The following is a 72,089-nucleotide window of genomic DNA, read 5'->3' as shown; positions in this document are numbered from 1 at the left end:
ACTGACAGTTGTCCCTAAGACTTTGGACAGATACGTTTCAGTCATTTGCAGGGCAACAAGTAATTGATTAGTGTCGGGCCTGGAATCTGTAGTCAATGGTTTCCAGACGTAGGGTGTTCTTCGCTGTTCCTACCCTGGGGAATACCGCCATCATGATTTTGGAGGAGACTGACCAGTGTTTGTATTAGTGGGGGACATCCGAGCCCCAAACTGAATCATGGGGGAAGAAATCAAAGCTCCGTCGTTGACGCCTGGTGGGTAGATGTGGGTTGGCGTCGACAGTTGGAATCGAGTCTGCTGTTAGAACGTACGTGTGGTCGGATGCAGATGTAGGGACACAGAGCCCAGTTGTATTGGTGGGGATGATCATATACACTTGCCATTCGCAGAGCCACCATATTTGGTCCAGTACTGTCCATGATTGGGAAGGAATGTGTCTGATCTCGGCGCACCTGGTGACGTGAACTTGGTCCAAAGGGGTCTTCGGATCCGGTCCGCTGAAGTTGAAACAGGATGGATAACAGTCTGTTCGGTTGTTGCACTGGACATACGTTGCGGTATTGACTGTAGCTGCTAATGGTACTGCGACCATGGTATGTAGGCGGTCGAGCTTTGCTGGAAGGATTCTCTCAGATTACCCAGGATACAGTTGTAGGTGAGGTTGGCGAGTTCTTCGTTCTGTCGGTTGGACCATAGCTGTGGTTGGGCTACGGCAGTAGGCAAGAGGGAACAGACATAACAACTCATTGGTTGTGGCGCGGGCTGTGAGTGCGGTGTATCTGTACCAACTGTTCCTCATCATCGGGTTGTAGTCGTTTTCTTCCTGTGTTTGGACATGGGCGAGAATAAGGTGTATCTCCTCAGGCTTAGGTGTTCCTGCCGGACGGATTTTGAGTAGGCGTGTGGCGGATGGTTGTACGAAGGGGTTCACACCAATCACTTTGGGGACCATGGCTGGACTAGTAGTGCGGATGGTGATAGTAAAGAGGGGGCCTTTTCCTGGTCGGTCCGGTCGGAGGCATAGGTTAATGCAGCCTTTTTGTTGGATATTGGTCGTAAGGTCTAGCATATGTTTACCATCTTTGATGGTGGTGGCTAACTTGGTGAAGTTAGCGGTCATGGTGGTAGCTTCTTTGGAAAGGGGCCATGTGATGGTTTTGTAGCCTGTATGGAGGAGGACCTGGTCCAAGGTGTCTGGCCAGACCATTCAGACTCTGGGAGCTTGTAGGTACCAATAAAAATAACTGGAGTCAGTCCTGTGTAATCCCAAGTGAGTAAGCTGTAGGCTGAGCAAAGGTACTTGAACGACGATTGGTGTCTTGGTTAATGGGATGCAGATCTGGGGGCCCCTGATTGTTTCCTGAACCAGCTAGTGGGGCATTCTCCTCCAGTGGGAGTGTACCAAGGTTCTGGTACGTTCCCCCCATGTGGTTGAACACAGAGCGGTGATGATGATGGCCAAAATCACACAGTGAGGTCCGTCCCAACGTGGAGAAGACCAGCACTTTCTTTTTATCACCTTGACGAGTACCAGGTCTCCTGGGGACAGGAGCTCCTCTGTGGGAGACAGAGAAGATGTCGGCAGATTATTTTGCATTCATCACAGTTCTTTCTTGGAACATTTTGCATAACCACTTATTGAGGGATTCTGTTTCTCCTTTCTCTTTTACCACCAGATCTTTTTCCCACATTGTTAGTGGAAGATTCTGTCTTTCACTGCCTCAAATGGTGTGCATCCCTGTGCTGTTGGAATGATTCTCATGTACGTTTCTACCAGGCTCAGGCATTCTTGCCATGGTTTTCCTGTATCTTCCATGGTTTTTCTGAGTCGGAGTTTTACTGTTCTAATGGTTTGTTCGACGAGTCCAGCACTTTGGTTCAGTTTGATGAAATCCATGTTCAGAAGCTCGAAGGGATATGTTCCTGTTTGCCTTGTTCCATGCTTGGGTAGTTTATTGCCTTGAGAGTTGTGTCTACAGCAGTTTAGACAGTTTCTGCAAAATAATTGAGGTAAGTTTGGAGACCTCTGGGAACATGCATTGTTTGTTGTACTGTACTGATCATCCCTCCTGTTGAGACATGGCTCCTCCCATGGCTCAATTTGGCAATTACTTCAAACAATGATCGTGTCACGCATGGCTTGTTTTCTACTGCATAGAGTCCGTTCTTGTGTTGAGTGGCTCCTTCTGTTTCCCATTGCAGTTTCTCTTTTTCTGGGGAATGATTTTGCATTTCTCTTAGGAATTCAGCAGGGATTGGGCTGTGTCTTTCCACCGTCACGTCTTGTTCTAGGAATAGTCTACATGCCTCTGTCAGTGCCACTATTTCTGCGGCTTGTGCAGACCAGTCGCCGGGGAGTCGTCCTGTCTTGAGGTTGTCTTTTTGAGTCACCACGGCATATACGTTGTGTTTTTCTCCATCCAGGGTTTTTGATGATGATCCATCCCCATAGGCAATGTGTCCGGGGGGCAATGGGTTGTCCATTAGGTCAGTTGCATATACGTGGTTAATTATGATTCGTTGAGTGGGCAACTGTGAGAATTGGTTTAACCACTTGTCGTCCGGTCTCCCATGAACTTCAGGGTGACATGTAATGGCCATGTTTGTTGTTCCTGTCCTGGGGCTGCTGGGCAGATATCTTCAGACTGTTCTCTTAGACTTTCAGCTACCTTGGCAGAATCATTCCCGACAATGTCGAGAGAGTAGAAGCTGTTAGATGTGGTGGTGTGGAAGATATTTTTGGTCTGTAATTCCCTGGGTCGGAGGCCATTTTGGGTGGCCACTAGGCTTAGCCCAAGCTGGGCCATGATATCTCGTCCCGGTAACTCTCCGATTTTCATTTTGCAGTCTGACAATAAACCCATCCCTTTTGTTGCTTTCTGACCCATATTAATCACTTACTTAATAGTTTAAACAACAATTATTTTCTAAATTACCCGAAATTGATCTCCACTTTGTGATTAACCCAATATCTCTGAACACACAAAGACCAAAAGTCCCTGACTTTGTCTTAGTTAAGTCCCTGACTCTATTAACAGACCAAGACTATAATGCCTTTGCTAATTCTTGTTCTACTTTCACTGGTCCCGGACCAATTGGTTTATTACCAGACTGCAAAGTGGACAGTGAGAGTTCCTACAGTAGGGTCCTGTTCAACGCGATGTTCCTGAAACTCTAGTCGAATGACCAGTGTGTGTGTCTTAAATACAGGAAAAACTGACAGTTGTCACTAGGACTTTGGACAGATACATTTCAGTCATTTTCAGGGCAAAAAGTAATTGATCAGTGTCAGACAGTTGAATATTTGTGCTGACATGTCACCCCAATCACAAGACTAAGATTGTTTATTCAGTCAGACAGTTGGGTGTTTATGCTGCTATGTCAGCCGTAAGGATGACTACAATGCTGTTATACTCACAAAAACTTATACAATATGAACAAGCATTTGCAAAGATACTTTGTCTAATCTTACATATTCCCCTGCTGCCAAAAAAACTGTCAGAGACACATAGTTACTGTGTATATAGTGTAAAATCGTCCAATTCAAGTAAGTTATCCATTTGGCATTATTCTCATTGCTAAAAATTAAGTTACAATGAAAACAATCATACTTGGCCAAAACGTGATTTTCAGGGTATGAAAAGTAAATTAAGGCAATAAAAACTGAAAAGTTCCCCTGCTGCCAAACAAACTGTCAGAGACACATAGTTCCTGTGTATATAGTGTAAAATCGTCCTATCCATGTAAGTCTTTCATTGGCATCATTCTAGGTGATTCTGGAGCTATTTGCCACCATAAAAAGTGTCCAAAACAGGCATTTTGCGATTAAAATAGTGGTTGTATTAGAACCAGGCCCAGGCGATTCTGGTTGGTGTTTTTACCCTGAAATTGTGTCCAATGATGATAAGGATGTATTTTTGATTATTCTGTATAAAAATAATCATCTAGGGATGTTCAGAAGTTTTGTTACGCCCGAATCAATGACCTCAATTTGGGCACTTTATTTACAAGTGGTGGTTTTTAAGAACCAGGCCCAGTCGGTTCTGGTTGGTGCTTTTACCCAGATATAGTATCCATTGTGTGGGTAGATGTATTTTCACTATTCTGTCTAAAAATAAAGATCCAGGACAGTTCCGGGGCTATTTCCCTCCATAAATAGTGTCCAAAACATGCATTTTGCGATACAAAATAGTGGCTGCATTATAACAGGGTCCAGTCGGTTCTGGTGGGTGTTTGTATACGAAACTTGTGTCCAATTATGATGGGGATGTATACTTGACTATTCTGTATAGAAGTAATCATCTAGCGATGTTCAGAAGTTCTGTTATGCCCGAATGAATTACTTTCATTTGGTCACTTTATTTACAAGTGGTGGTTTAGAAACAGGCCCAGTCGGTTTTGGTTGGTGCTTTTACCCAGAATTTGTGTTTATTGTGTGAGTGGATGTATTTTCACTATTTTGTATAACAATAATGATCCAGGATGATTCTGGAGCTATTTCCCACCACAAACAGTGTCCAAAACAGGCATTTTGCGGTTAAAGTAGTGGTTGTATTAGAACCACGCCCAGTCGGTTCTGGTTCGTGTTTTTACCCAGAAATTGTGTCCAATGATTATGGGGATGTATTTTTTATTATTCTTTATAAAAATAATATTCTAGGGATGTTCAGAAGTTCTGTTATGCCCTAATCAATGACCTCAATTTGGGCACTTTATTTACAAGTGGTTGTTTAGAACCAGGCCCAGTCGGTTCTGGTTGGTGCTTTACCCACAATTAGTGTCGATTGTGTGGGTTTGATGTATTTTCACTATTCTCTGTAAGAATAAAGATCCAGGGATGTTCTGAGACTATTTCCCACCAGAAATAGTGTCAAAAACATGCATTTTGCGACAAAAATAGTGGTTGTATTAGAACCAGGCCCAGTCGGTTCTGGTTTGTGTATACCCCCTTAACGTGTGTCCAATAGGAATGGGGTTGTATTTTTGACTATTCTGTATAAAAATTATCATCTAGGGATGTTCAGAAGTTCTTCTATGCCCGAATAAATGACCTCCATTTGGGCACTTTATTTTGCATGTTGGTTGTAGTAGAACCAAGCCCAGTCGGTTCTGGTTGGTGCTTTTACCCAGAGTTAGTGTTGATTGTGTAGGTGGATGTATTTTCACTATTCTGTCTAAAAATAAAGATCCAGGATGGTTCTAGGGGTATTTACTACCATAAATAGTCTCCAAAACATGCATTTTGTGATAAAAAATAGTAGTTGAAAAAATGAAAAAATGAAAATCAGACATAGGCATTGTCGTCATCATTGACTTGACAAAAAGCCTAGTAGTCATCATACCCTCAGCAGCGTATGACGAAATTGTATAGTGCTTCTCCACAAGTTCGTCTTCCCAGGCCAGACACATTTATGACATTTATTTATGACATATTCATACTTGTTAGCTCTCCGCCTTGAGCGCCATTTTGCGGCGACTGCAAGATGCCTCACCGATGCCAACAAGAATAAGGTGGATCACTTACCTCTCAGTCTTTATACTTACCCTCCCTCAGTCAGCCTTTGGAAGGCAGATCTGCGCCAAACGACCTTCCTGTTACTTCATTTCGACTTGACTTAATTTCATAGTAGGGATATGTGTAGTCGTCACGTCACGTGTTGCTGCAGGTTCAGAGACCTGATGGCTGTTGGGAAAAAGCTGTCCTTGAGCCTGTTTGTCCGTGCTTTGTAGGACCTGTAGCGTCTGCCAGATGGAAGCAACTGGAACAGGCCGTGTCCAGGGTGGTATGGGTCTCCAACAATGGACCCGGCTCTTCTAAGGTATCGGGGGTTGGCAATGTCTTCTAGTGATGGCAGAGAGCAGCCGACGATCTTCTGGGCAGTGTTTATCACCCTCTGTATGGCTTTTTTGTCTGCTGCCGTGCTTCCGGTATACCACACTGTAATGCCGTAAGTCAGGATGCTCTCCACAGTGGCTCTGTAGAAGGTTGCCAGAAGCTTGGTGTCCAATTTGTCCCTTCTCAGTACCCTGAGAAAGTGGAGTCGTTTCTGGGCCTTCTTTACTAACACTGTGGTGTTTGTGGACCAGGAGAGCCTATCCGTGACGTGGACTCCCAGAAATTTGAAGGATTGGACCCTGTCTACACATACTCCGTTAATGAGGAGTGGGGCCAGGTCTGTGCTGCGCTTGCGAAAGTCCAGGATTATTTCTTTAGTCTTTGCGGTATTTAGTGTAAGATTGTTCGCCGAGCACCAAGAAGACAGTTTGTCGACCTCGTCTCTGTAAGCTGACTCATCCCCGCCTGAGATGAGTCCGATCACAGTGGTGTCATCGGCGAATTTGATGATAGAGTTTGACTGGTGGGCTGGTGTGCAGTCGTATGTGTACAAGGAGTACAGGACAGGACTCAGTACACAGCCTTGTGGTGAGCCAGTGTTCAGTGTAATGGCGGAAGAGAGGTGTGGACCCATTCTGACAGTTTGTGGTCGACCAGTCAAGAAGTTCTTTACCCAGCAGCAGATTGAAGAGGATAGTCCAAGGTGGTAGAGTTTGTCCTTCAGGATGTCCGGCTTGATGGTGTTAAAGGCTGAGCTATAGTCTATGAAAAGCATCGTCACATAGTTCCCCCGGTGCTCCAGGTGGCTCAGTGCTGTGTGAAGAGCCACAGCGATAGCATCCTCAGTGGACCTGTTTTCTCTATAAGCAAACTGGTGAGGGTCAACTGAGGGGGGGATTGTCCTTCTGATGTGTCGGGCCACCAACTTTTCAAAGCACTTCATGATCACAGGCGTGAGAGCAACAGGCCTGTAATCGTTCAAGCTGCAGATGGTTGGCCTTTTTGGGGACAGGAATGATGGTGGCAGATTTTAGGCAGGCAGGAACGATGGATAGTTGCATTATAACTGGGTAGTCTCGGTTCTGGTTGCTGTTTATATCCGAAACTTGTGTCCAAAGAGGATGGGGATGTATATTTTACTATTCTGTTTAAAAATAATCATGTAGGGATGTTTTGGGGCTTTTTTTACACAAGAATCAAAAACCTCCAATGGATCTTTATTTTGCACGGTGGTTGAATTAGAACCGGGCCCAGTCGGTTCTGGTTGCCGCTTTTACCCAGATTTAGTGTCAATTGTGTGGATGGATGCATTTTCACTATTATGTGTAAAATTAAAGATGCAGGGATGTTCTGGGAATATTTCACACCGTCAATAGTGTCCAAAACATTTTGCGATAAAAATAGTGGTTGTATTAGAACAAGGCCCAATCGGTTCTGGTTGGTGAATTTACCCAGAATTTGTGTTGATTGAGTGGGTGGATGTAGTTTCACTATTTTCTATAAAAAATAATGTTTCCCACCATAAACATTGTCCAAAACAGGCATTTTGCGATTAAAAAAGAGGTCGTATTAGAACCAGGCCCAGTCGGTTCTGGTTGGTGCTTCTACCCATAATTAGTGTTGAATGTGTAGATGGATGTATTTTCACTATTCTGTGTAAAAATAATGATCCAGGATGGTTCTGGAGCTATTTTCCCACCATAAACAGTGTCCAAAACAGGCATTCTGCGATTAAAATAGTGGTTGTATTAGAACCAGGCCCAGTCTGTTCTGGTTGGTGAATTTACCCGAAAAATTGTATCCATTGACGATGGGGATGTATTTTTGATTATTATGTATAAAAATAATCATCTAGGGATCTTCAGAAGTTCTGTTATTCCCGAATCAATGACCTCCATTTGGGCACATTATTGACGGAGCTCACGACCATGATCCAGTGTGTGGCTCGGATGTGTCCCTCAAACACAAATACTGGTCAGTCTCATCCAAAATCCTAATGGCTCAGTTCCCTTGAGTGGGAGCGGCAAGGAACGCCCTGCATTTGAAGACCATTGAAGGCAGGTTCCGGGCCTGTGTCGGCGCATCAGTCAGGCTGGGTAGCCGCTATGGCCCAGGTGATTTTCCAGGGCTGCCCTGCTCTTGACGGAGTGGCCACCCAGCGGGGCTGTGTGTGTTTCAAGGTGGGAGACTCGTGCTGCCCCTTCATCCCTGCCGGCATGTCCTGCTCGGTCCATGATGCCCTGCAGGCTATTAGGAACATGCAGAGAGCTGTGACCGGAGATCCGGTTCCACAACGAGGATGGCTTGACTGGTTCTTCTCTGGCTCATGGAAACAGCCACTTCAATATTTCAATATTTTCACAGACACAAAAGGAGGGAATTGTGGGATGGACTGGCTAACTGGCTTAATAATTGTTTATTCTTGTCGCACCATGTGGTCATACTGGTTTAACTTTGTTTTTTAAGATCGTAGAATGCAAGGTAGACTAGCCAAACTGGTTTTACAATTGAATTAAAAGATGGTGGAATGTAAGAAAGACTAACTAGTTGGCCTTGCAATTGTTTGTTCGCCTCGAGAAATATAAGAAAGGCTGGCTAACAGGGTTTGCAATTTTTTCCTTGTATTGTGCGATGAAAAGAGGTTCAACTTCAGGAGTAACTGTCACTCTCCAGGTCATCTAGGGTCAAGTGCACACTTGAAAACTTTCATATTCGACCAAAACGTGCTTATAAGCACATAAAAAGCACATTTGGTGGTACGCGGGAAGAACGGCAGCAGACAAAAAGGCTATTTAGAAAGGTATCACCACTACGCAGAAGAACGTCGGCTACTCTGCCCTCACCAGAAGACATTGCCAGCCCTCGTTACCTCAGCAGAGCCAGGGACATGATCAGGGACCCATGCCACCCTGGTCACAATCGGTTCCAGCTGCTGCTCTCTGGCAGACAGACGCTGTAAGTTTCCCACATCCGTTGGGACTCTAAACTTGGGGTAACACAACACAATCCCTTCTGTGTAATAACTTCGGGTGAGGTAATATGAATAGACATTAGGTACAAGGTGATCTGACACCTACATGCTGAATGAAGGCAAGTGAAAGACAGTGAGAGGTAAGAGATCCACTCAAGGGGTGGTGATGCAATGTATCCATAAAGGCAGAATTGTAAATTAAGAGTCTGGAGTCATAACTTGTAAAACTGTGTAAAAATGTCAGAGACACAAATGACATAGTGTAATATCATCAAATTTTATAATTTAATACGTTTTTCATTTGGCATCATTCTAATGGCTAGATATTAAGTTATAATGAAAACTATGATACTTGGCCAAAACATGATTTTCAGCGCATGAAACGCACGTTAAGCCAATAAAAACTGAAATGTTCCCCTGCTGCGAAACAAACTGTCAGAGACACATAGTTACTGTGTATATAGTGTATAATTGTCCAATTCAAGTAAGTTTTTCATTTGGCATCATTCTAAGTGATATAAATTAAGTTATAGTGAAAATTATGATACTTGGCCAAAACGTGATTTTCAGCGCATGAAACGCACGTTAAGGCAATAAAAACTGAAATGTTCCCCTGCTGCGAAACAAACTGTCAGAGACACATAGTTACTGTGTATATAGTGTATAATTGTCCAATTCAAGTAAGTTTTTCATTTGGCATCATTCTAAGTGATATAAATTAAGTTATAGTGAAAATTAAGATACTTGGCCAAAACGTGATTTTCAGCGCATGAAACGCACGTTAAGGCAATAAAAACTGAAATATTCCCCTGCTGCGAAACAAACTGTCAGAGACATATAGTTACTGTGTATATAGTGTTTTATCGTCCAATTCAAGTAAGTTTTTCATTTAGCATCATTCTAAGTGGTAGAAATTAAGTTATAGTGAAAACTATCATACTCGGCCAAAACATGATTTTCAGCGCATGAAACGCACGTTAGCAATAAAAACTGAAATGTCCCCCTGCTGCGAAACAAACTGTCAGAGACACATAGTTACTGTGTATATAGTGTAAAATAGTCCAATTCAAGTAAGTTTTGCATTTAGCATCATTCTAAGTGATAGAAATTAAGTTATAGTGAAAACTATGATACTTGGCCAAAACGTGATTTTCAGCGCATGAAACGCACGTTAAGGCAATAAAAACTGAAATGTTCCCCTGCTGCGAAACAAACTGTCAGAGACACATAGTTACTGTGTATATAGTGTATTATTGTCCAATTCAAGTAAGTTTTTCATTTGGCATCATTCTAAGTGATAGAAATTAAGTTATAGTGAAAATTATGATACTTGGCCAAAACGTGATTTTCAGCGCATGAAACGCACGTTAAGGCAATAAAAACTGAAATGTTCCCCTGCTGCGAAACATACACTCAGAGGCACATAGTTACTGTGTATATAGTGTATAATTGTCCAATTCAAGTAAGTTTTTCATTTTGCATCATTCTAAGTGCTAGAAATTAAGTTATAGTGAAAACTATGATACTTGTCCAAAACGTGATTTTCAGCGCATGAAATGCACATTAAGGCAATAAAAACTGAAATGTTCCCCCGCTGCGAAACAAACTGTCAGTGACACATAGTTACTGTGTATATAGTGTATAATCATCCAAATTAAGTAGGTTTTTCATTTGATATCATTCTAAGTGATGAAAGTTAGGGTTAGGGTTAGGGTTAGGTTAAGTTATAGTGAAAACTATGATACTTGGCCAAAACATGATTTTCAGCGCATGAAACGCACATTAGGGCAAAAAAACTGAAATGTTTGTTAGGTCTGAAAATACAACTTCAGGAGCAGGCTAAGAAAGAGTGAGATAAATTTAAATAGAAAATATGTATGACCAGACTGCAAAGTGGACAGAGAGTTCCTACAGTGGGCTCCTGTTCACTGCGATGTTACTGCAACTCTAGTCGAATGACCAGTGAGTGTGTCTTAAATACAGGCAAAACTGACAGTTGTCCCTAAGACTTTGGACAGATACGTTTCAGTCATTTGCAGGGCAACAAGTAATTGATTAGTGTCGGGCCTGGAATCTGTAGTCAATGGTTTCCAGACGTAGGGTGTTCTTCGCTGTTCCTACCCTGGGGAATACCGCCATCATGATTTTGGAGGAGACTGACCAGTGTTTGTATTAGTGGGGGACATCCGAGCCCCAAACTGAATCATGGGGGAAGAAATCAAAGCTCCGTCGTTGACGCCTGGTGGGTAGATGTGGGTTGGCGTCGACAGTTGGAATCGAGTCTGCTGTTAGAACGTACGTGTGGTCGGATGCAGATGTAGGGACACAGAGCCCAGTTGTATTGGTGGGGATGATCATATACACTTGCCATTCGCAGAGCCACCATATTTGGTCCAGTACTGTCCATGATTGGGAAGGAATGTGTCTGATCTCGGCGCACCTGGTGACGTGAACTTGGTCCAAAGGGGTCTTCGGATCCGGTCCGCTGAAGTTGAAACAGGATGGATAACAGTCTGTTCGGTTGTTGCACTGGACATACGTTGCGGTATTGACTGTAGCTGCTAATGGTACTGCGACCATGGTATGTAGGCGGTCGAGCTTTGCTGGAAGGATTCTCTCAGATTACCCAGGATACAGTTGTAGGTGAGGTTGGCGAGTTCTTCGTTCTGTCGGTTGGACCATAGCTGTGGTTGGGCTACGGCAGTAGGCAAGAGGGAACAGACATAACAACTCATTGGTTGTGGCGCGGGCTGTGAGTGCGGTGTATCTGTACCAACTGTTCCTCATCATCGGGTTGTAGTCGTTTTCTTCCTGTGTTTGGACATGGGCGAGAATAAGGTGTATCTCCTCAGGCTTAGGTGTTCCTGCCGGACGGATTTTGAGTAGGCGTGTGGCGGATGGTTGTACGAAGGGGTTCACACCAATCACTTTGGGGACCATGGCTGGACTAGTAGTGCGGATGGTGATAGTAAAGAGGGGGCCTTTTCCTGGTCGGTCCGGTCGGAGGCATAGGTTAATGCAGCCTTTTTGTTGGATATTGGTCGTAAGGTCTAGCATATGTTTACCATCTTTGATGGTGGTGGCTAACTTGGTGAAGTTAGCGGTCATGGTGGTAGCTTCTTTGGAAAGGGGCCATGTGATGGTTTTGTAGCCTGTATGGAGGAGGACCTGGTCCAAGGTGTCTGGCCAGACCATTCAGACTCTGGGAGCTTGTAGGTACCAATAAAAATAACTGGAGTCAGTCCTGTGTAATCCCAAGTGAGTAAGCTGTAGGCTGAGCAAAGGTACTTGAACGACGATTGGTGTCTTGGTTAATGGGATGCAGATCTGGGGGCCCCTGATTGTTTCCTGAACCAGCTAGTGGGGCATTCTCCTCCAGTGGGAGTGTACCAAGGTTCTGGTACGTTCCCCCCATGTGGTTGAACACAGAGCGGTGATGATGATGGCCAAAATCACACAGTGAGGTCCGTCCCAACGTGGAGAAGACCAGCACTTTCTTTTTATCACCTTGACGAGTACCAGGTCTCCTGGGGACAGGAGCTCCTCTGTGGGAGACAGAGAAGATGTCGGCAGATTATTTTGCATTCATCACAGTTCTTTCTTGGAACATTTTGCATAACCACTTATTGAGGGATTCTGTTTCTCCTTTCTCTTTTACCACCAGATCTTTTTCCCACATTGTTAGTGGAAGATTCTGTCTTTCACTGCCTCAAATGGTGTGCATCCCTGTGCTGTTGGAATGATTCTCATGTACGTTTCTACCAGGCTCAGGCATTCTTGCCATGGTTTTCCTGTATCTTCCATGGTTTTTCTGAGTCGGAGTTTTACTGTTCTAATGGTTTGTTCGACGAGTCCAGCACTTTGGTTCAGTTTGATGAAATCCATGTTCAGAAGCTCGAAGGGATATGTTCCTGTTTGCCTTGTTCCATGCTTGGGTAGTTTATTGCCTTGAGAGTTGTGTCTACAGCAGTTTAGACAGTTTCTGCAAAATAATTGAGGTAAGTTTGGAGACCTCTGGGAACATGCATTGTTTGTTGTACTGTACTGATCATCCCTCCTGTTGAGACATGGCTCCTCCCATGGCTCAATTTGGCAATTACTTCAAACAATGATCGTGTCACGCATGGCTTGTTTTCTACTGCATAGAGTCCGTTCTTGTGTTGAGTGGCTCCTTCTGTTTCCCATTGCAGTTTCTCTTTTTCTGGGGAATGATTTTGCATTTCTCTTAGGAATTCAGCAGGGATTGGGCTGTGTCTTTCCACCGTCACGTCTTGTTCTAGGAATAGTCTACATGCCTCTGTCAGTGCCACTATTTCTGCGGCTTGTGCAGACCAGTCGCCGGGGAGTCGTCCTGTCTTGAGGTTGTCTTTTTGAGTCACCACGGCATATACGTTGTGTTTTTCTCCATCCAGGGTTTTTGATGATGATCCATCCCCATAGGCAATGTGTCCGGGGGGCAATGGGTTGTCCATTAGGTCAGTTGCATATACGTGGTTAATTATGATTCGTTGAGTGGGCAACTGTGAGAATTGGTTTAACCACTTGTCGTCCGGTCTCCCATGAACTTCAGGGTGACATGTAATGGCCATGTTTGTTGTTCCTGTCCTGGTGCTGCTGGGCAGATATCTTCAGACTGTTCTCTTAGACTTTCAGCTACCTTGGCAGAATCATTCCCGACAATGTCGAGAGAGTAGAAGCTGTTAGATGTGGTGGTGTGGAAGATATTTTTGGTCTGTAATTCCCTGGGTCGGAGGCCATTTTGGGTGGCCACTAGGCTTAGCCCAAGCTGGGCCATGATATCTCGTCCCGGTAACTCTCCGATTTTCATTTTGCAGTCTGACAATAAACCCATCCCTTTTGTTGCTTTCTGACCCATATTAATCACTTACTTAATAGTTTAAACAACAATTATTTTCTAAATTACCCGAAATTGATCTCCACTTTGTGATTAACCCAATATCTCTGAACACACAAAGACCAAAAGTCCCTGACTTTGTCTTAGTTAAGTCCCTGACTCTATTAACAGACCAAGACTATAATGCCTTTGCTAATTCTTGTTCTACTTTCACTGGTCCCGGACCAATTGGTTTATTACCAGACTGCAAAGTGGACAGTGAGAGTTCCTACAGTAGGGTCCTGTTCAACGCGATGTTCCTGAAACTCTAGTCGAATGACCAGTGTGTGTGTCTTAAATACAGGAAAAACTGACAGTTGTCTCTAGGACTTTGGACAGATACATTTCAGTCATTTTCAGGGCAAAAAGTAATTGATCAGTGTCAGACAGTTGAATATTTGTGCTGACATGTCACCCCAATCACAAGACTAAGATTGTTTATTCAGTCAGACAGTTGGGTGTTTATGCTGCTATGTCAGCCGTAAGGATGACTACAATGCTGTTATACTCACAAAAACTTATACAATATGAACAAGCATTTGCAAAGATACTTTGTCTAATCTTACATATTCCCCTGCTGCCAAAAAAACTGTCAGAGACACATAGTTACTGTGTATATAGTGTAAAATCGTCCAATTCAAGTAAGTTATCCATTTGGCATTATTCTCATTGCTAAAAATTAAGTTACAATGAAAACAATCATACTTGGCCAAAACGTGATTTTCAGGGTATGAAAAGTACATTAAGGCAATAAAAACTGAAAAGTTCCCCTGCTGCCAAACAAACTGTCAGAGACACATAGTTCCTGTGTATATAGTGTAAAATCGTCCTATCCATGTAAGTCTTTCATTGGCATCATTCTAGGTGATTCTGGAGCTATTTCCCACCATAAAAAGTGTCCAAAACAGGCATTTTGCGATTAAAATAGTGGTTGTATTAGAACCAGGCCCAGGCGATTCTGGTTGGTGTTTTTACCCTGAAATTGTGTCCAATGATGATAAGGATGTATTTTTGATTATTCTGTATAAAAATAATCCTCTAGGGATGTTCAGAAGTTTTGTTACGCCCGAATCAATGACCTCAATTTGGGCACTTTATTTACAAGTGGTGGTTTTTAAGAACCAGGCCCAGTCGGTTCTGGTTGGTGCTTTTACCCAGATATAGTATCCATTGTGTGGGTAGATGTATTTTCACTATTCTGTCTAAAAATAAAGATCCAGGACAGTTCCGGGGCTATTTCCCTCCATAAATAGTGTCCAAAACATGCATTTTGCGATACAAAATAGTGGCTGCATTATAACAGGGTCCAGTCGGTTCTGGTGGGTGTTTGTATACGAAACTTGTGTCCAATTATGATGGGGATGTATACTTGACTATTCTGTATAGAAGTAATCATCTAGCGATGTTCAGAAGTTCTGTTATGCCCGAATGAATTACTTTCATTTGGTCACTTTATTTACAAGTGGTGGTTTAGAAACAGGCCCAGTCGGTTTTGGTTGGTGCTTTTACCCAGAATTTGTGTTTATTGTGTGAGTGGATGTATTTTCACTATTTTGTATAACAATAATGATCCAGGATGATTCTGGAGCTATTTCCCACCACAAACAGTGTCCAAAACAGGCATTTTGCGGTTAAAGTAGTGGTTGTATTAGAACCACGCCCAGTCGGTTCTGGTTCGTGTTTTTACCCAGAAATTGTGTCCAATGATTATGGGGATGTATTTTTTATTATTCTTTATAAAAATAATATTCTAGGGATGTTCAGAAGTTCTGTTATGCCCTAATCAATGACCTCAATTTGGGCACTTTATTTACAAGTGGTTGTTTAGAACCAGGCCCAGTCGGTTCTGGTTGGTGCTTTACCCACAATTAGTGTCGATTGTGTGGGTTTGATGTATTTTCACTATTCTCTGTAAGAATAAAGATCCAGGGATGTTCTGAGACTATTTCCCACCAGATATAGTGTCAAAAACATGCATTTTGCGACAAAAATAGTGGTTGTATTAGAACCAGGCCCAGTCGGTTCTGGTTTGTGTATACCCCCTTAACGTGTGTCCAATAGGAATGGGGTTGTATTTTTGACTATTCTGTATAAAAATTATCATCTAGGGATGTTCAGAAGTTCTTCTATGCCCGAATAAATGACCTCCATTTGGGCACTTTATTTTGCATGTTGGTTGTAGTAGAACCAAGCCCAGTCGGTTCTGGTTGGTGCTTTTACCCAGAGTTAGTGTTGATTGTGTAGGTGGATGTATTTTCACTATTCTGTCTAAAAATAAAGATCCAGGATGGTTCTAGGGGTATTTACTACCATAAATAGTCTCCAAAACATGCATTTTGTGATAAAAAATAGTAGTTGAAAAAATGAAAAAATGAAAATCAGACATAGGCATTGTCGTCATCATTGACTTGACAAAAAGCCTAGTAGTCATCATACCCTCAGCAGCGTATGACGAAATTGTATAGTGCTTCTCCACAAGTTCGTCTTCCCAGGCCAGACACATTTATGACATTTATTTATGACATATTCATACTTGTTAGCTCTCCGCCTTGAGCGCCATTTTGCGGCGACTGCAAGATGCCTCACCGATGCCAACAAGAATAAGGTGGATCACTTACCTCTCAGTCTTTATACTTACCCTCCCTCAGTCAGCCTTTGGAAGGCAGATCTGCGCCAAACGACCTTCCTGTTACTTCATTTCGACTTGACTTAATTTCATAGTAGGGATATGTGTAGTCGTCACGTCACGTGTTGCTGCAGGTTCAGAGACCTGATGGCTGTTGGGAAAAAGCTGTCCTTGAGCCTGTTTGTCCGTGCTTTGTAGGACCTGTAGCGTCTGCCAGATGGAAGCAACTGGAACAGGCCGTGTCCAGGGTGGTATGGGTCTCCAACAATGGACCCGGCTCTTCTAAGGTATCGGGGGTTGGCAATGTCTTCTAGTGATGGCAGAGAGCAGCCGACGATCTTCTGGGCAGTGTTTATCACCCTCTGTATGGCTTTTTTGTCTGCTGCCGTGCTTCCGGTATACCACACTGTAATGCCGTAAGTCAGGATGCTCTCCACAGTGGCTCTGTAGAAGGTTGCCAGAAGCTTGGTGTCCAATTTGTCCCTTCTCAGTACCCTGAGAAAGTGGAGTCGTTTCTGGGCCTTCTTTACTAACACTGTGGTGTTTGTGGACCAGGAGAGCCTATCCGTGACGTGGACTCCCAGAAATTTGAAGGATTGGACCCTGTCTACACATAATCCGTTAATGAGGAGTGGGGCCAGGTCTGTGCTGCGCTTGCGAAAGTCCAGGATTATTTCTTTAGTCTTTGCGGTATTTAGTGTAAGATTGTTCGCCGAGCACCAAGAAGACAGTTCGTCGACCTCGTCTCTGTAAGCTGACTCATCCCCGCCTGAGATGAGTCCGATCACAGTGGTGTCATCGGCGAATTTGATGATAGAGTTTGACTGGTGGGCTGGTGTGCAGTCGTATGTGTACAAGGAGTACAGGACAGGACTCAGTACACAGCCTTGTGGTGAGCCAGTGTTCAGTGTAATGGCGGAAGAGAGGTGTGGACCCATTCTGACAGTTTGTGGTCGACCAGTCAAGAAGTTCTTTACCCAGCAGCAGATTGAAGAGGATAGTCCAAGGTGGTAGAGTTTGTCCTTCAGGATGTCCGGCTTGATGGTGTTAAAGGCTGAGCTATAGTCTATGAAAAGCATCGTCACATAGTTCCCCCGGTGCTCCAGGTGGCTCAGTGCTGTGTGAAGAGCCACAGCGATAGCATCCTCAGTGGACCTGTTTTCTCTATAAGCAAACTGGTGAGGGTCAACTGAGGGGGGGATTGTCCTTCTGATGTGTCGGGCCACCAACTTTTCAAAGCACTTCATGATCACAGGCGTGAGAGCAACAGGCCTGTAATCGTTCAAGCTGCAGATGGTTGGCCTTTTTGGGGACAGGAATGATGGTGGCAGATTTTAGGCAGGCAGGAACGATGGATAGTTGCATTATAACTGGGTAGTCTCAGTTCTGGTTGCTGTTTATATCCGAAACTTGTGTCCAAAGAGGATGGGGATGTATATTTTACTATTCTGTTTAAAAATAATCATGTAGGGATGTTTTGGGGCTTTTTTTACACAAGAATCAAAAACCTCCAATGGATCTTTATTTTGCACGGTGGTTGAATTAGAACCGGGCCCAGTCGGTTCTGGTTGCCGCTTTTACCCAGATTTAGTGTCAATTGTGTGGATGGATGCATTTTCACTATTATGTGTAAAATTAAAGATGCAGGGATGTTCTGGGAATATTTCACACCGTCAATAGTGTCCAAAACATTTTGCGATAAAAATAGTGGTTGTATTAGAACAAGGCCCAATCGGTTCTGGTTGGTGTATTTACCCAGAATTTGTGTTGATTGAGTGGGTGGATGTAGTTTCACTATTTTCTATAAAAATAATGTTTCCCACCATAAACATTGTCCAAAACAGGCATTTTGCGATTAAAAAAGAGGTCGTATTAGAACCAGGCCCAGTCGGTTCTGGTTGGTGCTTCTACCCATAATTAGTGTTGAATGTGTAGATGGATGTATTTTCACTATTCTGTGTAAAAATAATGATCCAGGATGGTTCTGGAGCTATTTTCCCACCATAAACAGTGTCCAAAACAGGCATTCTGCGATTAAAATAGTGGTTGTATTAGAACCAGGCCCAGTCTGTTCTGGTTGGTGAATTTACCCGAAAAATTGTATCCATTGACGATGGGGATGTATTTTTGATTATTATGTATAAAAATAATCATCTAGGGATCTTCAGAAGTTCTGTTATTCCCGAATCAATGACCTCCATTTGGGCACATTATTGACGGAGCTCACGACCATGATCCAGTGTGTGGCTCGGATGTGTCCCTCAAACACAAATACTGGTCAGTCTCATCCAAAATCGTAATGGCTCAGTTCCCTTGAGTGGGAGCGGCAAGGAACGCCCTGCATTTGAAGACCATTGAAGGCAGGTTCCGGGCCTGTGTCGGCGCATCAGTGAGGCTGGGTAGCCGCTATGGCCCAGGTGATTTTCCAGGGCTGCCCTGCTCTTGACGGAGTGGCCACCCAGCGGGGCTGTGTGTGTTTCATGGTGGGAGACTCGTGCTGCCCCTACATCCCTGCCGGCATGTCCTGCTCGGTCCATGATGCCCTGCAGGCTATTAGGAACATGCAGAGAGCTGTGACCGAAGATCCGGTTCCACAACGAGGATGGCTTGACTGGTTCTTCTCTGGCTCATGGAAACAGCCACTTCAATATTTCGATATTTTCACAGACACAAAAACTGAAATGTCCCCCTGCTGCGAAACAAACTGTCAGAGACACATAGTTACTGTGTATATAGTGTAAAATAGTCCAATTCAAGTAAGTTTTGCATTTAGCATCATTCTAAGTGATAGAAATTAAGTTATAGTGAAAACTATGATACTTGGCCAAAACGTGATTTTCAGCGCATGAAACGCACGTTAAGGCAATAAAAACTGAAATGTTCCCCTGCTGCGAAACAAACTGTCAGAGACACATAGTTACTGTGTATATAGTGTATTATTGTCCAATTCAAGTAAGTTTTTCATTTAGCATCATTCTAAGTGCTAGAAATTAAGTTATAGTGAAAACTATGATACTTGGCCAAAACGTGATTTTCAGCGCATGAAACGCACGTTAAGGCAATAAAAACTGAAATGTTCCCCTGCTGCGAAACAAACTGCCAGAGGCACATAGTTACTGTGTCTATAGTGTAAAATCATCCAATTCAAGTAAGTATTGCATTTAGCATCATTCTAAGTGCTAGAAATTAAGTTATAGTGAAAACTATGATACTTGGCCAAAACGTGATTTTCAGCGCATGAAACGTACGTTAAGGCAATAAAAACTGAAATGTTCCCCTGCTGCGAAACAAACTGTCAGAGGCACATAGTTACTGTGTCTATAGTGTAAAATCATCCAATTCAAGTAAGTATTGCATTTAGCATCATTCTAAGTGCTAGAAATTAAGTTATAGTAAAAACTATGATACTTGGCCAAAACGTGATTTTCAGCGCATGAAACGCACGTTAAGGCAATAAAAACTGAAAAGTTCCCCTGCTGCGAAACAAACTGTCAGAGGCACATAGTGACTGTGTATATAGTGTAAAATCGTCCAATTCAAGTAAGTTTTGCATTTAGCATCATTCTAAGTGATAGAAATTAGGTTATAGTGAAAATTATGATACTTGGCCAAAACGTGATTTTCAGCGCATGAAACGCACGTTAAGGCATTAAAACTGAAATGTTCCCCTGCTGCGAAACAAACTGTCAGTGACACATAGTTACTGTGTATATAGTGTATAATCATCCAAATTAAGTAGGTTTTTCATTTGATATCATTCTAAGTGATGAAAGTTAGGGTTAGGGTTAGGGTTTAGGTTAAGTTATAGTGAAAACTAGGATACTTGGCCAAAACATGATTTTCAGCGCATGAAACGCACATTAGGGCAAAAAAACTGAAATGTTTGTTAGGTCTGAAAATACAACTTCAGGAGCAGGCTAAGAAAGAGTGAGATAAATTTAAATAGAAAATATGTATGACCAGACTGCAAAGTGGACAGAGAGTTCATACAGTGGGCTCCTGTTCACTGCGATGTTACTGCAACTCTAGTCGAATGACCAGTGAGTGTGTCTTAAATACAGGCAAAACTGACAGTTGTCCCTAAGACTTTGGACAGATACGTTTCAGTCATTTGCAGGGCAACAAGTAATTGATTAGTGTCGGGCCTGGAATCTGTAGTCAATGGTTTCCAGACGTAGGGTGTTCTTCGCTGTTCCTACCCTGGGGAATACCGCCATCATGATTTTGGAGGAGACTGACCAGTGTTTGTATTAGAGGGGGACATCCGAGCCCCAAACTGAATCATGGGGGAAGAAATCAAAGCTCCGTCGTTGACGCCTGGTGGGTAGATGTGGGTTGGCGTCGACAGTTGGAATCGAGTCTGCTGTTAGAACGTACGTGTGGTCGGATGCAGATGTAGGGACACAGAGCCCAGTTGTATTGGTGGGGATGATCATATACACTTGCCATTCGCAGAGCCACCATATTTGGTCCAATACTGTCCATGATTGGGAAGGAATGTGTCTGATCTCGGCGCACCTGGTGACGTGAACTTGGTCCAAAGGGGTCTTCGGATCCGGTCCGCTGAAGTTGAAACAGGATGGATAACAGTCTGTTCGGTTGTTGCACTGGACATACGTTGCGGTATTGACTGTAGCTGCTAATGGTACTGCGACCATGGTATGTAGGCGGTCGAGCTTTGCTGGAAGGATTCTCTCAGATTACCCAGGATACAGTTGTAGGTGAGGTTGGCGAGTTCTTCGTTCTGTCGGTTGGACCATAGCTGTGGTTGGGCTGTGGCAGTAGGCATGAGGGAACAGACATAACAACTCATTGGTTGTGGCGCGGGCTGTGAGTGCGGTGTATCTGTACCAACTGTTCCTCATCATCAGGTTGTAGTCGTTTTCTTCCTGTGTTTGGACATGGGCGAGAATAAGGTGTATCTACTCAGGCTTAGGTGTTCCTGCCGGACGGATTTTGAGTAGGCGTGTGGCGGATGGTTGTACGAAGGGGTTCACACCAATCACTTTGGGGACCATGGCTGGACTAGTAGTGCGGATGGTGATAGTAAAGAGGGGGCCTTTTCCTGGTCGGTCCGGTCGGAGCCATAGGTTGATGCAGCCTTTTTGTTGGATATTGGTCGTAAGGTCTAGCATATGTTTACCATCTTTGATGGTGGTGGCTAACTTGGTGAAGTTAGCGGTCATGGTGGTAGCTTCTTTGGAAAGGGGCCATGTGATGGTTTTGTAGCCTGTATGGAGGAGGACCTGGTCCAAGGTGTCTGGCCAGACCACTCAGACTCTGGGAGCTTGTAGGTACCAATAAAAATAACTGGAGTCAGTCCTGTGTAATCCCAAGTGAGTAAGCTGTAGGCTGAGCAAAGGGACTTGAACGACGATTGGTGTCTTGGTTGATGGGATGCAGATCTGGGGGCCCCTGATCGTTTCCTGAACAAGCTATTGGGGCATTCTCCTCCAGTGGGAGTGTACCAAGGTTCTGGTACGTTCCCCCCATGTGGTTGAACACAGAGCGGTGATGATGATGGCCAAAATCACACGGTGAGGTCCGTCCCAACGTGGAGAAGACCAGCACTTTCTTTTTATCACCTTGACGAGTACCAGGTCTCCTGGGGACAGGACCTCCTCTGTGGGAGACAGAGAAGATGTCGGCAGATTATTTTGCATTCATCACAGTTTTCTTTCTTGGAACATTTTGCATAACCACTTAGTGAGGGATTCTGTTTCTCTTTTCTCTTCTACCACCAGATCTTTTTCCCACATTGTTCAGTGGAAGGGTCTGTCTTTCACTGCCTCAAATGGTGTGCATCCCTGTGCTGTTGGAATGATTCTCATGTACGTTTCTACCAGGCTCAGGCATTCTTGCCATCGTTTTCCTGTATCTTCCATGGTTTTTCTGAGTCTGAGTTTTACTGTTCTAATGGTTTGTTCGACGAGTCCAGCACTTTGGTTCAGTTTGATGAAATCCATGTTCAGAAGCTCGAAGGGATATGTTTCTGTTTGCCTTGTTCCATGCTTGGGTCGTTCATTGCCTTGAGAGTTGTGTCTACAGCAGTTCAGACAGTTCCTGCCAAAAAAATTGAAGTTTGGAGACCTCTGGGAACATGCATTGTTTGTTGTACTGTACTGATCATCCCTCCTGTTGAGACATGGCTCCTCCCATGGCTCAATTTGGCAATTACTTCAAACAATGATCGTGTCACGCATGGCTTGTTTTCTACTGCATAGAGTCCGTTCTTGTGTTGAGTGGCTACTTCTGTTTCCCATTGCAGTTTCTCTTTTTCTGGGGAATGATTTAGCATTTCTCTTAGGAATTCAGCAGGGATTGGGCTGTGTCTTTCCACCGTCACGTCTTGTTCTAGGAATAGTCTACATGCCTCTGTCAGTGCCACTATTTCTGCGGCTTGTGCAGACCAGTCGCCGGGGAGTCGTCCTGTCTTGAGGTTGTCTTTTTGAGTCACCACGGCATATACGTTGTGTTTTTCTCCATCCAGGGTTTTTGATGATGATCCATCCCCATAGGCAATGTGTCCGGGGGCAATGGGTTGTCCATTAGGTCAGTTGCATATACGTGGTTAATTATGATTCGTTGAGTGGGCAACTGTGAGAATTGGTTTAACCACTTGTCGTCCGGTCTCCCATGAACTTCAGTGTGACATGTAATGGCCATGTTTGTTGTTCCTGTCCTGGTGCTGCTGGGCAGATATCTTCAGACTGATCTCTTAGACTTTCAGCTACCTTGGCAGAACCATTCCCGACAATGTCGAGAGAGTAGAAGCTGTTAGATGTGGTGTTGTGGAAGATATTTTTGGTCTGTAATTCCCTGGGTCGGAGGCCATTTTGGGTGGCCACTAGGCTTAGCCCAAGCTGGACCATGATATCTCGTCCCGGTAACTCTCCGATTTTCATTTTGCATTCTGACAATAAACCGATTCCTTTTGTTGCTTTCTGACCCATATTAATCACCTACTTAATAGTTTAAACAACAATTATTTTCTAAATTACCCGAAAGTGATCTCTACTTTGTGATTAACCCAATATCTCTGAACACACAAAGACCAAAAGTCCCTGACTTTGTCTTAGTTAAGTCCCTGACTCTATTAACAGACCAAGACTATAAAGCCCTTGCTAATTATTGTTCTACTTTCATTGGTCCCGGACCAATTGGTTTATTACCAGACTGCAAAGTGGACAGTGAGAGTTCCTACAGTAGGGTCCTGTTCAACGCGATGTTCCTGCAACTCTAGTCGAATGACCAGTGTGTGTGTCTCAAATACAGGAAAAACTGACAGTTGTCACTAGGACTTTTGACAGATACATTTCAGTCATTTGCAGGGCAAAAAGTAATTGATCAGTGTCGGACAGTTGAGTATTTGTGCTGACATGTCACCCCAATCACAAGACTAAGATTGTTTATTCAGTCAGACAGTTGGGTGTTTATGCTGACATGTCAGCCATAAGGATGACTATGATGCTGTTATACTCACAAAAACTTATACAATATGAACAAGCATTTGCAAAGATACTTTGTCTATTCTCACATGTTCCCCTGCTGCCAAACAAACTGTCAGAGACACATAGTTACTGTGTATAAAGTGAAAAATCGTCCAATTCAAGTAAGTTATCCATTTGGCATCATTCTCAAGCTAGAAATTAAGTTATAATGAAAACAATCCTACTTGCCCAAAACGTGATTTTCAGGGCATGAAAAGTACATTAAGGCAATAAAAACTGAAAAGTTCCCCTGCTGCCAAACAAACTGTCAGAGACACAGTTACTGTGTATGTAGTGAAAAATCGTCCAATTCAAGTAAGTTTTTTATTTGGCATCGTTCAAAGTGATAGAAATTAAGTTACAATGAAAACTATCATACTTGGCCAAAACGTGATTATCAGGCCATGAAAAGCACATTAAGGCAATAAAAACTGAAACGTTCCCCTGCTGCCAAACACACTGTCAGAGACACATAGTTCCTGTGTATATAGTGTAAAATCGTCCAATTCAAGCAAGTCATTCATTGGCATCATTCCAGGTGATTCTGGAGCTATTTCCCACCATAAACAGTGTCCAAAGCAGGCATTTTGCGATTAAAATAGTGGTTGTATTAGAACCAGGCCCAGGCGGTTCTGGTTGGTGTTTTTACCCAGAAATTGTGTCGAATGTTGATGTATTTTTGATTATTCTGTATAAAAATAATCATCTAGGGATGTTCAGTAGTTCTGTTATGCCCGAATCAATGACCTCAATTTGGGCACTTTATTTACAAGTGGTGGTTTTTAAGAACCAGGCCCAGTCGGTTCTGGTTGGTGCTTTATCCATTGTGTGGGTAGGTGTATTTTCACTATTCTGTCTAAAAATAAAGATCCAGGACAGTTCTGGGGCTATTTCCCACCATAAATAGTGTGTTACGATCGCCGCCGCGAAGTGCGAGGCGATCGGAGGGGAAGTTGAACCCAGATGCAGAGTCGCCGAAGGAATGGAAAGGTGAGGCAGGTCTGTAGCTCTTGTAGGTTGATTTATTGAACGGGGTAACATAACTTCAACAACTTGGCTTGTCCACTCATTACAAACGAAAACAACATGCGGCGGGCGTCATGGAAACAGCAATGACTACGAGGATTAACAGGAAACGAGACCAGAACTAAACCAGTACTACATCAGACGATCCAACGGCGTCCACAGAAAGTCACAATGCTTAAATACCAAAAATAATCCAATCACGTAATTAGCCACGGCTGATAACTACCGTGACGTCATGTCAGGAGAGGCGATCCAGCGACTCCTGACAGTACACCCCCTCTAAGGGACGGATTCTAGACGTCCCAAGGTCAATTACAACATGAGAAACATGAGAAAGTATCATAGTGAAAACTATGATACTTGGCCAAAACGTGATTTTCAGCGCATGAATTGCACATTAAGGCAATAAAAACTGAAATGTTCCCCCGCTGCGAAACAAACTGTCAGTGACACATAGTTACTGTGTATATAGTGTATAATCATCCAAATTAAGTAGGTTTTTCATTTGATATCATTCTAAGTGATGAAAGTTAGGGTTAGGGTTAGGGTTTAGGTTAAGTTATAGTGAAAACTAGGATACTTGGCCAAAACATGATTTTCAGCGCATGAAACGCACATTAGGGCAAAAAAACTGAAATGTTTGTTAGGTCTCAAAATACAACTTCAGGAGCAGGCTAAGAAAGAGTGAGATAAATTTAAATAGAAAATATGTATGACCAGACTGCAAAGTGGACAGAGAGTTCATACAGTGGGCTCCTGTTCACTGCGATGTTACTGCAACTCTAGTCGAATGACCAGTGAGTGTGTCTTAAATACAGGCAAAACTGACAGTTGTCCCTAAGACTTTGGACAGATACGTTTCAGTCATTTGCAGGGCAACAAGTAATTGATTAGTGTCGGGCCTGGAATCTGTAGTCAATGGTTTCCAGACGTAGGGTGTTCTTCGCTGTTCCTACCCTGGGGAATACCGCCATCATGATTTTGGAGGAGACTGACTAGTGTTTGTATTAGAGGGGGACATCCGAGCCCCAAACTGAATCATGGGGGAAGAAATCAAAGCTCCGTCGTTGACGCCTGGTGGGTAGATGTGGGTTGGCGTCGACAGTTGGAATCGAGTCTGCTGTTAGAACGTACGTGTGGTCGGATGCAGATGTAGGGACACAGAGCCCAGTTGTATTGGTGGGGATGATCATATACACTTGCCATTCGCAGAGCCACCATATTTGGTCCAGTACTGTCCATGATTGGGAAGGAATGTGTCTGATCTCGGCGCACCTGGTGACGTGAACTTGGTCCAAAGGGGTCTTCGGATCCGGTCCGCTGAAGTTGAAACAGGATGGATAACAGTCTGTTCGGTTGTTGCACTGGACATACGTTGCGGTATTGACTGTAGCTGCTAATGGTACTGCGACCATGGTATGTAGGCGGTCGAGCTTTGCTGGAAGGATTCTCTCAGATTACCCAGGATACAGTTGTAGGTGAGGTTGGCGAGTTCTTCGTTCTGTCGGTTGGACCATAGCTGTGGTTGGGCTACGGCAGTAGGCATGAGGGAACAGACATAACAACTCATTGGTTGTGGCGCGGGCTGTGAGTGCGGTGTATCTGTACCAACTGTTCCTCATCATCAGGTTGTAGTCGTTTTCTTCCTGTGTTTGGACATGGGCGAGAATAAGGTGTATCTACTCAGGCTTAGGTGTTCCTGCCGGACGGATTTTGAGTAGGCGTGTGGCGGATGGTTGTACGAAGGGGTTCACACCAATCACTTTGGGGACCATGGCTGGACTAGTAGTGCGGATGGTGATAGTAAAGAGGGGGCCTTTTCCTGGTCGGTCCGGTCGGAGGCATAGGTTGATGCAGCCTTTTTTTTGGATATTGGTCGTAAGGTCTAGCATATGTTTACCATCTTTGATGGTGGTGGCTAACTTGGTGAAGTTAGCGGTCATGGTGGTAGCTTCTTTGGAAAGGGGCCATGTGATGGTTTTGTAGCCTGTATGGAGGAGGACCTGGTCCAAGGTGTCTGGCCAGACCACTCAGACTCTGGGAGCTTGTAGGTACCAATAAAAATAACTGGAGTCAGTCCTGTGTAATCCCAAGTGAGTAAGCTGTAAGCTGAGCAAAGGGACTTGAACGACGATTGGTGTCTTGGTTGATGGGATGCAGATCTGGGGGCCCCTGATCGTTTCCTGAACAAGCTAGTGGGGCATTCTCCTCCAGTGGGAGTGTACCAAGGTTCTGGTACGTTCCCCCCATGTGGTTGAACACAGAGCGGTGATGATGATGGCCAAAATCACACGGTGAGGTCCGTCCCAACGTGGAGAAGACCAGCACTTTCTTTTTATCACCTTGACGAGTACCAGGTCTCCTGGGGACAGGACCTCCTCTGTGGGAGACAGAGAAGATGTCGGCAGATTATTTTGCATTCATCACAGTTTTCTTTCTTGGAACATTTTGCATAACCACTTAGTGAGGGATTCTGTTTCTCTTTTCTCTTCTACCACCAGATCTTTTTCCCACATTGTTCAGTGGAAGGGTCTGTCTTTCACTGCCTCAAATGGTGTGCATCCCTGTGCTGTTGGAATGATTCTCATGTACGTTTCTACCAGGCTCAGGCATTCTTGCCATCGTTTTCCTGTATCTTCCATGGTTTTTCTGAGTCTGAGTTTTACTGTTCTAATGGTTTGTTCGACGAGTCCAGCACTTTGGTTCAGTTTGATGAAATCCATGTTCAGAAGCTCGAAGGGATATGTTTCTGTTTGCCTTGTTCCATGCTTGGGTCGTTCATTGCCTTGAGAGTTGTGTCTACAGCAGTTCAGACAGTTCCTGCCAAAAAAATTGAAGTTTGGAGACCTCTGGGAACATGCATTGTTTGTTGTACTGTACTGATCATCCCTCCTGTTGAGACATGGCTCCTCCCATGGCTCAATTTGGCAATTACTTCAAACAATGATCGTGTCACGCATGGCTTGTTTTCTACTGCATAGAGTCCGTTCTTGTGTTGAGTGGCTCCTTCTGTTTCCCATTGCAGTTTCTCTTTTTCTGGGGAATGATTTTGCATTTCTCTTAGGAATTCAGCAGGGATTGGGCTGTGTCTTTCCACCGTCACGTCTTGTTCTAGGAATAGTCTACATGCCTCTGTCAGTGCCACTATTTCTGCGGCTTGTGCAGACCAGTCGCCGGGGAGTCGTCCTGTCTTGAGGTTGTCTTTTTGAGTCACCACGGCATATACGTTGTGTTTTTCTCCATCCAGGGTTTTTGATGATGATCCATCCCCATAGGCAATGTGTCCGGGGGCAATGGGTTGTCCATTAGGTCAGTTGCATATACGTGGTTAATTATGATTCGTTGAGTGGGCAACTGTGAGAATTGGTTTAACCACTTGTCGTCCGGTCTCCCATGAACTTCAGTGTGACATGTAATGGCCATGTTTGTTGTTCCTGTCCTGGTGCTGCTGGGCAGATATCTTCAGACTGATCTCTTAGACTTTCAGCTACCTTGGCAGAACCATTCCCGACAATGTCGAGAGAGTAGAAGCTGTTAGATGTGGTGTTGTGGAAGATATTTTTGGTCTGTAATTCCCTGGGTCGGAGGCCATTTTGGGTGGCCACTAGGCTTAGCCCAAGCTGGACCATGATATCTCGTCCCGGTAACTCTCCGATTTTCATTTTGCATTCTGACAATAAACCGATTCCTTTTGTTGCTTTCTGACCCATATTAATCACCTACTTAATAGTTTAAACAACAATTATTTTCTAAATTACCCGAAAGTGATCTCTACTTTGTGATTAACCCAATATCTCTGAACACACAAAGACCAAAAGTCCCTGACTTTGTCTTAGTTAAGTCCCTGACTCTATTAACAGACCAAGACTATAAAGCCCTTGCTAATTATTGTTCTACTTTCATTGGTCCCGGACCAATTGGTTTATTACCAGACTGCAAAGTGGACAGTGAGAGTTCTTACAGTAGGGTCCTGTTCAACGCGATGTTCCTGCAACTCTAGTCGAATGACCAGTGTGTGTGTCTCAAATACAGGAAAAACTGACAGTTGTCACTAGGACTTTTGACAGATACATTTCAGTCATTTGCAGGGCAAAAAGTAATTGATCAGTGTCGGACAGTTGAGTATTTGTGCTGACATGTCACCCCAATCACAAGACTAAGATTGTTTATTCAGTCAGACAGTTGGGTGTTTATGCTGACATGTCAGCCATAAGGATGACTATGATGCTGTTATACTCACAAAAACTTATACAATATGAACAAGCATTTGCAAAGATACTTTGTCTATTCTCACATGTTCCCCTGCTGCCAAACAAACTGTCAGAGACACATAGTTACTGTGTATAAAGTGAAAAATCGTCCAATTCAAGTAAGTTATCCATTTGGCATCATTCTCAAGCTAGAAATTAAGTTATAATGAAAACAATCCTACTTGGCCAAAACGTGATTTTCAGGGCATGAAAAGTACATTAAGGCAATAAAAACTGAAAAGTTCCCCTGCTGCCAAACAAACTGTCAGAGACACAGTTACTGTGTATGTAGTGAAAAATCGTCCAATTCAAGTAAGTTTTTTATTTGGCATCGTTCAAAGTGATAGAAATTAAGTTACAATGAAAACTATCATACTTGGCCAAAACGTGATTATCAGGCCATGAAAAGCACATTAAGACAATAAAAACTGAAACGTTCCCCTGCTGCCAAACACACTGTCAGAGACACATAGTTCCTGTGTATATAGTGTAAAATCGTCCAATTCAAGCAAGTCATTCATTGGCATCATTCCAGGTGATTCTGGAGCTATTTCCCACCATAAACAGTGTCCAAAGCAGGCATTTTGCGATTAAAATAGTGGTTGTATTAGAACCAGGCCCAGGCGGTTCTGGTTGGTGTTTTTACCCAGAAATTGTGTCGAATGTTGATAAGGATGTATTTTTGATTATTCTGTATAAAAATAATCATCTAGGGATGTTCAGTAGTTCTGTTATGCCCGAATCAATGACCTCAATTTGGGCACTTTATTTACAAGTGGTGGTTTTTAAGAACCAGGCCCAGTCGGTTCTGGTTGGTGCTTTATCCATTGTGTGGGTAGGTGTATTTTCACTATTCTGTCTAAAAATAAAGATCCAGGACAGTTCTGGGGCTATTTCCCACCATAAATAGTGTCCCAAACATGCATTTCGCGATACAAAATAGTGGTTGCATTATAACAGGGTCCAGTCGGTTCTGGTGGGTGTTTGTATACGGAACTTGTGTCCAATTATGATGGGGATGTATACTTGACTATTTTGTATAGAAATGATCATCTAGCGATGTTCAGAAGTTCTGTTATGCCCGAATGAATTACTTTCATTTGGTCACTTTATTCACAAGTGGTGGTTTAGAAACAGGCCCAGTCGGTTTTGGTAGGTGCTTTTACCCAGAATTTGTGTGTATTGTGTGAGTGGATGTATTTTCACTATTTTGTATAACAATAAAGATCCAGGATGGTTCTGGAGCTATTTCCCACCACAAAAAGTGTCCAAAACAGGCATTTTGCGATTAAAATAGTGGTCGTATTAGAACCGGGCCCAGTCGGTTCTGGTTGCCGCTTTTACCCAGATTTAGTGTCAATTGTGTGGATGGATGCATTTTCACTATTATGTGTAAAATTAAAGATGCAGGGATGTTTTGGGAATATTTCCCACCGTCAATAGTGTCCAAAACATTTTGCGATAAAAATAGTGGTTGTATTAGAACAAGGCCCAATCGGTTCTGGTTGGTGTATTTACCCAGAATTTGTGTTGGTTGAGTAGGTGGATGTAGTTTCACTATTTTCTATAAAAATAATGTTTCCCACCATAAACATTGTCCAAAACAGGCATTTTGCGATTAAAATAGTGGTCGTATTAGAACCGGGCCCAGTCGGTTCTGGTTAGTGCTTCTACCCATAATTAGTGTTGAATGTGTAGATGGATGTATGTTCACTATTCTGTGTAAAAATAATGATCCACGATGGTTCTGGAGCTATTTTCCCACCATAAACAGTGTCCAAAACAGGCATTCTGCGATTAAAATAGTGGTTGTATTAGAACCAGGCCCAGTCTGTTCTGGTTGGTGAATTTACCCGAATAATTGTATCCATTGACGATGGGGATGTATTTTTGATTATTATGTATAAAAATAATCATCTAGGGATCTTCAGAAGTTCTGTTATTCCCGAATCAATGACCTCCATTTGGGCACATTATTGACGGAGCTCACGACCATGATCCAGTGTGTGGCTCGGATGTGTCCCTCAAACACAAATACTGGTCAGTCTCATCCAAAATCGTAATGGCTCAGTTCCCTTGAGTGGGAGCGGCAAGGAACGCCCTGCATTTGAAGACCATTGAAGGCAGGTTCCGGGCCTGTGTCGGCGCATCAGTCAGGCTGGGTAGCCGCTATGGCCCAGGTGATTTTCCAGGGCTGCCCTGCTCTTGACGGAGTGGCCACCCAGCGGGGCTGTGTGTGTTTCATGGTGGGAGACTCGTGCTGCCCCTTCATCCCTGCCGGCATGTCCTGCTCGGTTCATGATGCCCTGCAGGCTATTAGGAACATGCAGAGAGCTGTGACCGGAGATCCGGTTCCACAACGAGGATGGCTTGACTGGTTCTTCTCTGGCTCATGGAAACAGCCACTTCAATATTTCGATATTTTCACAGACACAAAAGGAGGGAATTGTGGGATGGACTGGCTAACTGGCTTAATAATTGTTTATTCTTGTCGCACCATGTGGTCATACTGGTTTAACTTTGTTTTTTAAGATCGTAGAATGCAAGGTAGACTAGCCAAACTGGTTTTACAATTGAATTAAAAGATGGTGGAATGTAAGAAAGACTAACTAGTTGGCCTTGCAATTGTTTGTTTGCCTCGAGAAATATAAGAAAGGCTGGCTAACAGGGTTTGCAATTTTTTCCTTGTATTGTGCGATGAAAAGAGGTTCAACTTCAGGAGTAACTGTCACTCTCCAGGTCATCTAGTGTCAAGTGCACACTTGAAAACTTTCATATTCGACCAAAACGTGCTTATCAGCACATAAAAAGCACATTTGGTGGTACGCGGGAAGAACGGCAGCAGACAAAAAGGCTATTTAGAAAGGTATCACCACTACGCAGAAGAACGTCGGCTACTCTGCCCTCACTGGAAGACATTGCCAGCCCTCGTTACCTCAGCAGAGCCAGGGACATGATCAGGGACCCATGCCACCCTGGTCACAATCGGTTCCAGCTGCTGCTCTCTGGCAGACAGACGCTGTAAGTTTCCCACATCCGTTGGGACTCTAAACTTGGGGTAACACAACACAATCCCTTCTGTGTAATAACTTCGGGTGAGGTAATATGAATAGACATTAGGTACAAGGTGATCTGACACCTACATGCTGAATGAAGGTAAGTGAAAGACAGTGAGAGGTAAGCGATCCACTCAAGGGGTGGTGATGCAATGTATCCATAAAGGCAGAAATGTAAATTAAGAGTCTGGAGTCATAACTTGTAAAACTGTGTAAAACTGTCAGAGACACAAATGTCTCTCTATACATAGTGTAATATCATCAAATTTTATTATTTAATAAGTTTTTCATTTGGCATCATTCTAATGGCTAGATATTAAGTTATAATGAAAACTATGATACTTGGCCAAAACGTGATTTTCAGCGCATGAAACGCACGTTAAGCCAAAAAAACTGAAATGTTCCCCTGCTGCGAAACAAACTGTCAGAGACACATAGTTACTGTGTATATAGTGTAAAATAGTCCAATTCAAGTAAGTTTTGCATTTAGCATCATTCTAAGTGATAGAAATTAAGTTATAGTGAAAACTATGATACTTGGCCAAAACGTGATTTTCAGCGCATGAAACGCACGTTAAGGCAATAAAAACTGAAATGTTCCCCTGCTGCAAAACAAACTGTCAGAGACACATAGTTACTGTGTATATAGTGTATTATTGTCCAATTCAAGTAAGTTTTTCATTTGGCATCATTCTAAGTGATAGAAATTAAGTTATAGTGAAAATTATGATACTTGGCCAAAACGTGATTTTCAGCGCATGAAACGCACGTTAAGGCAATAAAAACTGAAATGTTCCCCTGCTGCGAAACAAACTGCCAGAGGCACATAGTTACTGTGTCTATAGTGTAAAATCATCCAATTCAAGTAAGTATTGCATTTAGCATCATTCTAAGTGCTAGAAATTAAGTTATAGTGAAAACTATGATACTTGGCCAAAACGTGATTTTCAGCGCATGAAACGCACGTTAAGGCAATAAAAACTGAAATGTTCCCCTGCTGCGAAACAAACTGTCAGAGGCACATAGTTACTGTGTCTATAGTGTAAAATCATCCAATTCAAGTAAGTATTGCATTTAGCATCATTCTAAGTGCTAGAAATTAAGTTATAGTGAAAACTATGATACTTGGCCAAAACGTGATTTTCAGCGCATGAAACGCACGTTAAGGCAATAAAAACTGAAATGTTCCCCTGCTGCGAAACAAACACTCAGAGGCACATAGTTACTGTGTATATAGTGTATAATTGTCCAATTCAAGTAAGTTTTTCATTTTGCATCATTCTAAATGCTAGAAATTAAGTTATAGTGAAAACTATGATACTTGGCCAAAACGTGATTTTCAGCGCATGAAATGCACATTAAGGCAATAAAAACTGAAATGTTCCCCCGCTGCGAAACAAACTGTCAGTGACACATAGTTACTGTGTATATAGTGTATAATCATCCAAATTAAGTAGGTTTTTCATTTGATATCTTTCTAAGTGATGAAAGTTAGGGTTAGGGTTAGGGTTAGGTTAAGTTATAGTGAAAACTATGATACTTGGCCAAAACATGATTTTCAGCGCATGAAACGCACATTAGGGCAAAAAAACTGAAATGTTTGTTAGGTCTGAAAATACAATTTCAGGAGCAGGCTAAGAAAGAGTGAGATAAATTTAAATAGAAAATATGTATGACCAGACTGCAAAGTGGACAGAGAGTTCCTACAGTGGGCTCCTGTTCACTGCGATGTTACTGCAACTCTAGTCGAATGACCAGTGAGTGTGTCTTAAATACAGGCAAAACTGACAGTTGTCCCTAAGACTTTGGACAGATACGTTTCAGTCATTTGCAGGGCAACAAGTAATTGATTAGTGTCGGGCCTGGAATCTGTAGTCAATGGTTTCCAGACGTAGGGTGTTCTTCGCTGTTCCTACCCTGGGGAATACCGCCATCATGATTTTGGAGGAGACTGACCAGTGTTTGTATTAGAGGGGGACATCCGAGCCCCAAACTGAATCATGGGGGAAGAAATCAAAGCTCCGTCGTTGACGCCTGGTGGGTAGATGTGGGTTGGCGTCGACAGTTGGAATCGAGTCTGCTGTTAGAACGTACGTGTGGTCGGATGCAGATGTAGGGACACAGACCCCAGTTGTATTGGTGGGGATGATCATATACAGTTGCCATTCGCAGAGCCACCATATTTGGTCCAGTACTGTCCATGATTGGGAAGGAATGTGTCTGATCTCGGCGCACCTGGTGACGTGAACTTGGTCCAAAGGGGTCTTCGGATCCGGTCCGCTGAAGTTGAAACAGGATGGATAACAGTCTGTTCGGTTGTTGCACTGGACATACGTTGCGGTATTGACTGTAGCTGCTAATGGTACTGCGACCATGGTATGTAGGCGGTCGAGCTTTGCTGGAAGGATTCTCTCAGATTACCCAGGATACAGTTGTAGGTGAGGTTGGCGAGTTCTTCGTTCTGTCGGTTGGACCATAGCTGTGGTTGGGCTACGGCAGTAGGCATGAGGGAACAGACATAACAACTCATTGGTTGTGGCGCGGGCTGTGAGTGCGGTGTATCTGTACCAACTGTTCCTCATCATCAGGTTGTAGTCGTTTTCTTCCTGTGTTTGGACATGGGCGAGAATAAGGTGTATCTACTCAGGCTTAGGTGTTCCTGCCGGACGGATTTTGAGTAGGCGTGTGGCGGATGGTTGTACGAAGGGGTTCACACCAATCACTTTGGGGACCATGGCTGGACTAGTAGTGCGGATGGTGATAGTAAAGAGGGGGCCTTTTCCTGGTCGGTCCGGTCGGAGGCATAGGTTGATACAGCCTTTTTTTTGGATATTGGTCGTAAGGTCTAGCATATGTTTACCATCTTTGATGGTTGTGGCTAACTTGGTGAAGTTAGCGGTCATGGTGGTAGCTTCTTTGGAAAGGGGCCATGTGATGGTTTTGTAGCCTGTATGGAGGAGGACCTGGTCCAAGGTGTCTGGCCAGACCACTCAGACTCTGGGAGCTTGTAGGTACCAATAAAAATAACTGGAGTCAGTCCTGTGTAATCCCAAGTGAGTAAGCTGTAGGCTGAGCAAAGGGACTTGAACGACGATTGGTGTCTTGGTTGATGGGATGCAGATCTGGGGGCCCCTGATCGTTTCCTGAACCAGCTAGTGGGGCATTCTCCTCCAGTGGGAGTGTACCAAGGTTCTGGTACGTTCCCCCCATGTGGTTGAACACAGAGCGGTGATGATGATGGCCAAAATCACACGATGAGGTCCGTCCCAACGTGGAGAAGACCAGCACTTTCTTTTTATCACCTTGACGAGTACCAGGTCTCCTGGGGACAGGACCTCCTCTGTGGGAGACAGAGAAGATGTCGGCAGATTATTTTGCATTCATCACAGTTCTTTCTTGGAACATTTTGCATAACCACTTAGTGAGGGATTCTGTTTCCCTTTTCTCTTCTACCACCAGATCTTTTTCCCACATTGTTCAGTGGAAGGGTCTGTCTTTCACTGCCTCAAATGGTGTGCATCCCTGTGCTGTTGGAATGATTCTCATGTACGTTTCTACCAGGCTCAGGCATTCTTGCCATGGTTTTCCTGTATCTTCCATGGTTTTTCTGAGTCTGAGTTTTACTGTTCTAATGGTTTGTTCGACGAGTCCAGCACTTTGGTTCAGTTTGATGAAATCCATGTTCAGAAGCTCGAAGAGATATGTTCCTGTTTGCCTTGTTCCATGCTTGGGTCGTTCATTGCCTTGAGAGTTGTGTCTACAGCAGTTTAGACAGTTTCTGCAAAAAAATTGAAGTAAGTTTGGAGACCTCTGGGAACATGCATTGTTTGTTGTACTGTACTGATCATCCCTTCTGTTGAGACATGGCTCCTCCCATGGCTCAATTTGGCAATTACTTCAAACAATGATCGTGGGACGCATGGCTTGTTTTCTACTGCATAGAGTCCGTTCTTGTGTTGAGTGGCTCCTTTTGTTTCCCATTGCAGTTTCTCTTTTTCTGGGGCATGATTTTGCATTTTTCTTAGGAATTCAGCAGGGATTGGGCTGTGTCTTTCCACCGTCACGTCTTGTTCTAGGAATAGTCTACATGCCTCTGTCAGTGCCACTATTTCTGCGGCTTGTGCAGACCAGTCGCCGGGGAGTCGTCCTGTCTTGAGGTTGTCTTTTTGAGTTACCACGGCATATACGTTGTGTTTTTCTCCATCCAGGGTTTTTGATGATGATCCATCCCCATAGGCAATGTGTCCGGGGGGCAATGGGTTGTCCATTAGGTCATTTGCATATACGTGGTTAATTATGATTCGTTGAGTGGGCAACTGTGAGAATTGGTTTAACCACTTGTCGTCCGGTCTCCCATGAACTTCAGGGTGACATGTAATGGCCATGTTTGTTGTTCCTGTCCTGGGGCTGCTGGGCAGATATCTTCAGACTGTTCTCTTAGACTTTCAGCTACCTTGGCAGAATCATTCCCGACAATGTCGAGAGAGTAGAAGCTGTTAGATGTGGTGGTGTGGAAGATATTTTTGGTCTGTAATTCCCTGGGTCGGAGGCCATTTTGGGTGGCCACTAGGCTTAGCCCAAGCTGGACCATGATATCTCGTCCCGGTAATTCTCCGATTTTCATTTTGCAGTCTGACAATAAACCCATCCCTTTTGTTGCTTTCTGACCCATATTAATCACTTACTTAATAGTTTAAACAACAATTATTTTCTAAATTACCCGAAATTGATCTCCACTTTGTGATTAACCCAATATCTCTGAACACACAAAGACCAAAAGTCCCTGACTTTGTCTTAGTTAAGTCCCTGACTCTATTAACAGAACAAGACTATAATGCCTTTGCTAATTCTTGTTCTACTTTCATTGGTCCCGGACCAATTGGTTTATTACCAGACTGCAAAGTGGACAGTGAGAGTTCCTACAGTAGGGTCCTGTTCAACGCGATGTTCCTGAAACTCTAGTCGAATGACCAGTGTGTGTGTCTTAAATACAGGAAAAACTGACAGTTGTCACTAGGACTTTGGACAGATACATTTCAGTCATTTTCAGGGCAAAAAGTAATTGATCAGTGTCAGACAGTTGAATATTTGTGCTGACATGTCACCCCAATCACAAGACTAAGATTGTTTATTCAGTCAGACAGTTGGGTGTTTATGCTGCTATGTCAGCCGTAAGGATGACTACAATGCTGTTATACTCACAAAAACTTATACAATATGAACAAGCATTTGCAAAGATACTTTGTCTAATCTTACATATTCCCCTGCTGCCAAAAAACTGTCAGAGACACATAGTTACTGTGTATATAGTGTAAAATCGTCCAATTCAAGTAAGTTATCCATTTGGCATTATTCTCATTGCTAAAAATTAAGTTACAATGAAAACAATCATACTTGGCCAAAACGTGATTTTCAGGGTATGAAAAGTACATTAAGGCAATAAAAACTGAAAAGTTCCCCTGCTGCCAAACAAACTGTCAGAGACACATAGTTCCTGTGTATATAGTGTAAAATCGTCCTATCCATGTAAGTCTTTCATTGGCATCATTCTAGGTGATTCTGGAGCTATTTCCCACCATAAAAAGTGTCCAAAACAGGCATTTTGCGATTAAAATAGTGGTTGTATTAGAACCAGGCCCAGGCGATTCTGGTTGGTGTTTTTACCCTGAAATTGTGTCCAATGATGATAAGGATGTATTTTTGATTATTCTGTATAAAAATAATCCTCTAGGGATGTTCAGAAGTTTTGTTACGCCCGAATCAATGACCTCAATTTGGGCACTTTATTTACAAGTGGTGGTTTTTAAGAACCAGGCCCAGTCGGTTCTGGTTGGTGCTTTTACCCAGATATAGTATCCATTGTGTGGGTAGATGTATTTTCACTATTCTGTCTAAAAATAAAGATCCAGGACAGTTCCGGGGCTATTTCCCTCCATAAATAGTGTCCAAAACATGCATTTTGCGATACAAAATAGTGGCTGCATTATAACAGGGTCCAGTCGGTTCTGGTGGGTGTTTGTATACGAAACTTGTGTCCAATTATGATGGGGATGTATACTTGACTATTTTGTATAGAAATAATCATCTAGCGATGTTCAGAAGTTCTGTTATGCCCGACTGAATTACTTTCATTTGGTCACTTTAATCACAAGTGGTGGTTTAGAAACAGGCCCAGTCGGTTTTGGTTGGTGCTTTTACCCAGAATTTGTGTGTATTGTGTGAGTGGATGTATTTTAACTATTTTGTATAACAATAAAGATCCAGGATGATTCTGGAGCTATTTCCCACCACAAACAGTGTCCAAAACAGGCATTTTGCGGTTAAAGTAGTGGTTGTATTAGAACCACGCCCAGTCGGTTCTGGTTCGTGTTTTTACCCAGAAATTGTGTCCAATGATTATGGGGATGTATTTTTTATTATTCTTTATAAAAATAATATTCTAGGGATGTTCAGAAGTTCTGTTATGCCCTAATCAATGACCTCAATTTGGGCACTTTATTTACAAGTGGTTGTTTAGAACCAGGCCCAGTCGGTTCTGGTTGGTGCTTTACCCACAATTAGTGTCGATTGTGTGGGTTTGATGTATTTTCACTATTCTCTGTAAGAATAAAGATCCAGGGATGTTCTGAGACTATTTCCCACCAGAAATAGTGTCAAAAACATGCATTTTGCGACAAAAATAGTGGTTGTATTAGAACCAGGCCCAGTCGGTTCTGGTTTGTGTATACCCCCTTAACGTGTGTCCAATAGGAATGGGGTTGTACTTTTGACTATTCTGTATAAAAATTATCATCTAGGGATGTTCAGAAGTTCTTCTATGCCCGAATAAATGACCTCCATTTGGGCACTTTATTTTGCATGTTGGTTGTAGTAGAACCAAGCCCAGTCGGTTCTGGTTGGTGCTTTTACCCAGAGTTAGTGTTGATTGTGTAGGTGGATGTATTTTCACTATTCTGTCTAAAAATAAAGATCCAGGATGGTTCTAGGGGTATTTACTACCATAAATAGTCTCCAAAACATGCATTTTGTGATAAAAAATAGTAGTTGAAAAAATGAAAAAATGAAAATCAGACATAGGCATTGTCGTCATCATTGACTTGACAAAAAGCCTAGTAGTCATCATACCCTCAGCAGCGTATGACGAAATTGTATAGTGCTTCTCCACAAGTTCGTCTTCCCAGGCCAGACACATTTATGACATTTATTTATGACATATTCATACTTGTTAGCTCTCCGCCTTGAGCGCCATTTTGCGGCGACTGCAAGATGCCTCACCGATGCCAACAAGAATAAGGTGGATCACTTACCTCTCAGTCTTTATACTTACCCTCCCTCAGTCAGCCTTTGGAAGGCAGATCTGCGCCAAACGACCTTCCTGTTACTTCATTTCGACTTGACTTAATTTCATAGTAGGGATATGTGTAGTCGTCACGTCACGTGTTGCTGCAGGTTCAGAGACCTGATGGCTGTTGGGAAAAAGCTGTCCTTGAGCCTGTTTGTCCGTGCTTTGTAGGACCTGTAGCGTCTGCCAGATGGAAGCAACTGGAACAGGCCGTGTCCAGGGTGGTATGGGTCTCCAACAATGGACCCGGCTCTTCTAAGGTATCGGGGGTTGGCAATGTCTTCTAGTGATGGCAGAGAGCAGCCGACGATCTTCTGGGCAGTGTTTATCACCCTCTGTATGGCTTTTTTGTCTGCTGCCGTGCTTCCGGTATACCACACTGTAATGCCGTAAGTCAGGATGCTCTCCACAGTGGCTCTGTAGAAGGTTGCCAGAAGCTTGGTGTTCAATTTGTCCCTTCTCAGTACCCTGAGAAAGTGGAGTCGTTTCTGGGCCTTCTTTACTAACACTGTGGTGTTTGTGGACCAGGAGAGCCTATCCGTGACGTGGACTCCCAGAAATTTGAAGGATTGGACCCTGTCTACACATACTCCGTTAATGAGGAGTGGGGCCAGGTCTGTGCTGCGCTTGCGAAAGTCCAGGATTATTTCTTTAGTCTTTGCGGTATTTAGTGTAAGATTGTTCGCCGAGCACCAAGAAGACAGTTCGTCGACCTCGTCTCTGTAAGCTGACTCATCCCCGCCTGAGATGAGTCCGATCACAGTGGTGTCATCGGCGAATTTGATGATAGAGTTTGACTGGTGGGCTGGTGTGCAGTCGTATGTGTACAAGGAGTACAGGACAGGACTCAGTACACAGCCTTGTGGTGAGCCAGTGTTCAGTGTAATGGCGGAAGAGAGGTGTGGACCCATTCTGACAGTTTGTGGTCGACCAGTCAAGAAGTTCTTTACCCAGCAGCAGATTGAAGAGGATAGTCCAAGGTGGTAGAGTTTGTCCTTCAGGATGTCCGGCTTGATGGTGTTAAAGGCTGAGCTATAGTCTATGAAAAGCATCGTCACATAGTTCCCCCGGTGCTCCAGGTGGCTCAGTGCTGTGTGAAGAGCCACAGCGATAGCATCCTCAGTGGACCTGTTTTCTCTATAAGCAAACTGGTGAGGGTCAACTGAGGGGGGGATTGTCCTTCTGATGTGTCGGGCCACCAACTTTTCAAAGCACTTCATGATCACAGGCGTGAGAGCAACAGGCCTGTAATCGTTCAAGCTGCAGATGGTTGGCCTTTTTGGGGACAGGAATGATGGTGGCAGATTTTAGGCAGGCAGGAACGATGGATAGTTGCATTATAACTGGGTAGTCTCGGTTCTGGTTGCTGTTTATATCCGAAACTTGTGTCCAAAGAGGATGGGGATGTATATTTTACTATTCTGTTTAAAAATAATCATGTAGGGATGTTTTGGGGCTTTTTTTACACAAGAATCAAAAACCTCCAATGGATCTTTATTTTGCACGGTGGTTGAATTAGAACCGGGCCCAGTCGGTTCTGGTTGCCGCTTTTACCCAGATTTAGTGTCAATTGTGTGGATGGATGCATTTTTACTATTATGTGTAAAATTAAAGATGCAGGGATGTTCTGGGAATATTTCACACCGTCAATAGTGTCCAAAACATTTTGCGATAAAAATAGTGGTTGTATTAGAACAAGGCCCAATCGGTTCTGGTTGGTGAATTTACCCAGAATTTGTGTTGATTGAGTGGGTGGATGTAGTTTCACTATTTTCTATAAAAAATAATGTTTCCCACCATAAACATTGTCCAAAACAGGCATTTTGCGATTAAAAAAGAGGTCGTATTAGAACCAGGCCCAGTCGGTTCTGGTTGGTGCTTCTACCCATAATTAGTGTTGAATGTGTAGATGGATGTATTTTCACTATTCTGTGTAAAAATAATGATCCAGGATGGTTCTGGAGCTATTTTCCCACCATAAACAGTGTCCAAAACAGGCATTCTGCGATTAAAATAGTGGTTGTATTAGAACCAGGCCCAGTCTGTTCTGGTTGGTGAATTTACCCGAAAAATTGTATCCATTGACGATGGGGATGTATTTTTGATTATTATGTATAAAAATAATCATCTAGGGATCTTCAGAAGTTCTGTTATTCCCGAATCAATGACCTCCATTTGGGCACATTATTGACGGAGCTCACGACCATGATCCAGTGTGTGGCTCGGATGTGTCCCTCAAACACAAATACTGGTCAGTCTCATCCAAAATCCTAATGGCTCAGTTCCCTTGAGTGGGAGCGGCAAGGAACGCCCTGCATTTGAAGACCATTGAAGGCAGGTTCCGGGCCTGTGTCGGCGCATCAGTCAGGCTGGGTAGCCGCTATGGCCCAGGTGATTTTCCAGGGCTGCCCTGCTCTTGACGGAGTGGCCACCCAGCGGGGCTGTGTGTGTTTCAAGGTGGGAGACTCGTGCTGCCCCTTCATCCCTGCCGGCATGTCCTGCTCGGTCCATGATGCCCTGCAGGCTATTAGGAACATGCAGAGAGCTGTGACCGGAGATCCGGTTCCACAACGAGGATGGCTTGACTGGTTCTTCTCTGGCTCATGGAAACAGCCACTTCAATATTTCAATATTTTCACAGACACAAAAGGAGGGAATTGTGGGATGGACTGGCTAACTGGCTTAATAATTGTTTATTCTTGTCGCACCATGTGGTCATACTGGTTTAACTTTGTTTTTTAAGATCGTAGAATGCAAGGTAGACTAGCCAAACTGGTTTTACAATTTTTTCCTTGTATTGTGCGATGAAAAGAGGTTCAACTTCAGGAGTAACTGTCACTCTCCAGGTCATCTAGGGTCAAGTGCACACTTGAAAACTTTCATATTCGACCAAAACGTGCTTATAAGCACATAAAAAGCACATTTGGTGGTACGCGGGAAGAACGGCAGCAGACAAAAAGGCTATTTAGAAAGGTATCACCACTACGCAGAAGAACGTCGGCTACTCTGCCCTCACCAGAAGACATTGCCAGCCCTCGTTACCTCAGCAGAGCCAGGGACATGATCAGGGACCCATGCCACCCTGGTCACAATCGGTTCCAGCTGCTGCTCTCTGGCAGACAGACGCTGTAAGTTTCCCACATCCGTTGGGACTCTAAACTTGGGGTAACACAACACAATCCCTTCTGTGTAATAACTTCGGGTGAGGTAATATGAATAGACATTAGGTACAAGGTGATCTGACACCTACATGCTGAATGAAGGCAAGTGAAAGACAGTGAGAGGTAAGAGATCCACTCAAGGGGTGGTGATGCAATGTATCCATAAAGGCAGAATTGTAAATTAAGAGTCTGGAGTCATAACTTGTAAAACTGTGTAAAAATGTCAGAGACACAAATGACATAGTGTAATATCATCAAATTTTATAATTTAATACGTTTTTCATTTGGCATCATTCTAATGGCTAGATATTAAGTTATAATGAAAACTATGATACTTGGCCAAAACGTGATTTTCAGCGCATGAAACGCACGTTAAGCCAATAAAAACTGAAATGTTCCCCTGCTGCGAAACAAACTGTCAGAGACACATAGTTACTGTGTATATAGTGTATAATTGTCCAATTCAAGTAAGTTTTTCATTTGGCATCATTCTAAGTGATATAAATTAAGTTATAGTGAAAATTATGATACTTGGCCAAAACGTGATTTTCAGCGCATGAAACGCACGTTAAGGCAATAAAAACTGAAATGTTCCCCTGCTGCGAAACAAACTGTCAGAGACACATAGTTACTGTGTATATAGTGTATAATTGTCCAATTCAAGTAAGTTTTTCATTTGGCATCATTCTAAGTGATATAAATTAAGTTATAGTGAAAATTAAGATACTTGGCCAAAACGTGATTTTCAGCGCATGAAACGCACGTTAAGGCAATAAAAACTGAAATATTCCCCTGCTGCGAAACAAACTGTCAGAGACATATAGTTACTGTGTATATAGTGTTTTATCGTCCAATTCAAGTAAGTTTTTCATTTAGCATCATTCTAAGTGGTAGAAATTAAGTTATAGTGAAAACTATCATACTCGGCCAAAACATGATTTTCAGCGCATGAAACGCACGTTAGCAATAAAAACTGAAATGTCCCCCTGCTGCGAAACAAACTGTCAGAGACACATAGTTACTGTGTATATAGTGTAAAATAGTCCAATTCAAGTAAGTTTTGCATTTAGCATCATTCTAAGTGATAGAAATTAAGTTATAGTGAAAACTATGATACTTGGCCAAAACGTGATTTTCAGCGCATGAAACGCACGTTAAGGCAATAAAAACTGAAATGTTCCCCTGCTGCGAAACAAACTGTCAGAGACACATAGTTACTGTGTATATAGTGTATTATTGTCCAATTCAAGTAAGTTTTTCATTTGGCATCATTCTAAGTGATAGAAATTAAGTTATAGTGAAAATTATGATACTTGGCCAAAACGTGATTTTCAGCGCATGAAACGCACGTTAAGGCAATAAAAACTGAAATGTTCCCCTGCTGCGAAACATACACTCAGAGGCACATAGTTACTGTGTATATAGTGTATAATTGTCCAATTCAAGTAGGTTTTTCATTTTGCATCATTCTAAGTGCTAGAAATTAAGTTATAGTGAAAACTATGATACTTGTCCAAAACGTGATTTTCAGCGCATGAAATGCACATTAAGGCAATAAAAACTGAAATGTTCCCCCGCTGCGAAACAAACTGTCAGTGACACATAGTTACTGTGTATATAGTGTATAATCATCCAAATTAAGTAGGTTTTTCATTTGATATCATTCTAAGTGATGAAAGTTAGGGTTAGGGTTAGGGTTAGGTTAAGTTATAGTGAAAACTATGATACTTGGCCAAAACATGATTTTCAGCGCATGAAACGCACATTAGGGCAAAAAAACTGAAATGTTTGTTAGGTCTGAAAATACAACTTCAGGAGCAGGCTAAGAAAGAGTGAGATAAATTTAAATAGAAAATATGTATGACCAGACTGCAAAGTGGACAGAGAGTTCCTACAGTGGGCTCCTGTTCACTGCGATGTTACTGCAACTCTAGTCGAATGACCAGTGAGTGTGTCTTAAATACAGGCAAAACTGACAGTTGTCCCTAAGACTTTGGACAGATACGTTTCAGTCATTTGCAGGGCAACAAGTAATTGATTAGTGTCGGGCCTGGAATCTGTAGTCAATGGTTTCCAGACGTAGGGTGTTCTTCGCTGTTCCTACCCTGGGGAATACCGCCATCATGATTTTGGAGGAGACTGACCAGTGTTTGTATTAGAGGGGGACATCCGAGCCCCAAACTGAATCATGGGGGAAGAAATCAAAGCTCCGTCGTTGACGCCTGGTGGGTAGATGTGGGTTGGCGTCGACAGTTGGAATCGAGTCTGCTGTTAGAACGTACGTGTGGTCGGATGCAGATGTAGGGACACAGAGCCCAGTTGTATTGGTGGGGATGATCATATACACTTGCCATTCGCAGAGCCACCATATTTGGTCCAGTACTGTCCATGATTGGGAAGGAATGTGTCTGATCTCGGCGCACCTGGTGACGTGAACTTGGTCCAAAGGGGTCTTCGGATCCGGTCCGCTGAAGTTGAAACAGGATGGATAACAGTCTGTTCAGTTGTTGCACTGGACATACGTTGCGGTATTGACTGTAGCTGCTAATGGTACTGCGACCATGGTATGTAGGCGGTCGAGCTTTGCTGGAAGGATTCTCTCAGATTACCCAGGATACAGTTGTAGGTGAGGTTGGCGAGTTCTTCGTTCTGTCGGTTGGACCATAGCTGTGGTTGGGCTACGGCAGTAGGCATGAGGGAACAGACATAACAACTCATTGGTTGTGGCGCGGGCTGTGAGTGCGGTGTATCTGTACCAACTGTTCCTCATCATCAGGTTGTAGTCGTTTTCTTCCTGTGTTTGGACATGGGCGAGAATAAGGTGTATCTACTCAGGCTTAGGTGTTCCTGCCGGACGGATTTTGAGTAGGCGTGTGGCGGATGGTTGTACGAAGGGGTTCACACCAATCACTTTGGGGACCATGGCTGGACTAGTAGTGCGGATGGTGATAGTAAAGAGGGGGCCTTTTCCTGGTCGGTCCGGTCGGAGGCATAGGTTGATGCAGCCTTTTTTTTGGATATTGGTCGTAAGGTCTAGCATATGTTTACCATCTTTGATGGTGGTGGCTAACTTGGTGAAGTTAGCGGTCATGGTGGTAGCTTCTTTGGAAAGGGGCCATGTGATGGTTTTGTAGCCTGTATGGAGGAGGACCTGGTCCAAGGTGTCTGGCCAGACCACTCAGACTCTGGGAGCTTGTAGGTACCAATAAAAATAACTGGAGTCAGTCCTGTGTAATCCCAAGTGAGTAAGCTGTAAGCTGAGCAAAGGGACTTGAACGACGATTGGTGTCTTGGTTGATGGGATGCAGATCTGGGGGCCCCTGATCGTTTCCTGAACAAGCTAGTGGGGCATTCTCCTCCAGTGGGAGTGTACCAAGGTTCTGGTACGTTCCCCCCATGTGGTTGAACACAGAGCGGTGATGATGATGGCCAAAATCACACGGTGAGGTCCGTCCCAACGTGGAGAAGACCAGCACTTTCTTTTTATCACCTTGACGAGTACCAGGTCTCCTGGGGACAGGACCTCCTCTGTGGGAGACAGAGAAGATGTCGGCAGATTATTTTGCATTCATCACAGTTTTCTTTCTTGGAACATTTTGCATAACCACTTAGTGAGGGATTCTGTTTCTCTTTTCTCTTCTACCACCAGATCTTTTTCCCACATTGTTCAGTGGAAGGGTCTGTCTTTCACTGCCTCAAATGGTGTGCATCCCTGTGCTGTTGGAATGATTCTCATGTACGTTTCTACCAGGCTCAGGCATTCTTGCCATCGTTTTCCTGTATCTTCCATGGTTTTTCTGAGTCTGAGTTTTACTGTTCTAATGGTTTGTTCGACGAGTCCAGCACTTTGGTTCAGTTTGATGAAATCCATGTTCAGAAGCTCGAAGGGATATGTTTCTGTTTGCCTTGTTCCATGCTTGGGTCGTTCATTGCCTTGAGAGTTGTGTCTACAGCAGTTCAGACAGTTCCTGCCAAAAAAATTGAAGTTTGGAGACCTCTGGGAACATGCATTGTTTGTTGTACTGTACTGATCATCCCTCCTGTTGAGACATGGCTCCTCCCATGGCTCAATTTGGCAATTACTTCAAACAATGATCGTGTCACGCATGGCTTGTTTTCTACTGCATAGAGTCCGTTCTTGTGTTGAGTGGCTCCTTCTGTTTCCCATTGCAGTTTCTCTTTTTCTGGGGAATGATTTTGCATTTCTCTTAGGAATTCAGCAGGGATTGGGCTGTGTCTTTCCACCGTCACGTCTTGTTCTAGGAATAGTCTACATGCCTCTGTCAGTGCCACTATTTCTGCGGCTTGTGCAGACCAGTCGCCGGGGAGTCGTCCTGTCTTGAGGTTGTCTTTTTGAGTCACCACGGCATATACGTTGTGTTTTTCTCCATCCAGGGTTTTTGATGATGATCCATCCCCATAGGCAATGTGTCCGGGGGCAATGGGTTGTCCATTAGGTCAGTTGCATATACGTGGTTAATTATGATTCGTTGAGTGGGCAACTGTGAGAATTGGTTTAACCACTTGTCGTCCGGTCTCCCATGAACTTCAGTGTGACATGTAATGGCCATGTTTGTTGTTCCTGTCCTGGTGCTGCTGGGCAGATATCTTCAGACTGATCTCTTAGACTTTCAGCTACCTTGGCAGAACCATTCCCGACAATGTCGAGAGAGTAGAAGCTGTTAGATGTGGTGTTGTGGAAGATATTTTTGGTCTGTAATTCCCTGGGTCGGAGGCCATTTTGGGTGGCCACTAGGCTTAGCCCAAGCTGGACCATGATATCTCGTCCCGGTAACTCTCCGATTTTCATTTTGCATTCTGACAATAAACCGATTCCTTTTGTTGCTTTCTGACCCATATTAATCACCTACTTAATAGTTTAAACAACAATTATTTTCTAAATTACCCGAAAGTGATCTCTACTTTGTGATTAACCCAATATCTCTGAACACACAAAGACCAAAAGTCCCTGACTTTGTCTTAGTTAAGTCCCTGACTCTATTAACAGACCAAGACTATAAAGCCCTTGCTAATTATTGTTCTACTTTCATTGGTCCCGGACCAATTGGTTTATTACCAGACTGCAAAGTGGACAGTGAGAGTTCCTACAGTAGGGTCCTGTTCAACGCGATGTTCCTGCAACTCTAGTCGAATGACCAGTGTGTGTGTCTCAAATACAGGAAAAACTGACAGTTGTCACTAGGACTTTTGACAGATACATTTCAGTCATTTGCAGGGCAAAAAGTAATTGATCAGTGTCGGACAGTTGAGTATTTGTGCTGACATGTCACCCCAATCACAAGACTAAGATTGTTTATTCAGTCAGACAGTTGGGTGTTTATGCTGACATGTCAGCCATAAGGATGACTATGATGCTGTTATACTCACAAAAACTTATACAATATGAACAAGCATTTGCAAAGATACTTTGTCTATTCTCACATGTTCCCCTGCTGCCAAACAAACTGTCAGAGACACATAGTTACTGTGTATAAAGTGAAAAATCGTCCAATTCAAGTAAGTTATCCATTTGGCATCATTCTCAAGCTAGAAATTAAGTTATAATGAAAACAATCCTACTTGGCCAAAACGTGATTTTCAGGGCATGAAAAGTACATTAAGGCAATAAAAACTGAAAAGTTCCCCTGCTGCCAAACAAACTGTCAGAGACACAGTTACTGTGTATGTAGTGAAAAATCGTCCAATTCAAGTAAGTTTTTTATTTGGCATCGTTCAAAGTGATAGAAATTAAGTTACAATGAAAACTATCATACTTGGCCAAAACGTGATTATCAGGCCATGAAAAGCACATTAAGGCAATAAAAACTGAAACGTTCCCCTGCTGCCAAACACACTGTCAGAGACACATAGTTCCTGTGTATATAGTGTAAAATCGTCCAATTCAAGCAAGTCATTCATTGGCATCATTCCAGGTGATTCTGGAGCTATTTCCCACCATAAACAGTGTCCAAAGCAGGCATTTTGCGATTAAAATAGTGGTTGTATTAGAACCAGGCCCAGGCGGTTCTGGTTGGTGTTTTTACCCAGAAATTGTGTCGAATGTTGATAAGGATGTATTTTTGATTATTCTGTATAAAAATAATCATCTAGGGATGTTCAGTAGTTCTGTTATGCCCGAATCAATGACCTCAATTTGGGCACTTTATTTACAAGTGGTGGTTTTTAAGAACCAGGCCCAGTCGGTTCTGGTTGGTGCTTTATCCATTGTGTGGGTAGGTGTATTTTCACTATTCTGTCTAAAAATAAAGATCCAGGACAGTTCTGGGGCTATTTCCCACCATAAATAGTGTCCCAAACATGCATTTCGCGATACAAAATAGTGGTTGCATTATAACAGGGTCCAGTCGGTTCTGGTGGGTGTTTGTATACGGAACTTGTGTCCAATTATGATGGGGATGTATACTTGACTATTTTGTATAGAAATGATCATCTAGCGATGTTCAGAAGTTCTGTTATGCCCGAATGAATTACTTTCATTTGGTCACTTTATTCACAAGTGGTGGTTTAGAAACAGGCCCAGTCGGTTTTGGTAGGTGCTTTTACCCAGAATTTGTGTGTATTGTGTGAGTGGATGTATTTTCACTATTTTGTATAACAATAAAGATCCAGGATGGTTCTGGAGCTATTTCCCACCACAAAAAGTGTCCAAAACAGGCATTTTGCGATTAAAATAGTGGTCGTATTAGAACCGGGCCCAGTCGGTTCTGGTTGCCGCTTTTACCCAGATTTAGTGTCAATTGTGTGGATGGATGCATTTTCACTATTATGTGTAAAATTAAAGATGCAGGGATGTTTTGGGAATATTTCCCACCGTCAATAGTGTCCAAAACATTTTGCGATAAAAATAGTGGTTGTATTAGAACAAGGCCCAATCGGTTCTGGTTGGTGTATTTACCCAGAATTTGTGTTGGTTGAGTAGGTGGATGTAGTTTCACTATTTTCTATAAAAATAATGTTTCCCACCATAAACATTGTCCAAAACAGGCATTTTGCGATTAAAATAGTGGTCGTATTAGAACCGGGCCCAGTCGGTTCTGGTTAGTGCTTCTACCCATAATTAGTGTTGAATGTGTAGATGGATGTATGTTCACTATTCTGTGTAAAAATAATGATCCACGATGGTTCTGGAGCTATTTTCCCACCATAAACAGTGTCCAAAACAGGCATTCTGCGATTAAAATAGTGGTTGTATTAGAACCAGGCCCAGTCTGTTCTGGTTGGTGAATTTTCCCGAATAATTGTATCCATTGACGATGGGGATGTATTTTTGATTATTATGTATAAAAATAATCATCTAGGGATCTTCAGAAGTTCTGTTATTCCCGAATCAATGACCTCCATTTGGGCACATTATTGACGGAGCTCACGACCATGATCCAGTGTGTGGCTCGGATGTGTCCCTCAAACACAAATACTGGTCAGTCTCATACAAAATCGTAATGGCTCAGTTCCCTTGAGTGGGAGCGGCAAGGTACGCCCTGCATTTGAAGACCATTGAAGGCAGGTTCCGGGCCTGTGTCGGCGCATCAGTCAGGCTGGGTAGCCGCTATGGCCCAGGTGATTTTCCAGGGCTGCCCTGCTCTTGACGGAGTGGCCACCCAGCGGGGCTGTGTGTGTTTCATGGTGGGAGACTCGTGCTGCCCCCTCATCCCTGCCGGCATGTCCTGCTCGGTCCATGATGCCCTGCAGGCTATTAGGAACATGCAGAGAGCTGTGACCGGAGATCCGGTTCCACAACGAGGATGGCTTGACTGGTTCTTCTCTGGCTCATGGAAACAGCCACTTCAATATTTCGATATTTTCACAGACACAAAAGGAGGGAATTGTGGGATGGACTGGCTAACTGGCTTAATAATTGTTTATTCTTGTCGCACCATGTGGTCATACTGGTTTAACTTTGTTTTTTAAGATCGTAGAATGCAAGGTAGACTAGCCAAACTGGTTTTACAATTGAATTAAAAGATGGTGGAATGTAAGAAAGACTAACTAGTTGGCCTTGCAATTGTTTGTTCGCCTCGAGAAATATAAGAAAGGCTGGCTAACAGGGTTTGCAATTTTTTCCTTGTATTGTGCGATGAAAAGAGGTTCAACTTCAGGAGTAACTGTCACTCTCCAGGTCATCTAGTGTCAAGTGCACACTTGAAAACTTTCATATTCGACCAAAACGTGCTTATCAGCACATAAAAAGCACATTTGGTGGTACGCGGGAAGAACGGCAGCAGACAAAAAGGCTATTTAGAAAGGTATCACCACTACGCAGAAGAACGTCGGCTACTCTGCCCTCACTGGAAGACATTGCCAGCCCTCGTTACCTCAGCAGAGCCAGGGACATGATCAGGGACCCATGACACCCTGGTCACAATCGGTTCCAGCTGCTGCTCTCTGGCAGACAGACGCTGTAAGTTTCCCACATCCGTTGGGACTCTAAACTTGGGGTAACACAACACAATCCCTTCTGTGTAATAACTTCGGGTGAGGTAATATGAATAGACATTAGGTACAAGGTGATCTGACACCTACATGCTGAATGAAGGTAAGTGAAAGACAGTGAGAGGTAAGCGATCCACTCAAGGGGTGGTGATGCAATGTATCCATAAAGGCAGAAATGTAAATTAAGAGTCTGGAGTCATAACTTGTAAAACTGTGTAAAACTGTCAGAGACACAAATGTCTCTCTATACATAGTGTAATATCATCAAATTTTATTATTTAATAAGTTTTTCATTTGGCATCATTCTAATGGCTAGATATTAAGTTATAATGAAAACTATGATACTTGGCCAAAACGTGATTTTCAGCGCATGAAACGCACGTTAAGCCAATAAAAACTGAAATGTTCCCCTGCTGCGAAACAAACTGTCAGAGACACATAGTTACTGTGTATATAGTGTATAATTGTCCAATTCAAGTAAGTTTTTCATTTGGCATCATTCTAAGTGATATAAATTAAGTTATAGTGAAAATTATGATACTTGGCCAAAACGTGATTTTCAGCGCATGAAACGCACGTTAAGGCAATAAAAACTGAAATATTCCCCTGCTGCGAAACAAACTGTCAGAGACATATAGTTACTGTGTATATAGTGTATTATCGTCCAATTCAAGTAAGTTTTTCATTTAGCATCATTCTAAGTGATAGAAATTAAGTTATAGTGAAAACTATCATACTCGGCCAAAACGTGATTTTCAGCGCATGAAACGCACGTTAAGGCAATAAAAACTGAAATGTCCCCCTGCTGCGAAACAAACTGTCGGAGACACATAGTTACTGTGTATATAGTGTAAAATAGTCCAATTCAAGTAAGTTTTGCATTTAGCATCATTCTAAGTGATAGAAATTAAGTTATAGTGAAAACTATGATACTTGGCCAAAACGTGATTTTCAGCGCATGAAACGCACGTTAAGGCAATAAAAACTGAAATGTTCCCCTGCTGCAAAACAAACTGTCAGAGACACATAGTTACTGTGTATATAGTGTATTATTGTCCAATTCAAGTAAGTTTTTCATTTGGCATCATTCTAAGTGCTAGAAATTAAGTTATAGTGAAAACTATGATACTTGGCCAAAACGTGATTTTCAGCGCATGAAACGCACGTTAAGGCAATAAAAACTGAAATGTTCCCCTGCTGCGAAACAAACTGTCAGAGGCACATAGTTACTGTGTCTATAGTGTAAAATCATCCAATTCAAGTAAGTATTGCATTTAGCATCATTCTAAGTGCTAGAAATTAAGTTATAGTGAAAACTATGATACTTGGCCAAAACGTGATTTTCAGCGCATGAAACGCACGTTAAGGCAATAAAAACTGAAATGTTCCCCTGCTGCGAAACAAACTGCCAGAGGCACATAGTTACTGTGTCTATAGTGTAAAATCATCCAATTCAAGTAAGTATTGCATTTAGCATCATTCTAAGTGCTAGAAATTAAGTTATAGTGAAAACTATGATACTTGGCCAAAACGTGATTTTCAGCGCATGAAACGCACGTTAAGGCAATAAAAACTGAAATGTTCCCCTGCTGCGAAACAAACTGCCAGAGGCACATAGTTACTGTGTCTATAGTGTAAAATCATCCAATTCAAGTAAGTATTGCATTTAGCATCATTCTAAGTGATAGAAATTAGGTTATAGTGAAAATTATGATACTTGGCCAAAACGTGATTTTCAGCGCATGAAACGCACGTTAAGGCATTAAAACTGAAATGTTCCCCTGCTGCGAAACAAACTGTCAGAGGCACATAGTTATTGTGTATATAGTGTATAATTGTCCAATTCAAGTAAGTTTTTCATTTTGCATCATTCTAAGTGCTAGAAATTAAGTTATAGTGAAAACTATGATACTTGGCCAAAACGTGATTTTCAGCGCATGAATTGCACATTAAGGCAATAAAAACTGAAATGTTCCCCCGCTGCGAAACAAACTGTCAGTGACACATAGTTACTGTGTATATAGTGTATAATCATCCAAATTAAGTAGGTTTTTCATTTGATATCATTCTAAGTGATGAAAGTTAGGGTTAGGGTTAGGGTTTAGGTTAAGTTATAGTGAAAACTAGGATACTTGGCCAAAACATGATTTTCAGCGCATGAAACGCACATTAGGGCAAAAAAACTGAAATGTTTGTTAGGTCTCAAAATACAACTTCAGGAGCAGGCTAAGAAAGAGTGAGATAAATTTAAATAGAAAATATGTATGACCAGACTGCAAAGTGGACAGAGAGTTCATACAGTGGGCTCCTGTTCACTGCGATGTTACTGCAACTCTAGTCGAATGACCAGTGAGTGTGTCTTAAATACAGGCAAAACTGACAGTTGTCCCTAAGACTTTGGACAGATACGTTTCAGTCATTTGCAGGGCAACAAGTAATTGATTAGTGTCGGGCCTGGAATCTGTAGTCAATGGTTTCCAGACGTAGGGTGTTCTTCGCTGTTCCTACCCTGGGGAATACCGCCATCATGATTTTGGAGGAGACTGACCAGTGTTTGTATTAGAGGGGGACATCCGAGCCCCAAACTGAATCATGGGGGAAGAAATCAAAGCTCCGTCGTTGACGCCTGGTGGGTAGATGTGGGTTGGCGTCGACAGTTGGAATCAAGTCTGCTGTTAGAACGTACGTGTGGTCGGATGCAGATGTAGGGACACAGAGCCCAGTTGTATTGGTGGGGATGATCATATACACTTGCCATTCGCAGAGCCACCATATTTGGTCCAGTACTGTCCATGATTGGGAAGGAATGTGTCTGATCTCGGCGCACCTGGTGACGTGAACTTGGTCCAAAGGGGTCTTCGGATCCGGTCCGCTGAAGTTGAAACAGGATGGATAACAGTCTGTTCGGTTGTTGCACTGGACATACGTTGCGGTATTGACTGTAGCTGCTAATGGTACTGCGACCATGGTATGTAGGCGGTCGAGCTTTGCTGGAAGGATTCTCTCAGATTACCCAGGATACAGTTGTAGGTGAGGTTGGCGAGTTCTTCGTTCTGTCGGTTGGACCATAGCTGTGGTTGGGCTACGGCAGTAGGCATGAGGGAACAGACATAACAACTCATTGGTTGTGGCGCGGGCTGTGAGTGCGGTGTATCTGTACCAACTGTTCCTCATCATCAGGTTGTAGTCGTTTTCTTCCTGTGTTTGGACATGGGCGAGAATAAGGTGTATCTACTCAGGCTTAGGTGTTCCTGCCGGACGGATTTTGAGTAGGCGTGTGGCGGATGGTTGTACGAAGGGGTTCACACCAATCACTTTGGGGACCATGGCTGGACTAGTAGTGCGGATGGTGATAGTAAAGAGGGGGCCTTTTCCTGGTCGGTCCGGTCGGAGGCATAGGTTGATGCAGCCTTTTTTTTGGATATTGGTCGTAAGGTCTAGCATATGTTTACCATCTTTGATGGTGGTGGCTAACTTGGTGAAGTTAGCGGTCATGGTGGTAGCTTCTTTGGAAAGGGGCCATGTGATGGTTTTGTAGCCTGTATGGAGGAGGACCTGGTCCAAGGTGTCTGGCCAGACCACTCAGACTCTGGGAGCTTGTAGGTACCAATAAAAATAACTGGAGTCAGTCCTGTGTAATCCCAAGTGAGTAAGCTGTAGGCTGAGCAAAGGGACTTGAACGACGATTGGTGTCTTGGTTGATGGGATGCAGATCTGGGGGCCCCTGATCGTTTCCTGAACCAGCTAGTGGGGCATTCTCCTCCAGTGGGAGTGTACCAAGGTTCTGGTACGTTCCCCCCATGTGGTTGAACACAGAGCGGTGATGATGATGGCCAAAATCACACGGTGAGGTCCGTCCCAACGTGGAGAAGACCAGCACTTTCTTTTTATCACCTTGACGAGTACCAGGTCTCCTGGGGACAGGACCTCCTCTGTGGGAGACAGAGAAGATGTCGGCAGATTATTTTGCATTCATCACAGTTCTTTCTTGGAACATTTTGCATAACCACTTAGTGAGGGATTCTGTTTCCCTTTTCTCTTCTACCACCAGATCTTTTTCCCACATTGTTCAGTGGAAGGGTCTGTCTTTCACTGCCTCAAATGGTGTGCATCCCTGTGCTGTTGGAATGATTCTCATGTACGTTTCTACCAGGCTCAGGCATTCTTGCCATGGTTTTCCTGTATCTTCCATGGTTTTTCTGAGTCTGAGTTTTACTGTTCTAATGGTTTGTTCGACGAGTCCAGCACTTTGGTTCAGTTTGATGAAATCCATGTTCAGAAGCTCGAAGGGATATGTTCCTGTTTGCCTTGTTCCATGCTTGGGTCGTTCATTGCCTTGAGAGTTGTGTCTACAGCAGTTTAGACAGTTTCTGCAAAAAAATTGAAGTAAGTTTGGAGACCTCTGGGAACATGCATTGTTTGTTGTACTGTACTGATCATCCCTCCTGTTGAGACATGGCTCCTCCCATGGCTCAATTTGGCAATTACTTCAAACAATGATCGTGTCACGCATGGCTTGTTTTCTACTGCATAGAGTCCGTTCTTGTGTTGAGTGGCTCCTTCTGTTTCCCATTGCAGTTTCTCTTTTTCTGGGGAATGATTTTGCATTTCTCTTAGGAATTCAGCAGGGATTGGGCTGTGTCTTTCCACCGTCACGTCTTGTTCTAGGAATAGTCTACATGCCTCTGTCAGTGCCACTATTTCTGCGGCTTGTGCAGACCAGTCGCCGGGGAGTCGTCCTGTCTTGAGGTTGTCTTTTTGAGTCACCACGGCATATACGTTGTGTTTTTCTCCATCCAGGGTTTTTGATGATGATCCATCCCCATAGGCAATGTGTCCGGGGGGCAATGGGTTGTCCATTAGGTCAGTTGCATTTACGTGGTTAATTATGATTCGTTGAGTGGGCAACTGTGAGAATTGGTTTAACCACTTGTCGTCCGGTCTCCCATGAACTTCAGGGTGACATGTAATGGCCATGTTTGTTGTTCCTGTCCTGGGGCTGCTGGGCAGATATCTTCAGACTGTTCTCTTAGACTTTCAGCTACCTTGGCAGAATCATTCCCGACAATGTCGAGAGAGTAGAAGCTGTTAGATGTGGTGGTGTGGAAGATATTTTTGGTCTGTAATTCCCTGGGTCGGAGGCCATTTTGGGTGGCCACTAGGCTTAGCCCAAGCTGGACCATGATATCTCGTCCCGGTAACTCTCCGATTTTCATTTTGCAGTCTGACAATAAACCCATCCCTTTTGTTGCTTTCTGACCCATATTAATCACTTACTTAATAGTTTAAACAACAATTATTTTCTAAATTACCCGAAATTGATCTCCACTTTGTGATTAACCCAATATCTCTGAACACACAAAGACCAAAAGTCCCTGACTTTGTCTTAGTTAAGTCCCTGACTCTATTAACAGACCAAGACTATAATGCCTTTGCTAATTCTTGTTCTAGTTTCATTGGTCCCGGACCAATTGGTTTATTACCAGACTGCAAAGTGGACAGTGAGAGTTCCTACAGTAGGGTCCTGTTCAACGCGATGTTCCTGAAACTCTAGTCGAATGACCAGTGTGTGTGTCTTAAATACAGGAAAAACTGACAGTTGTCACTAGGACTTTGGACAGATACATTTCAGTCATTTTCAGGGCAAAAAGTAATTGATCAGTGTCAGACAGTTGAATATTTGTGCTGACATGTCACCCCAATCACAAGACTAAGATTGTTTATTCAGTCAGACAGTTGGGTGTTTATGCTGCTATGTCAGCCGTAAGGATGACTACAATGCTGTTATACTCACAAAAACTTATACAATATGAACAAGCATTTGCAAAGATACTTTGTCTAATCTTACATATTCCCCTGCTGCCAAAAAAACTGTCAGAGACACATAGTTACTGTGTATATAGTGTAAAATCGTCCAATTCAAGTAAGTTATCCATTTGGCATTATTCTCATTGCTAAAAATTAAGTTACAATGAAAACAATCATACTTGGCCAAAACGTGATTTTCAGGGTATGAAAAGTACATTAAGGCAATAAAAACTGAAAAGTTCCCCTGCTGCCAAACAAACTGTCAGAGACACATAGTTCCTGTGTATATAGTGTAAAATCGTCCTATCCATGTAAGTCTTTCATTGGCATCAATCTAGGTGATTCTGGAGCTATTTCCCACCATAAAAAGTGTCCAAAACAGGCATTTTGCGATTAAAATAGTGGTTGTATTAGAACCAGGCCCAGGCGATTCTGGTTGGTGTTTTTACCCTGAAATTGTGTCCAATGATGATAAGGATGTATTTTTGATTATTCTGTATAAAAATAATCCTCTAGGGATGTTCAGAAGTTTTGTTACGCCCTAATCAATGACCTCAATTTGGGCACTTTATTTACAAGTGGTGGTTTTTAAGAACCAGGCCCAGTCGGTTCTGGTTGGTGCTTTTACCCAGATATAGTATCCATTGTGTGGGTAGATGTATTTTCACTATTCTGTCTAAAAATAAAGATCCAGGACAGTTCCGGGGCTATTTCCCTCCATAAATAGTGTCCAAAACATGCATTTTGCGATACAAAATAGTGGCTGCATTATAACAGGGTCCAGTCGGTTCTGGTGGGTGTTTGTATACGAAACTTGTGTCCAATTATGATGGGGATGTATACTTGACTATTCTGTATAGAAGTAATCATCTAGCGATGTTCAGAAGTTCTGTTATGCCCGAATGAATTACTTTCATTTGGTCACTTTATTTACAAGTGGTGGTTTAGAAACAGGCCCAGTCGGTTTTGGTTGGTGCTTTTACCCAGAATTTGTGTTAATTGTGTGAGTGGATGTATTTTCACTATTTTGTATAACAATAATGATCCAGGATGATTCTGGAGCTATTTCCCACCACAAACAGTGTCCAAAACAGGCATTTTGCGGTTAAAGTAGTGGTTGTATTAGAACCACGCCCAGTCGGTTCTGGTTCGTGTTTTTACCCAGAAATTGTGTCCAATGATTATGGGGATGTATTTTTTATTATTCTTTATAAAAATAATATTCTAGGGATGTTCAGAAGTTCTGTTATGCCCTAATCAATGACCTCAATTTGGGCACTTTATTTACAAGTGGTTGTTTAGAACCAGGCCCAGTCGGTTCTGGTTGGTGCTTTACCCACAATTAGTGTCGATTGTGTGGGTTTGATGTATTTTCACTATTCTCTGTAAGAATAAAGATCCAGGGATGTTCTGAGACTATTTCCCACCAGAAATAGTGTCAAAAACATGCATTTTGCGACAAAAATAGTGGTTGTATTAGAACCAGGCCCAGTCGGTTCTGGTTTGTGTATACCCCCTTAACGTGTGTCCAATAGGAATGGGGTTGTACTTTTGACTATTCTGTATAAAAATTATCATCTAGGGATGTTCAGAAGTTCTTCTATGCCCGAATAAATGACCTCCATTTGGGCACTTTATTTTGCATGTTGGTTGTAGTAGAACCAAGCCCAGTCGGTTCTGGTTGGTGCTTTTACCCAGAGTTAGTGTTGATTGTGTAGGTGGATGTATTTTCACTATTCTGTCTAAAAATAAAGATCCAGGATGGTTCTAGGGGTATTTACTACCATAAATAGTCTCCAAAACATGCATTTTGTGATAAAAAATAGTAGTTGAAAAAATGAAAAAATGAAAATCAGACATAGGCATTGTCGTCATCATTGACTTGACAAAAAGCCTAGTAGTCATCATACCCTCAGCAGCGTATGACGAAATTGTATAGTGCTTCTCCACAAGTTCGTCTTCCCAGGCCAGACACATTTATGACATTTATTTATGACATATTCATACTTGTTAGCTCTCCGCCTTGAGCGCCATTTTGCGGCGACTGCAAGATGCCTCACCGATGCCAACAAGAATAAGGTGGATCACTTACCTCTCAGTCTTTATACTTACCCTCCCTCAGTCAGCCTTTGGAAGGCAGATCTGCGCCAAACGACCTTCCTGTTACTTCATTTCGACTTGACTTAATTTCATAGTAGGGATATGTGTAGTCGTCACGTCACGTGTTGCTGCAGGTTCAGAGACCTGATGGCTGTTGGGAAAAAGCTGTCCTTGAGCCTGTTTGTCCGTGCTTTGTAGGACCTGTAGCGTCTGCCAGATGGAAGCAACTGGAACAGGCCGTGTCCAGGGTGGTATGGGTCTCCAACAATGGACCCGGCTCTTCTAAGGTATCGGGGGTTGGCAATGTCTTCTAGTGATGGCAGAGAGCAGCCGCCGATCTTCTGGGCAGTGTTTATCACCCTCTGTATGGCTTTTTTGTCTGCTGCCGTGCTTCCGGTATACCACACTGTAATGCCGTAAGTCAGGATGCTCTCCACAGTGGCTCTGTAGAAGGTTGCCAGAAGCTTGGTGTCCAATTTGTCCCTTCTCAGTACCCTGAGAAAGTGGAGTCGTTTCTGGGCCTTCTTTACTAACACTGTGGTGTTTGTGGACCAGGAGAGCCTATCCGTGACGTGGACTCTTAGAAATTTGAAGGATTGGACCCTGTCTACACATACTCCGTTAATGAGGAGTGGGGCCAGGTCTGTGCTGCGCTTGCGAAAGTCCAGGATTATTTCTTTAGTCTTTGCGGTATTTAGTGTAAGATTGTTCGCCGAGCACCAAGAAGACAGTTCGTCGACCTCGTCTCTGTAAGCTGACTCATCCCCGCCTGAGATGAGTCCGATCACAGTGGTGTCATCGGCGAATTTGATGATAGAGTTTGACTGGTGGGCTGGTGTGCAGTCGTATGTGTACAAGGAGTACAGGACAGGACTCAGTACACAGCCTTGTGGTGAGCCAGTGTTCAGTGTAATGGCGGAAGAGAGGTGTGGACCCATTCTGACAGTTTGTGGTCGACCAGTCAAGAAGTTCTTTACCCAGCAGCAGATTGAAGAGGATAGTCCAAGGTGGTAGAGTTTGTCCTTCAGGATGTCCGGCTTGATGGTGTTAAAGGCTGAGCTATAGTCTATGAAAAGCATCGTCACATAGTTCCCCCGGTGCTCCAGGTGGCTCAGTGCTGTGTGAAGAGCCACAGCGATAGCATCCTCAGTGGACCTGTTTTCTCTATAAGCAAACTGGTGAGGGTCAACTGAGGGGGGGATTGTCCTTCTAATGTGTCGGGCCACCAACTTTTCAAAGCACTTCATGATCACAGGCGTGAGAGCAACAGGCCTGTAATCGTTCAAGCTGCAGATGGTTGGCCTTTTTGGGGACAGGAATGATGGTGGCAGATTTTAGGCAGGCAGGAACGATGGATAGTTGCATTATAACTGGGTAGTCTCGGTTCTGGTTGCTGTTTATATCCGAAACTTGTGTCCAAAGAGGATGGGGATGTATATTTTACTATTCTGTTTAAAAATAATCATGTAGGGATGTTTTGGGGCTTTTTTTACACAAGAATCAAAAACCTCCAATGGATCTTTATTTTGCACGGTGGTTGAATTAGAACCGGGCCCAGTCGGTTCTGGTTGCCGCTTTTACCCAGATTTAGTGTCAATTGTGTGGATGGATGCATTTTCACTATTATGTGTAAAATTAAAGATGCAGGGATGTTCTGGGAATATTTCACACCGTCAATAGTGTCCAAAACATTTTGCGATAAAAATAGTGGTTGTATTAGAACAAGGCCCAATCGGTTCTGGTTGGTGTATTTACCCAGAATTTGTGTTGATTGAGTGGGTGGATGTAGTTTCACTATTTTCTATAAAAATAATGTTTCCCACCATAAACATTGTCCAAAACAGGCATTTTGCGATTAAAAAAGAGGTCGTATTAGAACCAGGCCCAGTCGGTTCTGGTTGGTGCTTCTACCCATAATTAGTGTTGAATGTGTAGATGGATGTATTTTCACTATTCTGTGTAAAAATAATGATCCAGGATGGTTCTGGAGCTATTTTCCCACCATAAACAGTGTCCAAAACAGGCATTCTGCGATTAAAATAGTGGTTGTATTAGAACCAGGCCCAGTTTGTTCTGGTTGGTGAATTTACCCGAAAAATTGTATCCATTGACGATGGGGATGTATTTTTGATTATTATGTATAAAAATAATCATCTAGGGATCTTCAGAAGTTCTGTTATTCCCGAATCAATGACCTCCATTTGGGCACATTATTGACGGAGCTCACGACCATGATCCAGTGTGTGGCTCAGATGTGTCCCTCAAACACAAATACTGGTCAGTCTCATCCAAAATCCTAATGGCTCAGTTCCCTTGAGTGGGAGCGGCAAGGAACGCCCTGCATTTGAAGACCATTGAAGGCAGGTTCCGGGCCTGTGTCGGCGCATCAGTCAGGCTGGGTAGCCGCTATGGCCCAGGTGATTTTCCAGGGCTGCCCTGCTCTTGACGGAGTGGCCACCCAGCGGGGCTGTGTGTGTTTCATGGTGGGAGACTCGTGCTGCCCTTTCATCCCTGCCGGCATGTCCTGCTCGGTCCATGATGCCCTGCAGGCTATTAGGAACATGCAGAGAGCTGTGACCGGAGATCCGGTTCCACAACGAGGATGGCTTGACTGGTTCTTCTCTGGCTCATGGAAACAGCCACTTCAATATTTCAATATTTTCACAGACACAAAAGGAGGGAATTGTGGGATGGACTGGCTAACTGGCTTAATAATTGTTTATTCTTGTCGCACCATGTGGTCATACTGGTTTAACTTTGTTTTTTAAGATCGTAGAATGCAAGGTAGACTAGCCAAACTGGTTTTACAATTGAATTAAAAGATGGTGGAATGTAAGAAAGACTAACTAGTTGGCCTTGCAATTGTTTGTTCGCCTCGAGAAATATAAGAAAGGCTGGCTAACAGGGTTTGCAATTTTTTCCTTGTATTGTGCGATGAAAAGAGGTTCAACTTCAGGAGTAACTGTCACTCTCCAGGTCATCTAGGGTCAAGTGCACACTTGAAAACTTTCATATTCGACCAAAACGTGCTTATAAGCACATAAAAAGCACATTTGGTGGTACGCGGGAAGAACGGCAGCAGACAAAAAGGCTATTTAGAAAGGTATCACCACTACGCAGAAGAACGTCGGCTACTCTGCCCTCACCGGAAGACATTGCCAGCCCTCGTTACCTCAGCAGAGCCAGGGACATGATCAGGGACCCATGCCACCCTGGTCACAATCGGTTCCAGCTGCTGCTCTCTGGCAGACAGACGCTGTAAGTTTCCCACATCCGTTGGGACTCTAAACTTGGGGTAACACAACACAACCCCTTCTGTGTAATAACTTCGGGTGAGGTAATATGAATAGATATTAGGTACAAGGTGATCTGACACCTACATGCTGAATGAAGGTAAGTGAAAGACAGTGAGAGGTAAGAGATCCACTCAAGGGGTGGTGATGCAATGTATCCATAAAGGCAGAATTGTAAATTAAGAGTCTGGAGTCATAACTTGTAAAACTGTGTAAAAATGTCAGAGACACAAATGACATAGTGTAATATCATCAAATTTTATAATTTAATAAGTTTTTCATTTGGCATCATTCTAATGGCTAGATATTAAGTTATAATGAAAACTATGATACTTGGCCAAAACGTGATTTTCAGCGCATGAAACGCACGTTAAGCCAATAAAAACTGAAATGTTCCCCTGCTGCGAAACAAACTGTCAGAGACACATAGTTACTGTGTATATAGTGTATAATTGTCCAATTCAAGTAAGTTTTTCATTTGGCATCATTCTAAGTGATATAAATTAAGTTATAGTGAAAATTATGATACTTGGCCAAAACGTGATTTTCAGCGCATGAAACGCACGTTAAGGCAATAAAAACTGAAATATTCCCCTGCTGCGAAACAAACTGTCAGAGACATATAGTTACTGTGTATATAGTGTATTATCGTCCAATTCAAGTAAGTTTTTCATTTAGCATCATTCTAAGTGATAGAAATTAAGTTATAGTGAAAACTATCATACTCGGCCAAAACATGATTTTCAGCGCATGAAACGCACGTTAGCAATAAAAACTGAAATGTCCCCCTGCTGCGAAACAAACTGTCAGACACACATAGTTACTGTGTATATAGTGTAAAATAGTCCAATTCAAGTAAGTTTTGCATTTAGCATCATTCTAAGTGATAGAAATTAAGTTATAGTGAAAACTATGATACTTGGCCAAAACGTGATTTTCAGCGCATGAAACGCACGTTAAGGCAATAAAAACTGAAATGTTCCCCTGCTGCGAAACAAACTGTCAGAGACACATAGTTACTGTGTATATAGTGTATTATTGTCCAATTCAAGTAAGTTTTTCATTTGGCATCATTCTAAGTGATAGAAATTAAGTTATAGTGAAAATTATGATACTTGGCCAAAACGTGATTTTCAGCGCATGAAACGCACGTTAAGGCAATAAAACCTGAAATGTTCCCCTGCTGCGAAACAAACTGCCAGAGGCACATAGTTACTGTGTCTATAGTGTAAAATCATCCAATTCAAGTAAGTATTGCATTTAGCATCATTCTAAGTGCTAGAAATTAAGTTATAGTGAAAACTATGATACTTGGCCAAAACGTGATTTTCAGCGCATGAAACGCACGTTAAGGCAATAAAAACTGAAATGTTCCCCTGCTGCGAAACAAACTGTCAGAGGCACATAGTTACTGTGTCTATAGTGTAAAATCATCCATTTCAAGTAAGTATTGCATTTAGCAACATTCTAAGTGCTAGAAATTAAGTTATAGTGAAAACTATGATACTTGGCCAAAACGTGATTTTCAGCGCATGAAACGCACGTTAAGGCAATAAAAACTGAAATGTTCCCCTGCTGCGAAACAAACACTCAGAGGCACATAGTTACTGTGTATATAGTGTATAATTGTCCAATTCAAGTAAGTTTTTCATTTTGCATCATTCTAAATGCTAGAAATTAAGTTATAGTGAAAACTATGATACTTGGCCAAAACGTGATTTTCAGCGCATGAAATGCACATTAAGGCAATAAAAACTGAAATGTTCCCCCGCTGCGAAACAAACTGTCAGTGACACATAGTTACTGTGTATATAGTGTATAATCATCCAAATTAAGTAGGTTTTTCATTTGATATCTTTCTAAGTGATGAAAGTTAGGGTTAGGGTTAGGGTTAGGTTAAGTTATAGTGAAAACTATGATACTTGGCCAAAACATGATTTTCAGCGCATGAAACGCACATTAGGGCAAAAAAACTGAAATGTTTGTTAGGTCTGAAAATACAACTTCAGGAGCAGGCTAAGAAAGAGTGAGATAAATTTAAATAGAAAATATGTATGACCAGACTGCAAAGTGGACAGAGAGTTCCTACAGTGGGCTCCTGTTCACTGCGATGTTACTGCAACTCTAGTCGAATGACCAGTGAGTGTGTCTTAAATACAGGCAAAACTGACAGTTGTCCCTAAGACTTTGGACAGATACGTTTCAGTCATTTGCAGGGCAACAAGTAATTGATTAGTGTCGGGCCTGGAATCTGTAGTCAATGGTTTCCAGACGTAGGGTGTTCTTCGCTGTTCCTACCCTGGGGAATACCGCCATCATGATTTTGGAGGAGACTGACCAGTGTTTGTATTAGAGGGGGACATCCGAGCCCCAAACTGAATCATGGGGGAAGAAATCAAAGCTCCGTCGTTGACGCCTGGTGGGTAGATGTGGGTTGGCGTCGACAGTTGGAATCGAGTCTGCTGTTAGAACGTACGTGTGGTCGGATGCAGATGTAGGGACACAGACCCCAGTTATATTGGTGGGGATGATCATATACAGTTGCCATTCGCAGAGCCACCATATTTGGTCCAGTACTGTCCATGATTGGGAAGGAATGTGTCTGATCTCGGCGCACCTGGTGACGTGAACTTGGTCCAAAGGGGTCTTCGGATCCGGTCCGCTGAAGTTGAAACAGGATGGATAACAGTCTGTTCGGTTGTTGCACTGGACATACGTTGCGGTATTGACTGTAGCTGCTAATGGTACTGCGACCATGGTATGTAGGCGGTCGAGCTTTGCTGGAAGGATTCTCTCAGATTACCCAGGATACAGTTGTAGGTGAGGTTGGCGAGTTCTTCGTTCTGTCGGTTGGACCATAGCTGTGGTTGGGCTACGGCAGTAGGCATGAGGGAACAGACATAACAACTCATTGGTTGTGGCGCGGGCTGTGAGTGCGGTGTATCTGTACCAACTGTTCCTCATCATCAGGTTGTAGTCGTTTTCTTCCTGTGTTTGGACATGGGCGAGAATAAGGTGTATCTACTCAGGCTTAGGTGTTCCTGCCGGACGGATTTTGAGTAGGCGTGTGGCGGATGGTTGTACGAAGGGGTTCACACCAATCACTTTGGGGACCATGGCTGGACTAGTAGTGCGGATGGTGATAGTAAAGAGGGGGCCTTTTCCTGGTCGGTCCGGTCGGAGGCATAGGTTGATACAGCCTTTTTTTTGGATATTGGTCGTAAGGTCTAGCATATGTTTACCATCTTTGATGGTGGTGGCTAACTTGGTGAAGTTAGCGGTCATGGTGGTAGCTTCTTTGGAAAGGGGCCATGTGATGGTTTTGTAGCCTGTATGGAGGAGGACCTGGTCCAAGGTGTCTGGCCAGACCACTCAGACTCTGGGAGCTTGTAGGTACCAATAAAAATAACTGGAGTCAGTCCTGTGTAATCCCAAGTGAGTAAGCTGTAGGCTGAGCAAAGGGACTTGAACGACGATTGGTGTCTTGGTTGATGGGATGCAGATCTGGGGGCCCCTGATTGTTTCCTGAACCAGCTAGTGGGGCATTCTCCTCCAGTGGGAGTGTACCAAGGTTCTGGTACGTTCCCCCCATGTGGTTGAACACAGAGCGGTGATGATGATGGCCAAAATCACACGATGAGGTCCGTCCCAACGTGGAGAAGACCAGCACTTTCTTTTTATCACCTTGACGAGTACCAGGTCTCCTGGGGACAGGACCTCCTCTGTGGGAGACAGAGAAGATGTCGGCAGATTATTTTGCATTCATCACAGTTCTTTCTTGGAACATTTTGCATAACCACTTAGTGAGGGATTCTGTTTCCCTTTTCTCTTCTACCACCAGATCTTTTTCCCACATTGTTCAGTGGAAGGGTCTGTCTTTCACTGCCTCAAATGGTGTGCATCCCTGTGCTGTTGGAATGATTCTCATGTACGTTTCTACCAGGCTCAGGCATTCTTGCCATGGTTTTCCTGTATCTTCCATGGTTTTTCTGAGTCTGAGTTTTACTGTTCTAATGGTTTGTTCGACGAGTCCAGCACTTTGGTTCAGTTTGATGAAATCCATGTTCAGAAGCTCGAAGGGATATGTTCCTGTTTGCCTTGTTCCATGCTTGGGTCGTTCATTGCCTTGAGAGTTGTGTCTACAGCAGTTTAGACAGTTTCTGCAAAAAAATTGAAGTAAGTTTGGAGACCTCTGGGAACATGCATTGTTTGTTGTACTGTACTGATCATCCCTTCTGTTGAGACATGGCTCCTCCCATGGCTCAATTTGGCAATTACTTCAAACAATGATCGTGGGACGCATGGCTTGTTTTCTACTGCATAGAGTCCGTTCTTGTGTTGAGTGGCTCCTTTTGTTTCCCATTGCAGTTTCTCTTTTTCTGGGGCATGATTTTGCATTTCTCTTAGGAATTCAGCAGGGATTGGGCTGTGTCTTTCCACCGTCACGTCTTGTTCTAGGAATAGTCTACATGCCTCTGTCAGTGCCACTATTTCTGCGGCTTGTGCAGACCAGTCGCCGGGGAGTCGTCCTGTCTTGAGGTTGTCTTTTTGAGTCACCACGGCATATACGTTGTGTTTTTCTCCATCCAGGGTTTTTGATGATGATCCATCCCCATAGGCAATGTGTCCGGGGGGCAATGGGTTGTCCATTAGGTCAGTTGCTTATACGTGGTTAATTATGATTCGTTGAGTGGTAAAGAATATGACATATTTTACTCATTCTTTTTACTATAGCTGTTTCATTTTGATATCATATTTTACTCATTCTTTTTAGTATAGCTGTTTCATTTTGATATCATATTTTACTCATTCTTTTTAGTATAGCTGTTTCATTTTGATATCACATTTTACTCATTCCTTTTGTTGTGGCGGTCTTGTTTTAGAGTCGCCACTGGTTCCCAACTCAAATACAATATGAACAGAAGGATGGGTCTGAGACTCCTCAACTATAATGTTAACAAAAGGCTCTTCCTGAGATTCTTATTTCAAGGTGGGATCCACACTGATAAGAGACCAGATGGAGGACTTCAAAGGGCAGAGGAACAAAGAGCAGGGCGGAGGGTCGGGACTTTATAGGACCAGCGGAGACAGAGGTCTGGATGATGTGGATTCAAGGCTGGAAGATGTGGAGCCCAGAGAAACCCCCCCTCACAGCAGCCCTGGACCAGCCCACATCTCATTATTAATCAGCGAATGAATATGCATTTTTGTTGGACTATAACTGGGCAAACGCGGGTTTGGACAATGTCTTTTCCATCCTCCGCTTTGGGACATCAACACTCAGCGGGCTTATTCTATGGGAGGGAGACCCGGAGCTCTGTATGAATCAATTTGAATGGAATAAATCATCTGTGGATAAACTCGCTCAACCCTGGTTTGTCTCCTCCGATGCTGAACACGCTCCATTGTTAGACTGGAGACTACAGAGTTAAGGAATTGGAGTCAGGTAAAATATTTATAGTCTAACAGTTTTGGTGACCCAGTCCGTGAGTCGGTTGCGTAGACAGATAGGGGTTAAGGCCGATAATTCCGTCCGTGAACCAGGGAGGAGACTGCGTAGACATATGGGTTAAGGCCAGCCGCGGACTCTAAAACACGTCGGCGAACGTGGAGTCGCGGTTATCGAAACACGTCAACGAACGTTGGAATAAATAAAAGTTAAACACGTCAGCGAACGTGGGAATAAGGAAAAGTTAAAACACGTCAGCGAACGTGGGAATAAGGAAAAGTTAACCACGTCAGCGAACGTGAGGGAGCGCCGGCGAGCGTGAGACCTTTCTCTTGGGACTTCTCCGACAGGCGCCTCATCAACTGAAAGGTAAGCAGAATACCTATTACTGAAACGTTAAAATTCTGCTATTGGATTTTTAAATCATGGAGAAGTGACTATAGAAAGGGGATATCGGGAATAGGAGATTCCGAAAAGGTTGTAATATATCTAGAGTCGGAATTAATGACGATCCCAGAACGGTCGTTTTGAGATAGAGAAAACGGTCGTATGAAACAAAGGAACAAGAGATTCCGGAAAGAGTTGTATGCAGGAGTTATTTTAAAGTCTTCAGCAGGGAAACGACTGGGTCCACAGATGTTTGATTCCTAGAATTGATTCTAAAAAAAAAAAAAAAAAAAAAAAAAAAAGTAACAATAATTCCTAGAATTGAACATACTAAAATTCCAAATTTATCCGGAGACTTGATCTAGATTGAATTGGTGAAAATGGAAGGATGTGAGAGTGCGGGAGAATGTGGAGAATGGAATGAATTGACAATTTTGTATGCAGATGTGGAAGCACAGGTTCTGAGTGGTGTTCAAGTTAAAAAAACAACCAAAAATAAGACGCGAGTTGGTGAAACAATTTAGTACTTTAAAAGAAAATGTACATTTTGTAGGTCAAAAGCATGAATGGAATATGAATAACTTGTCCATTGCTTTGCGGAAAGTAGAGCATGACGTCACAGCTAAGGAGGTGGAACTCCGAAGGAGAAAAGAGGAGGTGTGGAGGTGGAGGCGGGGGTCGATACTGAGAAAGGAGGAGGAGTTGAAACAGCATAGATTGGCAATACACAACCTGGTAATTGCGTCAATAGCTTTGGCTGCGGTGAGGGCCCCCACCTAGATCGAACCAACTTTGACTCTTGTACCTTCAGCGCCTCCACTGAATAATAAAGCTCCATTAAAACCTCACGGTATACCCATACAAGCACCAATAGTGACTTTAGGTGGACGATTGATCCTTGACGTTGAGAATGAGGAGGAAGCTATGTCCTCCGAGGCAAAAGGCCTCATAGGAAAAGCATGTAATCTCGAACACGCGAAAGATAGGACAGAACGATCCTGAGTTGACTTGACTGACCGAGAGGACAATGATGAAAAAGAAATGACCAAAGGGACTCGACAGAAAAATGAAATAAAGAAAGGTAGGAAAAAAGGAAAAGATGACTTGACTGACAATCTTATACTGTTTGAGGACGCGAATCGACAATCAGTCTATAACTCAGATAATGATTCAGACATTGCAGGTGAACAGGAGAATGAGAGTGTGGACATGTATAAACAGGCTCTACCAGATTTGGGATCTCATTACGCCCTTCGCCCACGTAACAATGGGGCAAAAGAGACACCAGACAAGACGGCCGCGCCAAAACCAAAGCCCAGCGCAAAGCGGGTACAAGCTACATCTGGAGGTATGTATCCCCTCCGCCCTCAGGGAGCAGAAATGATATTTGAACCTCTTGGTCTTAGAGATGTGGCTACATTGGCTGACCAACTCCCTCCAATGGCGAATGGAGGAAGTACATGGCTGATGAAGTTTTTGGCCCTAATGAGCGGACAGAATTGTACGCTTGGTGACATGAGACAGGCCATATCAGCTTCCTGCTCTCATCATCAATTACAAATGATAGAGGAGGAAGCAGAAACTATCAGGTACCCACACGAAGCCCCATTGTCCCAGGTATCGGGCGCCTTATTTACGGCAATTAAAAATACCTTCCCAAGATCCCATGACATGGCTCCAACCGTGTTTCCATACTTTGATGGAGTGGGAGGTCCGGTACACTATGAAAAGTGCATTAATGCCTGGATAGATAGTACCGGCCGACACCCATCGGGCAGATTAGATAATATCCTCTTATTCCGAACAGCTGTTGTCGAGGGTCTTCCAGAACCTGTGAAAAAGGAGTTGAAAAAGGACCCTGACTTGTTGACTGGTGATGAACCAAGGTTTAAACGTCACCTGTCTCACCATTGTAAGATGTATGATAACGAGAAGGTAAAAGAAAAAGCCGAGTCGCTAAATATGAATTCTGCTCTGGTAAAATTACAACTTTCCAAATTTTATAGTGAATCCAAAAAATCTAAACAGGAAAAGACAAACCAATCTGCCCAGATGTTCCAGGGCCATGGTCGGGCTCGAGATGGTGGTCAGTTCCATGATGGATACGGTGGTCGCAGGGGTGGTTTCTCTGGTGGCCGGGGAAAAGGGTACTCGAGACCGGGCCAACAAGACAACTGTTTTACATGTGGCCGTCCTGGACACTGGAGACATGAGTGTCCCAGTCAGCGACAGTACCCGCGGCAACCCCCAACACAACAGGGGGGGCCACCACATCAACAGCGGCCCACGCGCGGAGGAGAAAGAGGCACTGGCAGACAATGGCGGTCACAGCAGCCAGCTCAGTCAACTGGACAATATTACCAGGGTGGAGATGATCCTCACAGTCCATGGGATCCTCCACACTCCGAATAGGGGTGCCCGAGAGGCTCGGTAAGCAGGGGAACGGCAGACCCAATGCTTCATATGAGAATCAACGGCGTTCAAACATCAGCTTTGGTGGACACGGGAGCAACATACTCATCTTTGAACATGCCGCTCACAGCCGGTTGTCTCTCCTCTTCAACCATAACTTTGGTCGGCTTCTCGGGATCACCTCAAGCTCTGCCTATTACCAGACCGCTGCAAACGGAAATACCCCACCTAAAACAGACTCTATTTCATTCCTACGTCCATTCACCCCAAACACCTGTGAATTTAATGGGAAGAGACTTGTTGATGTCTATTGGAGCTACCATCTTATGTGGGCCGGATGGCCTCACAGTGACTTTACCAAATGGTGCAAAGATTCCGTGTTCGCAACCAGTACGAACATGTGGACAATGGTTGATGTGTCCCTTGCAACAAGACACCGAGGTAGCAACAATCTATTGGTCATGTCTTGAGCCTGAAACTCCGGCCACTGGGGAACTGTTGTTTGTTTATCACCAGTGGAAATCATTCATTGATTCACTCCGGCCTTACCATACGCCCAAGGATGACTTTCATTGTACTTTGTTTTATGACACAGATGATGACTTAGTCTATCGAGACCGTTTTCAGAAGGTTCTTGGAACACCCTGGCAATTGAAATCCACCAAAATATTTGTGGGTCCAGAAGGCGTAGCTTCATATGTTGATTTGGACGAATCGCAAAAAGTGTGGTACAAAATGTCGGATACAGCCGACCCCCACATTTCTTTGGCTCTGTCTCATGGTCACGAAGCTCGTCAACTCGGTCCCATGGTCAAGAAACTTCTTAAAGTCACTGACTGGCAGCCCACTGACCTACCAGGGCTGACTTATTCCAAATTGCATGACTCTTATCAGATTGACCCACATGCCCCATTGATAAACTCCTCCATTTTGGAGGAACAAATCTTGACTCGAGAACATGGTAGGGAATTGACTGATCACCACCGGACAGAGGAGTTACTGAAAACTATTCCGGACACATTGTGGTCATCAGGACCATTTGATGTAGGACATTGTGTTAAAATTCCACCTGTAATGTTAAAAATAGATGAGAGTGCCATCATCCACAGGCCACAATATAGATGGACTCCAGATGCGGACAAAGTTATGGAAGACACTCTAGGTGGACTGTGGGACGCAGGTGTGATAGAACTTTCTAACTCACGATGGAACACGGCATTGCGACCAGTTCTTAAGGCGGATGGACAGAGTTACCGTATGGCACATGACCTTAGACCTGTGAACGACGCGACGCTGACTCCGATCCTACCAGTACCCGACCCCCATAGAATGTTGACTTCGCTCAGTCCAGTGTATCAATGGTTTACTTGTATTGATCTAGCTAACGCCTTTTTCTGTGTACCTTTGCATCCTTCAGCCAGACAGTACTTTGCGTTCACCTATCGTGGTGTCCACATGCAGTATCAGCGCCTGCCACAAGGGTTTAAAAACTCACCTGGTATTTTTAATCAGTGTCTGAAGGACCTGTTACAAGACC

This window comes from Stigmatopora nigra, chromosome 6 (genome assembly GCF_051989575.1).
Source record: "Stigmatopora nigra isolate UIUO_SnigA chromosome 6, RoL_Snig_1.1, whole genome shotgun sequence".
Lineage (NCBI taxonomy): Eukaryota > Metazoa > Chordata > Actinopteri > Syngnathiformes > Syngnathidae > Stigmatopora > Stigmatopora nigra.
The sequence above is the reverse complement of the archived record's forward strand: the minus strand, read 5'-3'. Positions refer to the sequence as shown.